We start from the raw sequence: 72,089 nt of genomic DNA on the forward strand, positions 1-72,089 counted from the left end.
TCCTTCCAGAATATCTAGTTAAGGTGTTTTTGGTTGCTGTTAGTTGTGTCTTACTCTTCCTGATCTCATTTAGGATTCTCTTAGAAAAGATATGGATTGGTTTGCCATTTCCTTTTCCAGCTCATTTTACAGATGAGGAAACTGAGGTGAAGCAAATTGCCCAGTATCCCATAGTTAGTAAGTGTCTGAGGCCAGAATTGAACTCATGGAAATGAGTCTTCCTGACTCCAAGCCCAGCACTCTGTTTACTGTGCCAAATAGCTGGCCCAACTGAGGTCTTAGGAAGAGGAAAAAATGGAAAATGGAAGATGGAAAATGAAAAAGGGAACCTAAAGAGATAGGAGAATCAGGAAAGTACAGTTTTTCTGAAACTAAAGAAGAAAATATCTAGAAAGAGGAGGCAGTAAAATACTTTTTCCAACTTGTAGACAAGTCAAGAAAGATGAGGACTGAAGAAAAGTCCACTGGATTTGTTCTTCGTGATCTGATTGGTGACCTTTAAAGTAAGGTGGAAATCATATTTCATGAGGTTTAAGGAAAGAATGAGTAGTGAGGAATGGAGTCAGTGGATACAGATATATTGGACAAGAAGTTTAGCCATAAAAGGAAGAAAAAAACAGAAGGATAAATGGGTTGCATAGATTATGAGAAAGATTTTTTCTTCCCCAAAGCCTTAGCATGTGAGTAAGCAAACAGGAAAAAAAAATCTAATAGAACTAATATACTGCTGGTAGAATTGTGGATTAGTTTAACTTTCTGGATAATATCTATAGTAGTCATTGTGGTGTCTGGAAAGAATTGGTTGGAAATTGGAAAGAAAATGGTTACCTATCCATTGGGGGGAAATGTCTAAACAAATTATGAAATATGAATTATTATTTGAATATTATGGTGTTCTAATAAACAATAAAAGAGATTTTACAAAGTCATTCAGAAGGAAGAAGGTAAAATCAATAGAACAATATTTATGATGACCACAATAATGTAAATGGAAGAAACACTAAAAAGCAGTTGAATTAAAATCAATTGCAAAATATAATATTGGTTCCAGAGAACATAGAATGAGATACTCTTCTCTTTTCTGAGAAGAGAGGTCGAGTACTACAGGGACAGAATGTTGTATAGCTATGAGAAATGGAGAGAAAATTAAGGAGATAATGAATAGAATAGAAAGTGGAGTTATTGGGTATAGAAAGCTTTGTCGAGAAATTTAGCTATAAAGAAGAAAAAGACAAAAAAGTAGGTGGATTATATATGTTGTAAAAGTTTTCTTTTTGGAAAAGTTTGAATGGCCTGACTCAAAGTATATTCATTAATTGTTTGATATAAAATGGGAAGAGGATGTCTGGCAGAGTGCCATCTTCTATTATAGACTCTTTGCTGTTTAATGTTTTATCAGTGACTTGGATAAACTTAGAGATCCCATCTTTATCAAATTGTTATATGACAATTAGTGGGGATAAATAACATACTGATTGATGTCAGAATCTCAAAAGAGTTAAAAAGTCAAGAATATTGGACTAAATCCATTTGGGAAGTGCAATAGGTATAAATGCAAAATCATACAATTTTCAAATAGAAGATGAGGATGGAATGGTTAGATAAAAATTTGAACAAAATCAGAGGGAGAGGGACAGTCAATAGATTAAAAAAACAAGAAGTCTATAGGTTTCTAGGTAATGAAGTTGACAGAACTGGATCTGGAGTCAGGAAGGCCAGGTTCAAACCCTATCTCAGACACTGACTGTGTGATACTAGGCAAGCAACTTTTCTGTGCTTTAATTTACTCATCTGTAAAATGGGGATAGTAAGAGCTATCTGAAAGCTTATCTGATAGGGTTGCTATGAGAATTTAATGAGCTCAAATATGTAGAGCATTTGCAAATCTCAAGATGCTATATAAATGCTAGCTATTATTATTATGGAATATAATGTAGATTATATAATTATAGAATAGAATATGTCCTAGATAATATTATAAACTATATTTGCTACATATTATAACATATACTACAGTAATACACATTATGTTGTATATTATATAGAATGAGATTTAGTATAAAAGTTAAAAAAGCCAATGTGATGTGTAGTATATCGTTTCAGGAATGAGTGATATAGTCTGACTGTACTTGATTGTAACCCTGATCTTAAGCTTTAAAGAATGGAAGAAGGAGGCGGCAGTTGGGTGATTTAGTGGTTAGAGAAACAGGCCCATAGACAGGAGGAGGTCCTAGGTTCATAGGCCTCAGGCACATCCTAGCTGTGTAACTATTGGCAAGTTACTTAATAACCCCCATCGCCTAACCCTTATGTTCTTCTTCCTTAGAACCAATACACAGTATTGATTCTAAGATGGAAGATAAGGGTTTAAAAAATGTTTTAATGGAGTTAGGGAGCCTAAGGAAGCCCTTGTCAAAGAGCTTTAATCTTCTCAGGATAGCTCATCAACTGCTGGCTTCAGAGCATAGGACCACAGATTTTAAGTTGCAGTTGGAGGTCACCTAGTCCCATTCCATCATCTTACAGATGAGGAAAAGGTTAAATAAGTTGCTCAAAATCACACAGATAAGGGGCAGAGCTGGAATTTTCACTTAGATTCTCTGATGGCAAACTCACTGCTCTTTCACCACATTATGTTAAAGGAGGAGGTTCATAGGTGAGCAAAAGGAGAAAAGAAAGGTTTTAGAACAGTCACTGTGAAAACCAAGAGAGGAAGTAAATTGTATATAGCGCATTGGGCCTGGATTCAGGAGGACTTCAATTCAAATTTGATCTCAGACAATTATAGTTGTATGATCCTGGGCAAGTTGCTTAACCTTTGTTTGCCTCTGTTTCCTAATTTGTAAAATGGGGATAATAATAGCTCCCACATCACAGATTCTGAGGATCAAATGAGATAATATTTTTAAGGTGTAAAAACACAGTAAGTGGCATATAGTAGATGCGATATTAATGCTGGTTATTAAGCAGTAATAATGGCCCAAATGAGAATTTCTACAAATTTATAACAGGTGAATTCACTTACATCTATATTATGAAATTTGATTTTTACAACTCACCAGCACTGTTTGGGAATTCTGTGGTAAAAAAGGAGAATGAAAGGTGAAGAACTGGAGTTTCCCAGGAATGAAGATTATTTGAATTCTAGAATAGTTAGTACTGAAATATTAAAGTGACTGATATGAGGTCAATTATGAGTTTAGAGAAAAAATTGTATCAGACTGGGAGAGATGAATTGGGAGAACAGGAATGGTTCAACAGATCAATGGTTAAAATACTTGCAAAGTGTAGCTTTAATATGAAACTGGTGAAAAGATATGAATTAGTGGCCAGATAATAGAATTTCAAAATGAGAGATTTTATAAGTAACACTATTGCAAGAGAGAGTGAAACATGAAGTGTGACTAAAATGGGTTAAAGAAGGCTGTAATGCAAATGGAAATGTAAGAATTTCAAGAGAGGTTTTATCAACATGAAAACTGGAGTCCCAGGGGATTATTGCAGGGGATATCTGGTGATATAAATGGTGAATTAGATACAAAATTCCATATCTATAATTATAAAATGAATTGGATAAAGTTCAGCATATAGTCATCAAAATGTCCTTAAAAAAAAAAAGTCATTACCTTCTGTGTATTGGTTCCAAGGCAGAAGAGTGGTTAGGGCTAAGCAATGGGAGTTAAGGGATTTGCCCAGGGGCACACATTTAGGAGGTAACAGGTCAAATTTGAACTCAGGACTTCCTGTCTCCAAGCCTGACTCTCAGTCTACTGAGCCATCCAGCTGTCCCCTCAAAATGTCTTGAATACAATTGATCATTTCAAATTTTTAATCTAAAAATGTCTTGCTTCCTTCAAAAAAATGAGTAACCCTGAGTCAATTAAATCAATACCACATGTCAATAAAAGATAGCAGTGTTTGACAGGGTTCACTACACTCCAAAAGAACTGTTAAACATTAAATAAGGACGTCAACAGACCGAGTAAAATGATTCAATATTGCCATGTATCAAGTCAATTCCTAACTACCTAGCAGGTCATGGTACTAGTGATTTCAACCAACATTTCTGGAGTTAATATACATCTGTGGGTAAAAAGGAAAGATCCAGAAACAACCAGGCCATCAAAGAAATGATAAGTTTATTGATGAACCTGCTACATTAATCTGAAATGTTTGATCTAGACTGTTAGCCTAGATATAGATGATAATGGGAATATCAATGTATATGAAGTTCTCAACTTTACATACATCCATTTGGAATCACCCCATTCCTAAGTAATCTACCTCCCACCTTCATTCCTTCCTTCCTGTCACTTGGTTAGGCCAATGACCAAGATTATTTGCTTGGTCCCAAAGCATTAGCCATGGTATCTTATCTCCAGGGCAAGGAGTTTTTGTATTCCCTCTCTGTCTGGATAAAGATAAAGCTTTTCCTCTGAATATGGAAAAATATAAGAACTGAAATGATTTCCTTCCCTCACCCACAGCAAACACTACAAGAAACTGCAAAATACTGCTAGATTATTCTTCTGTTAAATACTTGCTGACTATCCCATTTCAGATAACAACTATTCTAAACTTTTTTATTTTCTCCTGATGTTCTAAATCCCACCCTTGCCTTCTAATTTACAGAAAAGTTTGGGACCATTTTGTGAAAACTCCCTCAGTTTTCATACTAAATATTATAAAATGTTTTAAGTATTACTTCTATTTTCTGTTCCTTTCCTCTATATTCTCAGAGGAAGACATATTGCTACTACTTGTCAAGGCTAATAGTTTTTACATTACTCTTGACTCTCCTGCTTCCTCAAAGATCTCGCTCCATCAAACATCTTCTCTCTGTAATGCATCTTCAGTCTCTTCGTATCTATTGGCTCTTTTGCCCTCAGTCCTAAAACATACTTGGATACACCCAATCTTTAAGTTAAAAGTGACATCTTAATTGCCAAATCTCATGGTCTTTTCTCACTTCTAATCCTTCTTAACCTCTGTGTAGTATATGATAGTTTACTACCTTCTCCTCCTGGATTCTTAATTTTTTTTCTCTTTGGGTTAATAAAACAATTTTAAACCTGTCACATATAATGATTCTCATCTGCACACTTACAGAGCTTATAAGCATACTTTTAAACCAATTTAAATAATATTCCAAATGGAGAGGCTTTTATGGGTTTTTAAACTATTTGTTAAAAATAGAAAAATGCATTATCTTATAGAAACAATTGACATTAGGGAAGAAAGAAATTTACAACAAAAACCTTCACATAATGGGATAGAAAAAAGATTATTATGATTTAGTAAGTACAGACAATAAATAACCCAAAGACCTGTGTATCTTTTTAAGGTATATTTTTCAGTTATTAATAGCCATTAAAATAAATAATTCAGACTAATTGAACTTCGAATAAGACCTTTGAATTGCTATATCACCAAATGTAAATCAAGATTTTTAAAAGTAATGAATGAATTAAAAAGCATATCTTAAATGCTCATTATGTGCCAATTACTGTGCTAAGGATAAGGGATATAAATATAAAAAGTCAGTCCCTGTTCTCAAGGATTTCATACCCTAATTTGGGAAGACAACCCATGTAGGAGTTTTCAGGGGTAGGTTGGATGGAAAAATCATGATGTCCTGAGAATGCAGCTACTGGGCCACTGACAAGGCACAGGAGGTTAGGCATCATGATATCTGTCTCTCAAGAGTGGCCCACCATCATTGGAAGTAGGAGGGAGAAATAAATCTAATGGTCAGAATGTAGAAGGGAAACATTTTCAGTCACATGCCATTCACTAAAAGTATCATCATAAGTAATATTTCAGTGAAGTCAAAAGGTTTTTACATCACTAATAAATATTTTTCAAGATTTTATACTTTAAAAATTGTTGTGTTTTATAATGTACATAATTATGAGTATAGTAGTATATATTGGGGTCATGTACTCAAAAACATTTTGCTAATAGGGGTATATACATGGTCAAAAAAGTTTGGAGTTCCTTATTTTAAAGTTCCTTCTGGTTTTTAAATCTATGAACCTCTGATCTAAAGGGTTGAAGTGCACAAGTCAAAAATGGGAAAAGGCTGCTAATGGACTATTAACAGCTGGCTCAGACTCAAAGTTAGTTTTGGAACCTGATTTTGGTAGATGTGGCTTTTCTTTAGAACTGTCTAGTTATTTTTTTCAAGCATTTTATGTTAAGAAATAGTTGTTTTGAGAAAAATACTTGGAGCTGAGACCCAAACAAGACTCAATGGACATCAGCCAAAGGGAATCATACTCCTGAAGCTCACAGAAATATCAAACTATCCAGACTGGTAGAGATAACCTTGAGACAGCCAAAAGGCAATAGTAGGAAGACAAAAGAGTTTACTTTTCCAAACTGGATGTGGAGACGAGGGGGAGCAACTTCTTTGTATTTTAAGAGTTGCCTACAGCACTGAGAGGTTAATGATATTAAGAGAGTAAATGAAATACCCTGGACTCTGGTTGGATGGGGATTAAGGAGGGGGATTGGGGAGAGATGATTCTAAAGTTTATGGTGATGGAAGGAAGGTTATTTGGTTAATATAAAGTCTTATATTTATGGGCGAGCTCTGCTCTGCTGTTCAGTTCGAACTTGTTCTTCACACTTGCCTCCTGTAAATAGAATTAAGATAAATACAGGTTTCCTCTATTTTCCAATAGCGGTTTAGTCGCATCAGGTGTCTAGACAAAATGATGATCTTCAAAAAAGTGATTTTAGGTAAGTTTCTATTTTTCATCATTACTAACCACTATTATAGTTTTAAAGTTTCAGTTCAAAAAGGCATTTACATTAACTTATGATAATCAACTAAGAAAAAAAGTCGAACACATTTCCTAAATGCTAGGTATCACTTCTAGAGCTCCACCTTTAATTAGATCAATCTCCTCCCCTCTACCTTTCTTCCTCCTCCCATAATTCCTAGGGCTACACCAGACCCAAATTAGGGGGCAGGGGGAGAAATAATCCTACACCCGCCCCTAGTTTTGTACTAGCTAGTCAGAATTAGTCCCGCCTCATGGACTTGGAGCGAGGTTCTTTTTATTGGGTGAAAAGAAGCAAGGGGTGGAGTGGGCGGGGTACAATGGCGGGTAAGAGGCGTGGCTTTGGCTCCCTGTAATCGGCCCCCCTGGCTCTCCCCGCACCATGTACCGTTCACTCCGAAGTGTCGTTCTGCCCCTTCGGCTCTCTCAGCCCTCTCCTCTGGGCCCGGCTTGCGCCACCTGCACCCAACTGAGGCCCCCGATCGCCGCTCGAATGGTGAGGGTCGTCTGCTGGTCTCGTGCCCCCGCCGCCGTCCTGGGCCCAGTCCGCTGTGACCTTCATCCGGTTCTCCAGCCTGTGGTCAATGCTGGACCGGGTCTGGCCAGACCAGAGCCCTGGGGTAGGGGCTGAGAATTAGGGGCGAAGGTTACAGCCCTCACTGCAAGCCCTTCTCACCTTTGGGACTCGCGGGCGGTGGGTCTCCAGAGACCTTTCTTTTTAGGGTCTGAGAAGCCTTAAAGTGTGTGCGCATGCGCTGGTGTGTAGGGCCTGCTGCGGTCCCTGTTATCCGGACACGTGAGTGCCGACTCTTATTCTGCTCGGTTCTCCCTAATTTACTTATCTGTAAAATGGGGATAGTCGTGAGCATCAACTGAGATATTTGTAAAGCTCTTCGCAATCTCATGTAAATGCTAGCTATTTATATTGTTAGTAGTAACAGCCAACTCATTCCGCGGCTCTTCAGGTTTCCCCTCCTTCCTGCCCAGTCTTGCACACAGAGCTATCCTTGAAAAATTTGAACTTCCAGCACCATGAAGTACAAGTACAAAGAATTGTAGTGCTATTTAGGTACTGCTTTCTGCATCCCAGGGTTGCTGAGAGGCCCAGCTAGGAAGTATTCTTCCCCCCCGACCCCCCAAGACCTGGACCTGGAAGCAGGCAGAAAAGATCTGACTGCTAAGGGGTGTCAGAACTCCTGGGTTGAAGCATGGTCCCTTAGGAAACAAATATGTAATCTCTTTATGATCCCCTTTTTTCTGATGTCCGGGAGGAAATGGGAAAACAACAACAACAACAAAACATGATGGCCTTCATCGTAGACCATGCTGTGACTGGGATTTAAATCCCAGGGTATGTAGAATAAAAATATTTTATGGCCCTAAGCACTGGACTGGGAGTCGAAAGACTTGAGTTCAGATGTGATATCAGATACTCATTAGCTTTGTGATACTGGGCAGGTCACTTAATCCCTGTACCTCAGTTTCCTTATCTGTAAAATCAGTATAAAAATAACACCTCCCAGCGTCATTGTGAAGGTGAATTGGGTTAATATCTGTAAAGTGCTTTGCAGAACGTATTGTTATTCCTTGTCATGAGTTTTTAATCAGTATGTTTTTCTCAAGCTGACTTTCACAGTATACTGGATTTAAAGAAACTTGACTACAATAATTTTGAATATCTGTACGAAAGTACTAGTTATGCTGGTCTTGTTGTGATAGTGTTATTTTGATAACTAGTTTTGTTATGTTTTGTAATGGTAAAGTGCCATATAAATGTAAAAGCTGTTATTTAGGGGGAAATTGAGTGGAAGAGGAGTTTTAAAGTTCCAACTTCAAGCTCTAAGTACTACTGATTTGTTTGAATAAATCCTTTACAGTTTCTAGTTTCCCCATTAAAAAATTCAAAATGCTGGTGTTATAACCTTAAAAAGAAGAAAATATTTATCAAAAGAATGTTGAGATTATAATTTTGATGCTTTTTGCTCCTTGAGAGCAAGGACTGTCTTTGCCCTTCTTTGTTTCCCCAATGCTTAGCACAAGTACATGGAATACAGGGGCATAATTAAATGCTTATTAACTGATTTTAATAACATTTTGTCTTTTGGGGTGCTTCATCAAAGAAGTATGTGTGGGAAACTTTGTCAGAGATTACTGTCTCTGTAACTTTGGTGACATCACTAGTCCTGGACATAGTATTCTAGGTTTTTAAACTCGGTTTTTAGGTCACTATTCTTAACAAATTCACTTCATTTATTGCATTTATGTATCAGACTTTAAGCTGGAAGAGACCCGAGATTGTCTAGTTTAACCTTTTTTATAGCCAACAATATCTGAATCCCAAAGAGGTTATAACTTGCCCAGTTGGCACAGGTAATAATTATAATTAATTAGTAGAACTGGTTTTCAAACTCAGCCTTTCTCTTAAGAATATATAAGTCCATCTTGGCCCATTTCCTACTAGTTTTCAGTAGAACTAGGAAGACAATTGTCCTGGATAAATATTTGAATTTGCCTTGCTTAGAAGCAGGCAAGAATTTAAGAATGCCACTGTTCCCTGTATGCTGGTATAATTTGACCTTTTATGAACAAAGCTTATTTCCTTTCTCACTACAGTTATAAAAAGTCTTGCCTAGTAAAAAAGTTACTAGTTTAAAATCAATAATGTCTTATCCACTTTAGTGTTATTTGTGCCCATTCTTGACTTTGTAGGATTTACAGCCTGTTTCCATAGGTAAGCCTCTTGACCTCTCTGACCTCATTTCTTCATTAGTAAAATGATGGTAATGCTTGAACTTTATAAACTATAAAGCATTATACAAGTGACAAAGGTAAGTTATTATTATTAGGGTTCCCTTTATTATGACTCATCTAAATATTTGGTGTTTTTTTAAAATTCTGGACATACTGAAAATCTGCTTCTAATAATTTTATTGACAGTGGCATTTTGCTTTGAGAAGCATATAACTATTTAGAGCTGTAAAGGATTCTGGGAATTGTCTAGTTCAATGATAAACTTTTAGAAATAGAGTGCCGGGCCCACCTCACATGCCATGCCCCTGTGCACACTCCACCCTCCCATTATCCCACATGGAGTCCAGAGGAAGTGCTTCCCTTGGGCTATTGGTCGGAGGGGCAGGTAAAGTGAGGAATTTCCTCAGCAAGTGTAGAGGGGTAGGGGAGTGGCCTGAACTCTCTGCTCTCCTGTAGCTTTGCCATCTGTGAGCCACCCATCTTATCCCCTGTGCTCTCCCATTGGGCTGTGGCAGAGGGGTGAGTGATGTGAAAAAATGTTTTCCAGCATGGTGGAGAGGGGAAAGGGAGCAGCTCAGCCCTAGTCCCTCTGCCTTTCTAGTAATGAACTCTGGGAAGGTGGGGAGGGCAGCTGCATACCCACAGAGAGTGCTCTGAGTGCCATCTTTGGCGCCCTTGCCATAGGCTCACAATCATTGGGTCTAGTTGATCTTTTCCTTCATTACATTTTATATACCTATAGTTTTTGTAGGTGTTCAAGTATTAAGAGAACACTAAATCCTCTTAATTTTGAATTTGGAAAATGTGGTTAATATATTCAGGATTTGATTTGTTTGAATTGCACTATCTATGTTTTGTGATTTGCTTTACATACCTATACCTATACTGTTCATTTTTATTTTTCATTTTATTTTATTTTTTAACCCTTACCTTCCATCTTTGGCTCCAAGGCAGAAGAGTGGTAAGGGCCAGGCAATGGGGGTTAAGTGACTTGCCCAGGGTCACACAGCTGAGAAATATCTGAGGCCAGATTTGAACCTAGGACCTCCTGTCTCTAGGCCTGGCCCTCAATCCACTGAGCTACCCAGCTGCCCCCTCTAGGTCCCATTTTTAATAAAATAGTTAGAATGCTCTTGAACCCCAAAGTACTCAATTTGAATTAACACAAAACAAAATATAGTGAAACAGTATTAATCTAATGTTCTAATCTGGCATTCATCATTTTTGCTCTCAAGGCCCCTTAATGCTCTTAAAGTTTATTAAGGAGTTCAAAAAACTTTTGTTTTTATAGGTTCTGCCCATTGATATTTATGATAACTGAAATTGAAACTGATCATTTAAAAATGTTGATTAATGAAAATAGTAAAGCCTTTATATGTTAATGCTTTTTCATAAAGAATAACTATTTTAAAACAAATATGAGAACGCTGATATTTTATATATCTTTGCAAATTGCCTAGCTTAATATAAGATAGCTAGAGTCTCATCTTTACTTTTGCATTCATTATGTTCCAGTGTTATTTTGTTTGAAGTCTATGAAGAAAATCAAGCCTTATACAGATATAATTAGAAAAAGGAAGGAATATTTTAATAGGCAAATTATATCTTGGTATTATTATGAAAATCAAGTTCTGACCTCATGGATCACCAGGACTCCTTGGGCCACAGTTTACGAACTACTGCCTTAGAGCATTAGTTATCTTGTTCCCCTGTTCAGCTTATGTCAACCTACTTTTGCCACATTTATAATACTAGATACCTACCATTAGTGAGAAATACACTATTGCGATATTTTTATATTACTGTGCCCCAAATGTATTAACCTTACCAAATAAATCTAAAATGTGTAATATAAAATGGGGTTCAGATGAGGAAGGGAAGGGTATAAGAAGAATTTGTATAGCTCCTACTATGTGCCAAGCACCATGCTTAGCATATTATAAACAATATCTCATTTGGATCCCTTTAACAACCCTGGTGAGAGGCTGTTATCATCTCTATTTTAGAGTTGAGGAAAACTAAAACCTGCCCAGAGTCACACCATTAGTATCTGAGGCTGGATTTGAAGTCAAGTCTTCCTGACTCTAGGACAGCTGTTCTCAACCTCTCAATTTGTAGCAATGAGAATACATAATGCATATCAGGTATTTACATTCCGAATCATAACTGTAGCAAAATTACAGTTCTGAAGTAGCCACCAAAATAATTTTTTGGTTTGGGGTCACCGCAACATGAGGAACTGTATTGTGGGGTCACGGCATTAGAAAGGTTGAGAACCACTGCCCTAGGCTAAGGATTCCACCTGATTTCTCAAAGTATCTCATAAATTTTAAGGTGCTGGTAACTAAATTATTTTTTCTTATCGAGAGTCACTTTAAATGTAATCAAATTATGCCATCAGATTTGTAACCATTAATCATAGACATGTAAGGTCAAATGAACAAGCATTTATTAAGTGCTTAGTATGTGAAAGGATTTAAAAGGCAAACAGGATTTTTATATTTGCTTGTAAGAGCAATAGAAAGACACATGTGGTCAAATTTGAACTTCAGAATTATCTCTTTGGTAGCTGAGTTTTCAGGTAATGTTTTGAAATCTCCTGCCTAATAGGGAAACTATTATCATATCTGGATTTAATATTTTTATCCTATAATTGGAGTCAGTGGTGGCGTAGTGGATAGAGTGCTGGACTTAGTTAGGGAGATGAGTTCAAATCCTACTTCAGATGCTTAAACTAGATGTGTAACCTTGGAGAAGTTAATTAGTCTCATCCTTGGTTGCATCTTTTGTAAAATGGGAATAATAATATTCTTCCTTTCTTTTTGATATATATCTCACCCCTTTGGAATTTGTGTTGCTTATTCCCTTATCCTCCCATTCCTCTTTAGTCCTCCTTCCCTTTTTCTGATCCATTTTCTTATTGAATTTATTGTATTTCTATACCACACTCTGTGTGCTTATTTAACCTTTTTTTACATTCAGATAAAAAGTTGGGTGGTTTGTGGAATGCCTACTTCTCCCACCTCTTTCTCTATGTTTGAAAATTCTTCATCTCTATCCCTACTCTGGAAGATGGTGATTTTTTCCTTCCTTCCAAATGTGGATGATGATGTCACCTGTCTCTCAGATTAAAGCTTCATTTCTTTACATTCTTGGGAATTGTTCCTGTTTGGGTTCCTTTGAACAAGTTAATATAGAATGAGAAACACTTTTCTTCATAACATTAATTGATCATAGCACCATTGATAGACAGGATACTTCAAGAAAGAAATGGACTTTTTTCTTTCCATTGAAGGCTTGTGCATCTGTTCTTTTTTTGACAAAAATATTCTGAATATGAACTTTGAAAAATATAAGAAACACTTATAAAATATTCACAAGATGGTGGGCTAATTGTAAGAGTGAATAATACAGAATTTAAATGTAATTTCCAGGATTTTCTGACTTGTAAAAGTACTCTCTTTACCCATAACAGTTGATTTTGTTATATATTATATTTATTGTATTCTATCCCTTATATATAATATTCTTGTTCCTCAGGCAAGCCAAGACTCATTCCGGATTGAATATGATACCTTTGGTGAACTCAAAGTCCCAAGTGATAAGTATTATGGTGCTCAGACAGTGAGATCTACATTAAACTTTAAGATTGGAGGTGTAACAGAAAGGATGCCAGTAAGTAACTTTTGTTGGAAGATTATTATCATAGTTTGAACTGAAAAGCTATTAGGATATGAGATGATTAAGATCTTTTTCTCTTCTCTCAAATGAATGTTGAGTCTTTCTAAAGTTTACTACGGTACATATATGTACCATACTATACCATACCATAATATCAAAAAATAAAGAATCTCACAATCGAAAGGGACCTTAGAGCCTTATAGAGTTTAAATTATACCTCAGCAAGAATCCCTTTTACATAATTCCCAGTAAGTAATCATTCCATTTCATCCTAAAAGCTCTCTAGTGATCAGGGCTATGCCACTTCTCTAGAAAGTTCATTTTTCTGTTGGTCAGTTCCAATTGTTAGGAAATTTTTTCCTTACATTGAGTTGAGGTCTGTTTCTACAACTTTGCTCCCTATACTTACCTTCTGAGGCCAAGGAGATACATGTTAACACTTTATACATTTGAAGGCAGTGTATCAAGTTTTCTGCTTTATCTGTAATGTAAAATCATTGCCAAAGTTTGTATTTTAAGGTAAAAAATACTAGGACTAGTACCTGTTTCCATAGAAATTTAAAAACTAGAACTGAGCTCTGGTCAGTGGGCTGGAGAAGTGACAAATTCATGCAATTTTAAGGATCATTTAGTCTAACTTTCACTTTAATGCTTAGGGGATTGAGACCCAGAGAGAGGAAGTGATCTAACCATGATCTCACAGCAGATTAGTGGCAGAGCTGGGACTAGAATCCTCATTTCCTAGTTCCCAGCCTAGTGTTCTTTCTGATACATTACACTGTATACCTCTTCTTGCGTGTATATACAGGCAAGGAGGATTGTCCTTCCTTTTGTGTACTATCCCTGTGTTAGTCTTGCTTTTGTCAGAAATAATTTAACCCCTTCTATTTTTGGCAGATGCCCTCTGCCCATCTTAAATCAGTAATTGTATACTTATGATTAGTTCTAATCAGAGTTATCTAGTTTAATGTGATTTCTTAGGAATAGTGATCAGCTACTTGATTAACAAGCACTAATCAAAAGTCATTAGTTCTAGTTCTAGTTCATAGTTTAATGATTATTAAAAACAAGAGTCTTTTTTCCAGTAGTTTTATATCAGACTTTAACTTAGCCAACATGACTTGAGGGGAACTAACATGACTAGAAAGCATGTCCACCCAGATGTCACAAGCCATGTTGGAAAGTCCCATGATATCTTAAATATGGAGAAAAATTGTTCTACCCGTTATTGCTTCCCTTGTGACTTGTATTAAGCAAGCTGGACTGCCTAAACAAGAAACTAAAATGGGTCTATTGATAAAACAGATCTGATAAAGTAGGTGACATAGAGGGGGTGAATGTGCTGATTGCTACATGTCCACCTACTGCTTAGAAACAGCATGTCCAAAGGGCATACCAAGACTTTGGAGTTCACCCAGGAGGACACTCACTAATGTCTGGACTGAGTAGGCATGAAAGGATGGGACTGGGCACTGAAAGGAATAAAAACTGGATCTGGCTAAGTTAGGAGTCTCAGACTATGAAGAAGGTCTGGGATCCTATTTGTGGTAGGGGGCCAGGTCCCTCTGATAAAGAGTTACTGGTTAGGAGATCTGCATCAGCTGTTTTATTGCAAATTGGACAAATTTCTGGCATTATAGTTTCTGGTGCCCTTCAGTCCTGATATATTTCTATTTCTTTTTTTATTTTTTAATAAATACATAGAAAGAGGAGGTGAGATAGTATATTGATTAACTATGGCTCTTTTGTCTATAAAGAGAAAAGCAGGTAAGCTTAGGTGCCCCTTTTAGCATTGTTCTATGATTTTTGCCCATCCGCTTTATGGATGTCTTTACCTCATGAGCTCCATCATTTTGAAGAATCTTTTGTCCCTCAAACTCTTATTTCAAAGATGCCTGATCTTCATAGCTGATTCTCTTTTCTCATCTGACTGTGCGCTCCTCAGAAGTCAAAGTGTAGATTTCTCCCTACATGTCCCTGCCCTTAGCTCATCTAGGCAACACCTTCTATTGTGGCTTCATTTTGTATAATGCAGCATTATTAATCTGACATTGAATTGTGGAATGTTAAATCATTTGTTACATGCCTCAAATTATAAAAACTGGATTTTATATTTCCTTATCCTAGAAATTACAATTTGAACTGTGGATAATCTATGCATCAGGGTCCTATTGGATTAAGTCCATATTCTAGTTTTATCTTACCTCTGAAGGACCAAATCCAGATTGACTTCTGGTTGTGGTACATGTTACAAATATGCTCTTTCTTTGTTAGAAACATGGTTTCTGAGAGCTTTAAATTCAGTTTTTCTTCAAGATTAATAGGTGCTTTTGCATATTAATGTTGTATAATTTTATAAAATATAAACCTATCATAATTTTTTGTTCTATTTTTATCTTTGAATATGTTAACTGTTATAATAATACTCTTTCTTGATTCAGGATAAGTGACATCTTTCTTTTTTCCCAAGAGCTACTTAAAAATATTCTGATTTCAGCATATGTTCATAAGTTCTTATCTAGGCTTTGCTACTTTCATTTTTTATTAGAAGTTAGTTGTAAGGAGTAAAATATTGAAACTAGAGCACTAATTATTACAGCATGGCCCATGATGTCTGGTTTGTGGGCTGATGTTCTGAGTGTTAGTGACTATAATGTTCATTTTGATCATATTAAGTATTCACTGTGCACAGTGTACTAAGATGTGGAAGTGTCCATATTTTGATTTTTAATGATAATAGTTTGCTTCTAGTTTGTAACAAACACTTATTAAGAACTTACTGTACTAGGTGTTAGAGATAAAAAGTAGTCTTTTCTTTCAAGGAGTTTACATAATTCTGGGGAAGTTCAACCTATGCATGATAAGTAAATAAAAAGTGAGAGAGAAAACTTAACAACTGAACTAATTAGCAAAAGCCTTTGTAGAAGATGGTACCTGAGTTTTGCTTTGAAGGAAACCAATTATAAGAATTAGCAGTGAAATGGCAACACATCCCAGCATTGTGCCAATCTCTGCAAAGGCACATTTGTTAGGGGGTAGAATGTTGGGTATAGGGAATATCTTCGAGGGGAGGCGATGCAAATAAAATAGAAAATGAGTGAAGGAGATTAATGTAAAATAAAAGTGGGAAGATAAAAGTGAACCAGATTAAATAAGTGGCATTTGTATGTTATCTGACCTAGAGATAATAAGGAATAATTAAAAAAAAACCTGAATAAGGAAGTGATGTGGTCCAATCTGTGCTTTAGACAGATTAATATGTTAGTTCTGTGAAGAATGGATTGGAGGGAAGAAACTAGATGCCTGGGGACCCATTAGGAAGCTATAATACTATTATAAGAGGTAATGAATAATATGAGAGACTTTTGAAGTCCTGAACTTGGTTGATAGCTGTGTGAGTGAACTGATATGAGTTGATTTGAATTGCTAAGACTTTGCTAATGATTTGAGATGTAAGAGAGGCAAAAGGATAGTGGCATCCTTAACAGAAGTGGGGAAATGGAGAGTAGGGATAGATTTAAAGGGAAGTATCAGTTCTTAGATGTGTTGAATTTAAGATTCAAATGGGACAGAGTGCTGTGGAAGAGTTCTGGGTCTGGAATTAGAGGAATTGGGTTTAAATCCAAGGTTTACCACTTACTGTCTTAAATGACTTTGGAAGATCACTCTCTGGAACCAGTTTCCTTCATCTGTAAAATAAGTGGTTGGTCTAGATGAGCTCCAGTTTCTAACAGCTCTAAATCTGTAGTCCTAAAAAGAATACTCCTTAGTAAAGATGTTGAGCAAGTACTTGATAATAGGGGGCCTTTTGGGGCATGCAAAACTTAAAATGGTGAACCATATTATAAGTGAAATAGGAAGACAGAGTTGTAGCCAAATGGAAGAATAGCCTACAGATGCTTTTTCCAGAGGCATATAAAATAGTTGGAAGATTTGGTTTCATCATGTGTCCAAGGCAACAAGAAATCTTTCCTGAGATATTTGCATTTTTCCTGATAAGCATAAGTGATCAGACCACTATAAAACTTGTGGGGGCTTCTCTCAGAGAGGATGAGGGGTTCAGCCATTCCATGAAGAACTTGTCAGTATCTTCAAATCATGACAATACATACATGTGTGCTTAGATGGTTTTAGGAAAGAATTGTGAATGTGTTAGAAAGTAATGTTTATTGTTAAGAAAAGAGACTAAAACCTAGTAGATTATGTTATAGAAGTCTCAAGTCTACACATGATGAATACCCTCCTCTAGAATAGAAATGGAAAGCAGCTGACAATGAGCACCAAACAACCACAAAAATGAAATTGACTCATGAAATGACTGCTTCCTAATATATCTGTTAATGTGCAGTTAAACCATTAACTGATGAAATTAAATGTTAAAATCCTTTCTGTGCAAGGTAAAAGACTGAAACATGAGAAGTTACCACTGGACAATTTAAAGTTGCCCCAGTGCTTTATAGCCACCCACGCAGACTGTATGTTATTTGCCCTGCTTCTCTTTTCCCCTTCTTTGTGTCTCCTTTCACTCTGAGCATAGTAATCAACTCTCATAGTATTGCTTCATGTAGAAGAATGTGTTGATAGATCACCCATGGATTTCTTCAGTACACTGTAACCCCTGCAGACTGAAACTCTTTCCTTGGCAACCAATCCCCTAGATTGACTGTCTCTTATTATAATCTAAGTTTCTTGAGGACAGACATTATCTTACCTTTTTATACTTAACCTTAATACAATGCCTGGCACAATGAACTGTGTATTGGGTTATAAAGCAGAAAGTGTGGCAAGGGCAAGTCTATGGAATGACTTGTCTAGATCACCCAGCTAAGAAGTATGGAAAGTCTGATTTGAACCCAAGACTCTGGGCCTGGCTTTTAATCCACTGAGCCACCTAGCTGCCCCCCATAGTGAACTCTTAATAAATGTTTTAAAATGTATTCAGTCAAGCTATTGAAAAAAACTATTATTGCTAAAAAATGAGAAATGAGTAAAGAAAAAGACAGTGCCATTGCTCATCACTATTTCCTATAGAAATTTAACTGATGAAAAGTAATTAATCACCATAATAGGGTTCACAAAATGGCTAACAAACCACCTCAGCTAGCAAATATTCTTATCAAGAGGAGACATATTATAGCCAAGGGAAAAAGTAGTTTAGATTGCAGGTTCATTTTTAAAACATTTGAAAATGGGCAGGTGTTGGTTCAGTGGATAGAAAACCAGTTTTGAAGATGGTAAGTCGTGGGTTCAAATATGGCCTCAAGACTTCTTAGACCTTGACTCAAGGCAAGTCAATTAACTCCAGTTGCCTAGTCCTTACTACTCTTCTGCCTTGGAACCAATGCTTAGTTTTGATTCTAAAACGGAAGGAAAGAGTTTAAAAAGTGAAAGAAGATTTTAGAAGATTACATAGCTAATGCTGCCTTGACAAACAGTACTTAAAGAACAATGAAGGGAAAAAATGAGACAGAGAGCTTTGTTTGAAAACTAATTAAATTAGATCATCCCAAGTCAAAAGTAAAGGATAATAATACATATAAAAATCGAAAACAAATCTATCGTCATCTTTACAATGGTCTGTTTTCATCATCATGACAGTGGAACTGGCCAACGCTATTTTGGAATAGTTTGAAAGCATTTGGCCTAATATCAAGGTCCTAGATATGCTATATGACACAATAATAAGAAAAACCAGCATTTACATAGCACTTTGAAGTTTTCAATGTGCTTTACAAATATCATCTCATTTGTTCCTCACAATAGTCCTGAGAGATAGGAGCAATTATCATCCTAATTTCACAGGTGGGGAAACTGAGACATATGACAAAATAGAAACGACATTTAGAAAAAAGTTAGAAAAATCAGCTAGATTGGACAATGTATGTCCATAGTTAACTAGAAGAAGTTCTCTGGCAAATGTTTTTGAAAACATTTGAGGGATTGATTTTCAACATACTTGAAAAAGGAACATGTTTGGGGAAAAATGATCAAAAAGATAATTTTTGTCCCACATATATTTATCTGCTTTCTTATCTTAAATTCTTCTGAGAGTGACCTGTAGACATCTTGGATATCTTTGATGAACATATAGAATGAGAACAATCAGCCTTTCACAAATGATTTTATGCAGCAGGCTACATCTTTTTTTTAAATTACTAATTTTTCCTCAATTACATGAAAAAAATAATTCTCAGATTATTTTTAAAAAGCAATTTGAGCTACATTCTTCCCCCTTCCCGAGTTACTGAGTAATCTGATATAGATTTTACATGTGCAATAATATGAAACTTTACATATTAATCATTTTGTGGAAGAGAACTTGAACAAACAAAAAAATTGAAGAAAAAATGAAATACGGTATGTCTTAGTCTGCATTCATACTCTAAAAGTTCTTTCTCTGGAGATGGATGGCATTTTTCCTCATGAATCCTTAGAGACTGTCTTCTATCATTATACTACCAAGAATGACAATGTTATTCACAATTGTTCATCATATAATATTGCTATTCCTGTGTACAATATTTTGGTTTAGCACACTTCACTCTGCAACAGTTCATGTTGGTCTTTCCAGGTTTTTCTGAAATCATCCTTCTCATCATTTCTCATAGCACAATAGTATTCCATTATAATAATATACCAGAGCTTATTCAGCCATTCCCCAATTGATGGACATGCTCTCAATTTTCAATTCTTTGCCTCTACAAAAAAAGCTGATACAAATAGATCATTTTTCCCTTTAAAAAAATCTCTTTAAGATACAGGTAGCAGGCTACATCTTGAGTCCACCCAAATGTAGACATTATAAGATTCTACTATGTGGTTTTTTTCATGACCAACAAGAGCTAAAAAAATTATTTGACTTGGTAGAATAAAATGTATCTCTCTCCTGACATAGTGTCTTCGGGGCATGTTATATTATAAGAGTCCTTGGTAAGTATGACAATAGAAAAAACTTAGTTCACAGACCTCCTGACTGTCCCTATGAAATGAAATATAAAATACAAGTATATTTTTCAATATATTTGTCTCTGTAATTGCTCTTTTTTTTTAAACCGTTACCTTCCATCATAGAATCAGTATTTTATATTGTATATTGGTTCTAAGACAAAAGAGCAGTAAGAGATGGGCAATGGGGATTAAGTGACTTGCCCAGTGTCACATAGCTAGGAAGTATCTGAGGCCAGATTAGAATCTAGGACCTCCTCGTCTCTAAGCCTGGCTCTCAGTCCAGTAAGCTACCTCGCTGCCCCCTGTAATTGCTCTCTTAAATAGAGGCCAAATGGGGAAAAAAGATCATCTATAAATGGTAGAGCCATTCAGATGCTCTTGTGGATGATACATTGATTGTATCAAGCACCAGAATAATACAGGACTTAAAAAAAATTAAATGCTACTCAGAATAGGTCATTGAATAAAGAAAGAAAGCCTATTGCTTAAAAGATGATGTGGAGTTAATATTACTATGACGTGGATTTTAGAAGTGCAGTCTGTGGAATTAGTTTTAATACTTGCATCTCTGACAGGCACTGCAAATGGACAATGAGTTGAACCCTGAACTAAGGGGAAAGAGAAGTGAGATGTTATACAATCATTCCATCGTAGGATGCTTCCCAAACAAACCTTGTTATTTTAATACCATAATTTCCCAGGTAATGATATGTGGAAACTAAGAGAGGAGAGACTATTCAGAAAGGATTGGAGCCAATAGCATCAGAAGTTACCAAGAAGTCTAGAACGATAAGAATGGAGAAAAAGCCTATAGAATTTAGAAATTAAGAAATGATTGTCTTGGAGTCACTGTAGCAGAGAGATGAAATTTAAAAAAAAAACAGTTTTTAGGTTGATGAGATGTGATCAGGAGGTAAGAGAGGAAAGACAGAAAGGACAGATGACTTTTTCAAGGATTCTGTCTATAAAATGGGAAATGAGACAAAGTTTCATAACTCAAGGGTAAGATAAGAAACACCACTTTCAGGACTGCATCAAGAGAGAGGTCCACATTGGGCATGAATAAGCCGTAGGATATTTCTAACAGAGACCTTGTAATAATTAAAATGGGTATGACAAATATAAGAATTCAAAAAATTATTGTTGTGGTTACCATTTATAAAAAAAATAACTTCTTAATTCAAAATGACTGTTGGCAGCTTTTATTTACAGCAAAGTAGAGATATTAAAATGGAAAATATATGAAAGAGGTAGAAAAAAAATCACCTACCTAAAAATACCCTAAGTCCTAATCCTAGTGCCTCCAGACCAGTGGGAATCGGAAAGCAAATCTCAACAGAATCCAAGATCCTAATCAGGAAGCTGAAATCTGAAGAGCTGTAAGACGTTGAAAAACCTCTGAGAACCTTCAGTGCACATTGCTAATGCTGAATTAGCACAGAGCTAATGCTGAAGAGAGTGTCCCACCAAAGTGCCAACAGAGAGATGGGGGGTGGGGGAAGGAGGGGAGAGAGGGAGGAGAGAGAGAGTGAGTCCCCATTGAAGAGCCAAGGAAGGAAAGAATTCTTCTTGGTCTAACCTTTTATAGCCCCTTTTTCATGTCAATTCTTGTCTCTCTCCCACTTCATAGGAATCAATCACAGTCTCCCAGTTTGTACCCAAGTTGGGGGATAGTTCTTGTAGCCTTTGAGGGTGTGAACTTTTTTTTTCTAGTAAGTGACTTGTGAACTCTCTTAGTGACTTACTAAATGTTAAATAGGGGTACTTTTAGTTCTTGATTGATTAGCTCAAAATAGACAAAGGGAATAAAAAATAATCCTTTCACAACCTGTTCATAAAAAGTAGCATAGAAGATGTTATCTATGAAGTGGGCCATGTCATGAAAAGAAGAGTTGATAGCCAGAGTTTTCAGAAAATATTAAAAGATATAAGAGGGGGTTTTCAGTATGTTGAATATGCCTTCAATGAGGGGTTTATGGGAGGACATAGACAAGAATCACCGAGGATGTGAAAAGATGAATGATTTGGGTTCTGTACCATTGAGGGGAATAACTGTATTGATACAATCAGCCATTGATGTGTATAAACAACTTTTGAGGTAGGGGACCTCTGATATGTTATATTTTTTTAAAAAAGGCAATCCTATTTTGTATGTTCTACAAGTAAGTTCATTACAGGGATCTGTGATTGGTTACATACCAACAATCATTCTTTTCTAAATATTTGAGATTACCTTGACACCAATTTTATTACTGGGCTCAGTTTTTAAACCTGTTTAACCAATAAACAATGCATATTTTGAGAAACACTCATCTGTAATTACAGATCCCAGTTATAAAAGCCTTTGGAATCTTCAAGAGGGCAGCTGCTGAAGTAAACCAGGATTATGGCCTTGATCCAAAGATTGCTAGTGCCATTGTGAAGGCAGCAGATGAGGTAGGAAGTGCTAAATGTTTCTTATTTGTATCATCAGATCTATATCACTCTCTGAATGATTGTTAAAAATCTACATAGATTGGGTGGCGATTCCCATTTGGAGCCTTATTCTATGAAGATGAAAGTTAAAATGTAAAAATTTAGAAAAAATAAAATGAGAAAAACAACATGACTTTTTTTTCCTGGGTCAGGAAATGGTTTTTATGTTTTGGTTTTGCTTTTTTTCTTTCCAAGGCATAGTTTTCATTGATGATGTAGTTAAGCTTTTATTTTATAACCTCCAGACCTTCTTTCTTTGACTTTAAGAACTTGGTGAGTGTAAAAAAAATTTACCTAGATATTACACTTTTGATAACAAATCACATTGCATGTTATCATTTTCAAAAAGGTTTCCTCACAGCAATAATTTAATGCCATTCCACTCTTACAGATGAAGAAACTGAGGTTTCAGAGTGTTTTCTTATATCAGAGAGGTTAAGCGATTGACCCAGTCACATGGCTAAGAAGTGTCTGAGCAGGGTTTTGAACCAAGAGCTCTTTGTGACTCTTAAGTTCAGTATATTTTTTCCACTGATAATTTCTTTTTTCCTTGCCTTTAAAAATAAATGCAAACTCAAATTAATCTACCCCCCCCATATACATAGCAATAGAGAAACTATGACTACTGCCAGATGATGTCTGTTGAGTCTCAATCTAGTAGCTAAAAGTAAATTATGTGAGCTGAAAAAATTAATCTCAGCCTTAAGAGGCAGGGTGTCTCTTAACTGATTAGACCTTACATACAGAAAGAATAATTTTTTTTACCTGAATTGGTTCAAATTTGCAATATCGCAATAATTATACTATTTAGGAAGAATAGTCTTTATATTTTAAATATTTGTATTTATAGTAGTGTATAATGCCTCTTTTGTAGCCCAGACTCATCTGCAAATTCTCCATTTTAAAAATTATTTATATTTAATATTCTTTTTTTAAAAAGTATTAGTTCTGAATTCTCTCCCTCTAACTGTTCTCTTACAAATTAAGGAGGCAAGCAGCATTATACCCATTATACATATGAGGTGTTACAAAACATATTTCTGTATTAGCCATGTTGAAAAACAACATTGTAGAATGACAACAAAAACCCCAAGAAAAATATAATGAAAAACAGTTTGCTTCACTTTGCACTGATTCTATCAGTTCTCTCTCTGGAGGTATAAAGCATTTTTCATCATGAGTTCTTTGGAATTGTTGTGTATCATTGTATTGATCATGACAGCTAAATCTTTGACTTTATCAATCACTGTTCCAATATTGTTATTATTTTACCTGCAAACTTTTTGGACTCTATACTTCTGTTAATGCAACCTAAGATTGTTTTAGATTTTTTGGATTGGCATGTTTCAAAGTTTACTTATTTTGAACTTACATACTAAGACAAGACTCATCATTTCAGTCATATTTAATGAATAAGATATATGGCTTAGTGCATAAAACAGTAATTACATTGTTGGGGAAACAAGGGGAACAATATAAAAAGCAGTTGAGGAAAAGGATAAACTTACTTAGAGTAAATAAGAAAAGTATTAAAAATAAATAGTTGCCACAGAATGAAAAATAGATACAATGTTTAACATTTAAGTTTATTTTTAATTTTTTTAAAAACTTTTTACAGGTAGCAGGTGGTAAATTGAATGACCATTTTCCTCTTGTGGTATGGCAGACTGGATCTGGAACCCAAACAAATATGAATGTCAATGAAGTTATTAGCAATAGAGCAATTGAAATATTAGGAGGAAAACTGGGAAGCAAGGATCCTGTACATCCTAACGATCATGTCAATAAAAGCCAGGTTAGTATGTAGTGTCAATTCTTTTCCTTCATTGTAAGATCAAAGAAAAGCTTAAATTCTTTGGAAAAGGAAAAATTAAGCCTTTTAAAAAATAAGGTAGGTTGTGTTTCTTTTAATAAGAAGATGCCCTAGGTATATGATAAAAAAGAAACAAGAGTCTTAATTGTATTTTTCTCAGATTATCCAGAAATCATTTTTAGGAAGAGATAATGCCTTTTGCATGAAAATTCAATGTCTTGAAGATGTTCTAAACATAATGAAATTAGATTAGTTTTTTTAAATCAGAGGCAGCCAAAGTGAGAGTTAGCCTCAGGAAAATCTGGATTCAAGTCATGCCTTTGACCCTTTCTGGCTCTTTGATTCTGGGCTAATCACTTAGCACTTTTTCTCACAATAGCAAAGAATACTGACCTCCTTTGGAAGTTTTCTGTATCAGTGAAATCAAAGGTCCAGTCTCTGACTCTTTTAAATTGTCATTTAAGTAGTCATTATTTTTTTTATTCCTTACTTTATACTACTAAAAAAGAAGCTACTGTGTTTCTTTTGAAACAGATATAAAATCCAGAAAGAGACACAGGAGGCGGGTAGGGAGAAGGGGAGGAAAATATGACACACTCTTCCCTTTCAATTTCAGTATTTTTTCTCTTCCTCTTGAGTCATTTGGTTTAATGGGCTAAGAAACTGCTATTTTAGGTAAATTTTTAGGGGCAGAGCATGTTCTTTAAAGTATTTCTATTTTTTTTTTTTTTGGTTATTGATGTATTACTGTTACTGATACAAAATCAATAAAATAATGGCATTTTAAAATACAAAGCTAATTAAGATGGAAGATATGATGGTTAAAAGGAAAGAAGTTGAATTAGATGGAGATTTAAAGAAATTGAAAGAATTGTATCTAGTGAATGGTACAGTGAGAGGAACAGCACACCAGATTATTTCCTTTGTTGTGATCTCCTTCTACTGGTAGGTGGTCAGTTGAATGTGAGTAAATTTCTAGATGGGCTTAGATTTTTAATAGTAATACTTTGTATTTCCTTAGTAACGAAATACTTGAATTATTGTTTTCACCACCTCTGATTTTAACTTTTTCTTTTTTAAACAGAGCTCAAATGACAGTTTCCCCACAGCCATGCATATTGCTGCTGCAACAGAGGTCCATGAAGTATTATTACCTGGACTGCAGAAGCTCCATGATGCTCTAGATGCCAAGTCCAAAGAGTTTGCTCAAATAATTAAAATTGGCCGTACTCATACACAGGATGCTGTTCCACTTACTCTTGGGCAGGTAACGACTTATCAACAAGAAAATAAAAATGTATTGAAGTTGGAGAGATTTGCAAATGTGTTGAAGTACAAATCTATTTTGTACTGCTTAGTTTTCACTGTATTTAAGTTAACACTGTTTCAGAGGCTGGGTTTGTAACAATTTGTACAATTCATTGGCAAAGAGTTCTGCTTTTACATTTGCAGTTGATAAATTATTAGATATTAATCCATTTGCAATTTGAGGCATTTCTGTGATCTCTTCCTTCTCTGAATAGATTCAAAATGCACACATTTAATTTTGTTTAATCTAGCTAAATTTTACTTTGTATTCTGCTCATATGTGAAAGGGTAAGCTCTTTCCCATTTGCTTGGTTATTTTTATTTATCAACAGATGTTTACTGGGTACCTGGTGGACATAAGGGATATGGAAGTATAAACATGGATTCCTAAGCTTAAAGATAATTTAGAGGTTAGAATCTTGGTTTGGATGGGCAGGTTATTTAACTTCTCCATCCCCAAGTTTTCTCATCTGTAAAATGAAAATGTTGGAACAGATGATTCCTCTGAGGTCTCTTCGTGCTTTGTGCTCCAGGATCTGGGATCTGAGTAACTGCCCTCAAAAAGCTTATAATCTAATATGGGGAAGAACATAAATATAGATATACACATATTTACCTGTATCATGTATCAGATCAATAACTACCTATTTGAAGTTCATAGGAGGGAAGGAACAGGAAAGGAAGAAGTAGATGTGAATTATGAATGTTTCCTAATGTGCTTCTTTCTCATCAGCCAGGTGGTCCTAAGCAGTAGTTTTATATATATATATATATAGAGAGAGAGAGAGAGAGAGAGAGACAGAGACAGAGAGAGAGACAGAGACAGAGACAGAGACAGAGACAGAGACAGAGACAGAGACAGAGACAGAGACAGAGACAGAGACAGAGACACAGAGACGGAAAGAGATCTAAGGTCTTATTCCAATGCCTCATTATGGGTATGGTACTTTAAGTCATCACTTGAGTAAATGCTTGTTGATTGACTAAAATTATTTGAATTTTCAAAGATTACACCAGTAGAATAGAGACTCTGTTAGGTGACCTAACAGAATCTCTTGGCAGGTTTGTTGCACTAAATGTTTGGCCGCTAGGTGGCATAGTGGATAGAGTGTTGGACCTGGAATCAAGAAGACTCTTGAGTTCAAATGTAGCCTCAGATACTTACCAGTTTGTGACTTGGGGCAACTCACTTAATCCTGTTTGCCTCGGTTTCCTCATACATAAAATGATCTAGAGAAGGAAATGGCAACCTACTCTAGTGTCTTTGTCAAGAAAAACCCAAATGGGGTCACAAAATGTTGGATATGACTGAAATGACTAAACAACAAGTGTATTGTCCCAGGACTAGTTTAGCTAACTACATGGAGGCTCTTTATCTGAAGATTGGCCAAAAGGTGGTGAATTTTTAACTGTAGTGACTTATGAGGGATTTTCTCCTGAAATGTAGACAGTGTGATCCCCATTCTTAGAGGATACACTCATACCAATGAAATCATGAATCTCTGAAGTTTCAAAGTTGTCTTTAATTAAACTGAAATCCATCAAGTGGATTGTGAAGAACATATTTTTCTTGTGTGTATCAGATACTGAAAATGCCTACATTAAAAATTCCTATTCCAGGCCATTATTCTGCTTTAAAATGTATTTTTCTTATTCAATGATTATCTATGTTTAGAGATTATATCCCACTGTCTTCTTTTCTGGAATTCAGCAGTCTTTTTATAGATGATTGCTCTTACAATACTTTCTGCATTTAAAAAAAAATCCTGTGTGTATCATTACTCTGTAATATATATATATATATATATATATATATATATATATGCACAGGAAATGTGGTTAAAATAGCTAGTGTCATTACCATATGGATTTGGAACTTCATCCCATGACCTTGTCATATTTTATGTGTCAATTATAGTACTGATTGAGCAGTCATGCTTGTCTGTGTTAGTTCCAAGATAGGAAAAAAAATATGATAGAGTAATCTTTAGGAAGTAAAGAAAAAGACTGCAAATTCAGACTTAATTATTTTTCCACTAATGACAAGTTGTGGTGTTAGTGTAGTTATTTAGCCTCTTTTTTAGCTCTAAAAATTGTGCCCAAACTCGCCAGTTACTTTTTGCTTTTTCTTAATACATTTAGTGAATTGTCCCAGGCTCTGTCTCCATACTTGGAGTACTCTCTCTTCTCCTTAGAATCATTCATTTCTTCATAATTCAAAGCCATCTTATTTATAAGATCCTTAATGATTTTTCTACTCTCTCTCCCCTAACTGCTATTGCAGTTCTGCTGTTTTGCTCTTCTGCCCCAAGATTAGTTTGTATTTATTAGTGTATGGATTTATATGTGTTTATATTTTCCTTGAGAAGATATAATCTCCTTGAGGGCAAGGATTTTCATTTATTTCCTATGCCTAGCAGAGTGCCTGACATGTTGTAAATGCTTAAATGCTTGTTACTTTTTGAATGACTTGTTTAATCTAAAAGCTTTTAGTTCAGAATTAAATTTTGTAGGTATAAAGAAAAAGATTATGATTTAGTAGAAAGAACATTGAATTTTGGAATTAGTTGACCTGAGTTTGTTTTTAGTGCCTCATTTTTCTAATTTATAAAATGATAGTTGAAATAAATGATTTCTATGGTCTCTTCCAGATCAAAATCATGTAAACTGTTAGATTATTCATTTTGTTTTTAGTTTCCTATGTCAGGTTTAGTTTTGCTCCCTTTATTTTAGATTATGAAATCTTGTATAATTTTATTTGTCAGTTTATTCTGCAATATAAGAATTCTTGCGCTTTCCTCTCCCCTTCACTATGCAAAAACAACAACCAAACCCCTCCACCCCCCCCAATTTTTTTTATTGATTGAAGTAATCACCTAAATAAGATTCAACTAGTTCAGCTATTAGGGTGGACTCTGAAACAGATTTAGTATTCTCTTATATTTGTTTTCACCTTAATTTCTTTATCTTCAAAGGAATTTAGTGCTTATGTTCAACAAATAAAATATGGAATGGACAGAATCAAAGCAGCCATGCCAAGAGTATATGAGTTAGCTGCTGGAGGCACTGCAGTTGGTACAGGACTAAACACTAGAATTGGCTTTGCAGAAAAGGTGGCTGCAAAGGTGGCCTCCCTTACAGGTAAAGGGGATGAATGTGGGACTGAATATTGGCTTATATTGTGTCAGTCTGGGTGGTTGTTACTTTTGTTAAGCATATTACATTATTAATATATTGGTGTTTACCATTTTTTTCTTGACTACTTCTTAATTCAAGTTCTAATTAATGTTTTAGGTACATATCTTATCCACGTCAGAAAATATTAATAATAATCCTCTTTATTTTACTTAGATAATTTAATTAACATCTTTGTGTGAAAACTATATTAACCATTAAAATAGTTATTTGGTTATATATCTGGTAATGATTTTTTGTCAAGTTTTAAAAGAGGCTATATGACAGTGATGGCAAACCTTTTAGAGGCAGAATGCAAGACCCTCACCTTCCACCCCCTAGACCATGTGCCTTGCCAGCCCCTCACCAGAGAGTGCATGCCATGCTGTGCCCCACCCCCTTACCTCTTACCCCAGTCTGGGGATGGAGGAAGCACTCCTATTGGGTTGCTGAGCAGAGGGGCAGATCATGTGAGAAATGTCTTCAGGCATGGTGGAGAGGGGGTGGGAAGCAGCTCCACCAGAGTCCCTTTGCCTCTCAACTAAGGAACTGGGGGGGGGGGGGTTGGAGAGGGTGCCCACAGAGAGCACTCTATGTGCCATCTTTAGCACCTGTGCCATAAGTTTGCTATCATTGGTATATGAGAATTTGGATCCATTTGTATTGGAAATATGGTGTTTTAAGATATTGGTTATAATTACTTAGTTTCTGCTATTTTCTCATGTCATCCCTTAAATTTCCTTTAAAGTGTTATGCCCTCCTTTGTTAAAGAAAAGAGGCCACTGAATTAATTTAATTTCTATCTAAGAACTAAGTTCTAACTAAGAATTATATATGTTATTATATGTTGTTGCTTGTTATTATACTGTTCTGTGACAGGTTACTTTAAAATCAGAGTAGTCTCATAAATAGGAGAAATCGATAGTATATTTTTAGGAGAGCAGAAAAATCTGCTTTCTCAAAAATATTTTCCTTTGCTGGCTTTCCCACCATATCTTTCAAGCATTGGCAGGCTCCAGAGAACCTTTTTAAAAATGAAGATATTATTGAATGGGTTGGGAAAGTGTGGGCCATGATAATTCATGAACCTATTACCTATAACAGATTTATTTCTCAGATTAATGGAGTACAGAGTAGTAGGGCTCTGAGGGAAGGACATTTCAGTCAGTTTAGTTTTTTTTTTAATTTTATTTAGTCAATTTAGAACATTATTCCTTGGTTACAAGAATCGTATTCTATCCCTCCCTCCATTCCCCCCACCCTTCCCATAACCCACGCACAATTCCACTGGGTATTACATGTGTCCTTGATCAGAACCTATTTCAATGTTGGGGTTTGCATCAGGATGTTCATTTAGAGTCTACATCCCCAACCATATGCCCATCAACCCACGTAATCAAGCACTTATTTTTCTTCTGTGTTTCTGCTCCCACAGTTTTTCCTCTGAATGTGGATAGTGTTTTTTTTTCTTCTATATCCCTCCTAGTTATTCAGGATCACTGCATCGCCACTAATGTTCAAGTCATTCACCCATTCTGAGTTTATCTTGGTGTAGGGTGTGAGGTATTGAGCCAAACCTAAACTCTCCCACACTGTCCTCCAATTTTCCCAGCAGTTTTTATCAAATAGTGGATTTTTGTCCTCAAAGCTGGGATCTTTGGACTTGTCATAGACTGCCTTGCTGAGGTCACTTACTCCAAGTCTATTCCACTGATCCTCCTTTCTGTCTCTTAGCCATTACCATATTGTTTTGATTACTGCTACTTTATAGTATATTTTGAGATCTGGGACTGCAAGCCCTCCTTCCTTAGCATTTTTTTTTTCATGATTTCCCTGGATATCCTTGATCTTTTGTTCTTCCAAATGAACTTTATTTTTTTTCTAATTCAGTAAAAAAATTTTTTTTGGTAGTTTGATGGGTATGGCACTAAATAAATAAATAAATAAGTTTGATTAGGATGGTCATTTTTATTATGTTAGCTTGTCCTACCCATGAGCAATCAATGTTTTTCCAATTGTTTAGATTTAGTTTTTATTGTGTGGAAAGTGTTTTGTAATTGTGTTCATATAGTTCCTGTGTTTGTGTCAGCAGATAGATTCCTAAGTATTTTATATTGTCTAAGGTGATTTTAAACTAAATTTCTCTTTCTAATTCTTGTTGCTGAGTTGTGTTGGAGATATATAGAAATGCTGATGACTTGTGTGGGTTTATTTTTTATCCTGCAACTTTGCTAAAGTTGTTAATTATTTCCACTAGCTTTTTAGTTGATTCTCTAGGATTCATTAAGTAGACCATCATACCATCTGCAAAGAGTGAGCTTGGTCTCTTCATTGCCAATTGAAATTCCTTCAATTTCTTTTTCTTCTCTAATTGCTACTGTTTCTAGTAGAATGTTAAATAATAAAGGTGATAATGGGCATCCTTGTTTCACTCCTGATCTTTTTGGGAAGGCTTCTAGTTTATCCACATTGCAGATGATGTTGGCTGATGGTTTTAGATAGATACTGTTTATTATTTTTAGGAAAGACCCTTCTATTCCTATACTTTCTAATGTTTTCAATAGGAATGAGTTTTGCATTTTGTCAAAGGCTTTTTCTTTATCTATTGAGATAATCGTGTGATTTTTGTTGGTTTGCTTGTTAATATGGTCAATTATGTGGATGGCTTTCCTGATATTGAACCATCCTTGCATTCCTGGTATAAATCCTATCTGGTCATAGTGAATAACCCTCCTGATCACTTGCTAGAGTCTTTTTGCTAGTATACTGTTTAAGATTTTTGCATCTATGTTCATTAAGGAGATTGGTCTGTAGTTTTCTTTGTCTGTTTTTGACCTGCCTGGTTTTGGAATGTGGGGTTTTTCCTTAATGGACTTCCCTGACCAGCAGGGTCCCACAAGGGAAGGGGCTCACCTTTGTGATGGGACCCGAGGAGAGGTAGGAACCGAGAACCAGGGTGGAAATGAAAGACACGGACAAGTCCATGGTTGGATAGGGCAGGCAATCCCTATGATACTCCCTTTGATAGAAGAGTATGAGTACAAAGGAACAGGAGGTGGAGGAGGAGATTAAGATAGGAAATGCAGGCCGAGATGGTTACAGCCTCGGGGAAGGAGAAGGTCAAGAGGAGAGAGAGACATAGTCATTGAGGAGCCCAGTGGAGCTCCATTGGAAGGGGAGAAAGGCCAAGAGGAAGTTCATGGGATTGCCTCTGAATTTATTCCTGTCCTGCTTGGGCGGTACTCCCAAGGATGTAGTAACCACATCACAAAGTATGGACAATTAAGATTGGGTGGCAAGTTAGAGGGAACACCTTTGGGCGTGTAGATTGCAAACCGCACTTTCCCGGGGAATTGAGTCCGAGCATGTTAATGAGCTTGTCTTAGCCAAGGGCCGCATGGCCAGTTCAAGGTTACCTTCACAAGCCTCATTGGTATAACCTTATGCTTGGAGACACGGTAACCATACAGTCATTTATATTTCATAGATGTGAATATGCTTGGGATGCTACATAGAATCAGTACCATATTTGTTTCATAAAAGGAATTTGGTGGAACTCCCTCTTTGCTTATTCTGTCAAATAGTTTGTATAGTATTGGGATTAGCTGTTCTTTGAATGTTTGATAGAATTCATTTGTGAATCCATCAGGCCCTGGGCATTTTTTCTTAGGGAGTTCTTTGATGGCTTGTTTCAGTCAGTTCAGTTTTGAGGGAGGGAAAGGTTAGTGGAAAAGGATTAATTCTAAGGTGAACCCTGAACCTTATCATTCTGCTAGATGTGCTTTGGGTGGTATTGTGCACCTGAAGGGTAGCTGTATCCAGTATTTGAAACATATCCATATATCATTCTTTCAGCTGTTTGAGATGAAATAATTCCTTCAATATTTTGAAATCTTAGTTCTGGTCATATTTTACCTTTTTGAAGAGAAATTCTATCCTGATTTAGCTTGCCCATACTGATGAAAAAGATGTTCTATCTTAAATCATTGTGATTTTTCCCCCCTTCAGGTTTGCCTTTTGTTACTGCTCCAAATAAATTTGAAGCATTGGCTGCTCATGATGCTCTGGTTGAACTCAGTGGTGCTATGAACACTGTTGCCTGCAGTCTTATGAAGATAGCAAATGATATTCGTTTTCTGGGTTCTGGTCCTCGTTCAGGCCTAGGAGAGCTGCTTTTGCCTGAGAATGAACCAGGGAGCAGTATCATGCCAGGTAACAAATTAATGACAAAATTAAGTTCAGCTTTTTAAAATTTGCCTTTTTAGTGACCCAGAACACATACCCTATCATCCTAATAAGGATTTTGATGTTTACTTGCATTTATTTTAATATAATTTAGGATAGTTAAAATTAATGAGGTAGTTACAGTGGTGTATGATAATTAAGTTGTGTGGAATAAAGACAATTTCAAACTTTACTTCTAAGTAATTATAGTGGAAAATAGGATCCGACTTGGCATCAAATTTTGTTTTGATTACACCAAAGGAAATTTATATTTAACACTATTCCTCAATTCAAAGGTAAGGAGAAAGATAATAATAGAAAGTATAATCAGCTTTTCAATCAGAAAGACTGAATTCATATTTTACCTCTGCTACAGGACATATTGTGTGACCCTAAACAAGTCATTAAACCTCTTAGTAATAGAAAATTGGAATAAAAAAGTAAATTTTCCTTTTGCTTTAAAATTCTTTTTCTCATGATTTGATTTTGTATATTCCAGTAGACTTGGTTGGATGGCATCAGGGAACAAGAAAGGTAGCTATAGTACATGAGCATTACTATTTTCTTGAGGCATGGAGTAAAATATACAAAAAGTCAAGAGGAAATTATTATTATTTAAAAAACCCTTACCTTCCGTCTGATCTTCACTTAAAAATGAAGCCTCACTATAGCTCTCAGCATTGTTTAGGATAGATTTATTTTGTGATTTGTCTGCAGGAAGAAAAAGGAAACACTATAATAAATTCTTTCATTTCATAGGCATTGATTAAGGACCTATAATGTTCCAGGAATTATGCCAACCCTTTTCCAACAAAAAGACTAAACCGTGAAACATTCCTTGCTTTCAGGGAGCTTATATTTGGAGGGGACTGGGGGATTGGTAGGGAATCTCCAGGGGCCAAAAGACACAACATTTACTCAGAGAAATAAACACAAAAATGACAATTAACAAAATGCTAAATAGTTTATAGTATAGATGATGCCCTTGAAGCTAAGGCTTGAAAGAAACAAGTAGTTATAGGAAGTAGAGGGTGGAAGGGTGCTCCTTCTATATACACTTTCTGTATGATAGACAACCTATTCAAAGGCTCAGACATGAGAGATGAATGCTATGTTCAGAGAACAGGAAGTCAGGCCGGAACATAAAGTTCAAAAAAGGAGGAGGGACTTAATAGTATAATAACTTGGAAAAAGTAGATTTGAGCCATATTTTAAAAGGCTTTAAATACCAGAGAAATTCACTCAAAACACTGAATAATCCAACTTAAAATTTGTTTACATATTCCTTTTGATTCTAAACATACACATTCAAAGTAAATTATAATAGTCAAGACTGGACACCAGAGCTGAAAAGTTTTGCTAATTCTTTTTAAAAATATTAACAGAACAGGTAATAATATGAAGAACTTGAAATAAAAAAATTCATCCTCTAGAATTGCGAATCTTGAAGAGCCAACTGTTAGCCATGCTAGACTAGTAATCTTTTACAATCCATCTTTAAGCATCTTTTAATATAAAAGATTACTATTTTAAGAAGAGATTGTACTAGTTAGAATATAGGTATCTCATTTATCTGTGTTATTTTGTGGATTACCTTTTGCAAATGCAATTAAAGCACATAGACTTTGTCCTCTTATACAATATGTTTTAGGATGTCCTCTCATTGTCATCATTTATTATTTACTCAGAAAATGCAGACTAGTTTTTTCTAGCCAAAGTAAACCATATTTAGGAAAATAAATATGCTATAAAAATGTAATAATCATTCTATTGCATTACAAAATCAAATAGAAACAAAGAACATAGAACCTGAAGTCATAGACCAGAGTGCAAATTTGTATTGACACATTCTCTCAGGAAAGTCACTTAATTTCTCTGGACTTCAGATTATTTATATGTAAAATGGGAGAGTAGCTTCAGCTTGACCTTGACCTCCAAGGTTCCTTGTACCTCTCCATAGATGATCTGGTTGTCTGTCACATATCTCTCTTTCATTAGTATAGATTCTGGTGAGTTGACTTTATTAGAAGTAGTAACTCTATAATTAAAAATGTGGGGAGGCAAGAGATACTTAAATACTTAAAAGATACTTAAAAGAGATACTTTTCAGATGCTATAAGATTTTGAAATTTTGAAAATAGATTATTCAAGGCATTTTCTCATTACTTTATCATATTTGGAAAGACTTTCCAAATGTGCTATAAGGCTGTGTTGCATCATGGCAAAATTTTATCAAGATAATATTTAAGTTATTGGTGGAGCTTTCTAAGTGCAGCCATCTTCTAGCATAGGATTGTGGCAGCCAGCAGATACTGGTTTGTATATGTTAGACTAATGTGGCTCTTAGCTATAGAGTAACACCTCAGCCTAATTTTTTGTGCCCCTTCCACTAGGAAGGACTTTTTTATTTTCATTGTGTTACTGAGTGCATTGACATGAGGGCCTCATCTTTATTATATATTTTAGAAGTTTTTAGAATAATGTCTACATTTTTCATTTTAGATTATTTGACTTGAAAAAAAACCTCATCACAAACATGAAATACCTGTCCTATGAAAGGCATTATTATGCTCTGCACAATCTCCTGCCCCCAAGGAAGAGGGAACAAGCTAATGGGAAAGGAGGGAATATGATATTATAAGGTATGCTGGAATGGCAGCTAGGTGGTTCAATGGATAGAGTGCGAGGCCTAAAGTGAGGAAGACCTGAGTTCAAGTTAGACCTCAGATACTTAATAGCTCTATGACTCTATTTGCTTCAGTTTCCTCATCTGTAAAATGAATTGGAGAAGGAAATGGCAAATCACTCTAGTATCTTTGCCAAGAAAACCTGAAATCGGGTCATGAAGAGTTGAATAAGACAAAGGACTCAAAAGGGGCAAAATTTTAGAATCAGGCAGATTATTAAAATAACTTTTAAGGAAGGAGATTCAGGGAAGGCTTCTTGTAGAAGGTCATATCTCATTTGGGCCATGGAGGAGAAAAGGAGATTTCAACAAACAGTTGGGTCAGGGAACCTCTTTTGAAATGGGGGATATAGCATCAGCATAGGCATAAATGGGAATAGCAAAGGAGATAAATAATATAATTGTTTTCACATTAGAAATTACTTTTTCATTGGCAGCATTTTCTTTTTCTTTTCAAAGGAAAGGTGAACCCTACCCAGTGTGAGGCTGTTACCATGGTTGCAGCACAAGTAATGGGAAATCATGTTGCTGTTACAGTTGGAGGCAGCAATGGACATTTTGAGTTGAATGTTTTCAAACCAATGATAGTAAGCTTTAAATTTAATCTTTAATATCTCTTGACTTTCATTTGACATTTGTTTTCATGTACACCAATTTGTTTTGATATATATCTTTCATAGATTATTTCTGAAGTGCCATATTATATACTTAGGAAACAAATATGATTTAGGGATTAAAAGAGTATTAATGTTAAACAGTCTTAGATATCGGTGTTGGTGTCTTGTACATAATTCAGGTGATTTGATGATATTTTTAATGCCTTGGAACAATACTTCATGTACCTATTTATCATAATAATGTTCATTATGATTTTAAAATATTTTAGGTGAGTCTAAAGGTATTTAAATATTTAATGTTATATATAGTAGATATTCTATAAATATGGTTCATTTTTAAAAGTCTGGTTGATAACATAATTGGCCATTTACATAGCACTTAAAAGATTACAAATGTCTTAACATATAATATCTTTTTTTAATCTTCATAACAATCTGGTATGGTTAGTACTATGAATATTGTCTATTTTCTGAGGATGTCCACTTGGTTTTTGGGAACCCTAGGTTTGTCCCTGTCCATTGGAAAAATACCTTAAGGGGATCCCAGATTGAGTTTGTTTCAGAGTGAACAATAGACCTTCAAGTACTTAATGATCCCAGTTTAGGTAGGATTGGTAGATATAAACAAATGTTAAGTACCCTTTATCAAGATCCTCTCCCAGGAAGTCCAGTCTTTGGCTAGACTCTTTCTTTAGTATGCATCGTAAAGAATCAGCCTATCCCTGTTAGTCCTGTCTTGGACTTCTTATTTCCTTGTAGCCTTTGTAAAGCCCGTCAATCATGCTTCCTTGTTCTTAGTTCCCCAAAAGGGAACTAAGGGAAGGGGAATTCCCAAATTCTATTGTTCTTTGGAGAATTGTCTGGCACAGTGATACTCTCCAAGACATTGTCTTCAGAGCCCCCAGGGTTCGACTCCATGTGGTCTTTAACACTTGGCTCTGTGTGGAGGCTGATATTTAAGGATCAGTCTCTTTTCTGATTAAAGATTTGGTTTTGCTGACTACTTTAGTAGTTCTGTGTTTTTCCATGTTGACAAGAGCAAAACTGAGTTCAGCTTAGAAGTCTTAACTTCTTTCCCATTTCTGTAGTTAACTTGCTTTGTGATCTTGGAAAGCCAGTTCATTTTCCTATTTCCCAGTTTTTCAGTTTATAAAGTATAAGGATAGAAATGTTATTACAAGATAATCATGGAGTATATAAAATAATATCTCAAGAACTTCACAAAGAAAAAATAACCTGTTAAGTTTACATCTCATTTTCCAGATAACCTGAATTTTTTTAGCATAAAGATTTGTATTTGACATAGAAAAAGCGTTTTAAATTGAATTACATTGGAAAATAGATGTTCATGGACTCTCATTAGAGAAGTAATAACTAATAATTTTTCTTCCCTCATCAGATACTTCTAAAAATTGAATCAATAATAGTTTGCCATCAATTAATGATTATTCAGGTGCTAATATAGATTTCAATCCAGTGCCTTGTGAAGCCATCTTTCAGGGCAGTATGGAAAGGGATTTGGGATTCACCTCACATTGGCAAAATCCATTCAGTATTTATCATAGCATGCTATATTAGTAAAGTCAGAATAGAGATTGGCCAACAAAAATATTAGTCTTGGCTTTTGTACTGTTAGACCTGTATTAGTATTATTTAGGAGACTTAAGATTTCACAAACAGTGCAGCTAAAACAGTTAAAATTGCCACATAAACTTTTTTTTGTGGAATGACTAATTTCTTGTGAATTACTGAATTAAAGTAATGACAACTTAGAAACTTGAAATTCTGTTCAATTTAAGTCTAAATTTACCTTCCAAGAGATTTTTTCCCCCCTAAAACCCTTACCTTCCATCTTGAAATCAATGCTGGGTATTGGTTCTAAGGCAGAAGAGTGGTAAGGACTAGGCAATAAGGGGTTAAGTGACTTGCCCAGGGTCACACAGCTAAGAAGTGTCTGAGGCCAAATTTGAACCTAGGACCTCCCATCCCTGGACCTAACTCTCAATCCACTGAGCCACCCAGCTGCTCCCTTTCCAAGAGATTTTTAAAGGTAACTAAAACCCATTTGGGTCTGCAAAGCTTTAAACTTTGCTACAGATAATCAGTTACAGTTTGTGATTTTTATTTTTTTAAGAAAAAGCTTTGAAAATCTTAAAGAAGTAATAATAATAATAATAGCTGACATTTAAATAGTACTTTACATGTTTGCAAAGCACTTTATCTTTACCACAACCCTAGGGAATAAAAGTATTGTTGTTATTCCCATTTTACAGATGAGGAAATAGGAGGTTAAATTACTTACTCTGAATCATAAAACTAGTAAGATATTAAGTTCTAATTTGAACTCTGGCCTTCTGGACTTCAGGTCCCTTCCTCTATTCACTGCATCACCTAGCTTCCTTATTATTATGCAAATGTAAGCTATTATTCCCCTGCTTTCTTTTAGTCTCTGGAAGTGCTCCTATTTGAAGGTAGTGCCTTTTAAACCACACTTCTAAACAAACATTGCTCAGAAGAAAAAAGTGTTACTAACTTTTCTTACCTACTGTAAATGCTATCTATTGGAAAGGCCTTGCAAGGTATGCTGGGAGAAGATATAAAACAAGAATACTTGAATATCCTGCATTATTAGAGGAAGTTCCCCATATTTGATTTGGACAAAAAAAATTATTAAACCTGGGGAATCTTGTGACAAAATCTCAAAAAGTTAGGATTATTAATTGTTCTTGATCCTATATATGTTGAAACTATTTAGGTATTTTTTTGGTAGATGTGTCTTACCTTGAAGAAAAATCAGTTTTTTAGTTTTCCGAAGGCTTTATATTGGGTCTCTTTCACCAAGTTTCTTTTATGAGTCATGGCTGAATTTGTACAGAGAAAGCAAAAGTTATGAGGCAAAACAGGATTTGTTCTAAAAAATTACTCAAAATTGTATGAAATGAGAAACCCTCAAAGAGAATTCATTTTGCCCCAATGGATCTGTGATTCCCCCACAATTCAAATTGTACCCCATCTCTATCTTCCCATTGTGTGACTGTTGTTCACATCTTTTCATTAGTTTCTCATGAATCTACTCAATATGATGTTATGTAGGGGATTTGTGTACATGTATACTTGCAAATATAAAATACTATTTATATACATATAACTTAGACATCTAATATTTCTTCTCTTTTGGTAGATTAAAAATGTCTTAAATTCAGCAAGGCTTCTGGGGGATGTTTCAGTTTCCTTCACTGATAACTGTGTGGTTGGAATTCAGGCTAATACAGAAAGAATCAACAAACTAATGAAAGAATCTTTGATGTTGGTAACAGCTCTTAATCCTCATATAGGTAAGTATTTAGGGAAGAAATATGAAAATTTAACACTTAGGCCTTGATTTGAAAAAGAAAGAGAGCAAAACAGCAAATGACATTTGAATATTGTATACCTCAGTAAACAACACAAAACTTTTTGTGTTTAAATAGTGAATGCTAAGGAATTATGTATCGTACTTTGAAAATGCCATTCCATTTATTTATTGGTCAAATTTATTAAATTTTCATTTAGGTTTTTATTTATGAAATAGCTTAATGAACTTGGTTATAATAGTTTTATAATTATTTCATCATAGTGGAATTCATATGGTTAACATTTATGAAAGGATGCTTCATAATAATGACTAGTTGGAAATATCACTAGGTGGCATTTGTTCTCCATCGATTAGTAACTAGATGATTGGCAATATGTATTGTTTGATATTCCTGCTCTGTTATATTATTTTGATCTTTTCAAAAATATGCAGGTTTTTGTCTAAACTCATTTCCTTCAGAAATTGAATTTTAAAATACTTTCTCTTTTCATAATTGGGAATAAAATATGTAAAACGTGGTATATGATCAAGATGTATAATTCTCTCCAGATACTTATATTTTTACTCTTATGTTTTTTTTTCTCAAGAAAGATTATTTTCACCCTATTGTTAGAAGAATTTAGAAAATTTTTTGATATCATTTTGTTATGAATATTAGTATCTAAATTACTTATAAATATCCTTGTCTTTATAATCTGAATTAGCTAAGCAAATTACATATTAATTTAATGTCAACTTAAAACTAATTTTGCAGAAATTGTGACCAAGTCTGTTTCAACCTAATCTTATCCTAATTTATTTAAGCACTTTTAACAGCAGTGAGATTTATCAGTTTTAATGTTTTCTAATAAGGAATACTATGTTTTTGATCTCACAGTCAGAAGAATTTGGCATTTGGAGGATACTTTGTATTCATATAAACCTCTCAACATTTATTTTTCTTCAAAACCTTAGAGTTAGCTTTTAATCCTTTGACTTTTAGAATCCATGTGTTTAAGAGTTATAGGGTTATCATCCCTATACAAGTAACTCCCAAATATAGCACTAATCTCTTTCCAGAGTACTCCATCCCCACCTTGTCACCCTCCTCCTGGATATCTCCTCCTGAATGACTCAGAACTTTCAAACTCAAACTATAAAAGATTCAACCCATTACCTTCCCTTTCCTCTCCTTTTTCCTTTAACCTAGGACTCCTCAGATTTTTGGAGGACAGACTCATTCTCTTAGTCAATCACTTTCATTACCTCCTGACTCTTCCTTTCCTTCTTTTCTGATATCTGGTCCATTACCAGATCTTGTACACAGCTATTCTCAAATCCCTCCCTCCCTCTCTATTTACATGGCTACTACTCCAGTACAATACTTCATTACTTCTTGCCTGGTCTGCCTCCTGATTGGACTCCAAATCTCTATTCTTTTCTGTCTTCAATCCAGCTTCCACATATCTTATCAAATCAAAATCCTTCTAATGTTTAACCAGGCCATCCCTTGCTGAAAACCTTCAGTGGTTTTAATTTCCTGTGAGAATAGAGGCAGGACCGGGAATTTCATTGCTTTGGGGAACTTCCAGATGAGGAAAAGACCTCCATCAGTGCAGCTTTTCTGCAGCCTAGGGTCTTTTGAGGGGTTTCAGAGTGAGTCAATATATGTTGACTTGACATAATATGTGTTGACAGGACCTGAATCCAGGTGTTTTAGGCTTAAAAAATGACTGCATTCTGCTATGTTGCCTTTATATAAGATAAAGTACAAACTCCTTAGCCTGGCCCTTAACTGCCCTTCCCTATATGACTCCCATTTGCCTTTCCAGTCTTAGTTCATACTGTTACTCCCTTAAATGAACTTAACATGGAATAAATGACAAAAATATTTATTAAATACCTACTGTTTGCCAAGCACTGTACTATGAGCTAGGGGTACAAATACAAAAGTGAGACAGTCCTGGCTCTCAAGGAACTTATGCTTTAATTGAGAAAGATAACATATAAGGGTATCCTGACCAAAGAAAGGAGTTTTTATCTGGGAAATCACAGGGGTGGTGAATGGAATCAGGGGACAGCAAAACTGACCTACTTGTTATTCCTGAAATTTGATATTCCATCTTACTTCTCTGCTCAGTTGTACAGGCTTTGTCCATAACCAGAATACTTTTTTCTTTTCAAGACTTAAATCATGGGCTATCTCTTCCATGAAGCTGTTCCCTTCTTCTGTTCCTTCTGCTGTGCTTTCTTATGTCCCTGGCATATGATAAACATAAAAGCTTGCTAACTGGTGCTTGTTTTCTTGTTTTTTTATACCCCTCCCCTGGCCCTTCCTTTGTAGTAATAATGGTTGCCATATAAGTGGTCCCATTAAGGTTTGTAAATCTCTTTATATCTATTTCATTATCTTATCTAAGCTTCACAGTAGTCTTATGAGGTTAGTATTAAACTCATTCTACAGTTGAAGAACTTGAAGAGGATTAAGAAACGTTTTCATGGTTATAGTCAGTTAATAAGTAATTGATGCCAACTAGAAACCAAAGTATTTCCCACTCCGAATTGTACACTACATTATGCTACATTAAGAATGATAACAACAGGGATGTTTAATTGCCTTAGTTTATTTGCTGATTCACTAGGATTTTCTTAGAACATTATTGACTTAAGCAAATAAGGTCAGATTTGTCTCCTTTTTGCCTAATTATGAGTGTAATTTCTTTCTTTTTTCATATTGATATTATCAGCATTTCTGGGATTGTGTCAGGGATGAGTGACAAAGTGGTATCTTTGCTTTACTTCTGTACTTACTGGGAAAGCTTATAGTGTTTCCTCACTGGATATAGGACTAGCTTTTGGTTTTAGATAGATATTGTTCATCTTATTATAAAAAGATACTTTGCCTACTTTTATAGTGGCATTAGCATAAATAAATGGTATACTTTATCAAAAGTCTTTTCTACATGTATTGGTATAATGTTATTTGGTATATTTAAAAATTTTAATTATTCATTATACTAATTCTGTTTTCTAATAGATCATTCTTTCAATCCTGGTATAAATCTAATTTGGTCATAGTGATGTGTTTGTTGTCCTTTTGGTATGCTTCGTGGTTAGTGAAGTATTTTGGATTCATGTTTTATCATTACATTGATCATGATTGTAGCTTTCTGAAGTTGTTTTTCTTTTTTTCTTTTCCTTCTTTTTAAATTACCTTTTGATGATTCTCTTCAATTCTGTGCTTGGACATCAAATTTTCTGTTCAGGTCTGGTCTTTACAAATGCTTGGAATTCTTCTATTTTGTTAAATGACCATACTTTACCTTATGAGAATATAGTCAGTTTTGCTGGGTAGTTGATTCTTGTTTGTAAGCTTAGTTCCCTTGTTTTCTGGAATATCATTCCATGCCTTTCAGTCCTTCAGTGTAGATGCAGCCAGATCCTGTGTTATCCTCACTGTGGTTCCATGGTATCTGAATCGACTTCTTCTTAGCAGCTTGTAATATTTTTTCCTTGGTCTGGTAGTTCTTGAATTTGGCTGTAACATTCCTGGGTGTTGTCAGTTGCAGGTTAAGTTCAGGAGGTGATCTGTGGATTCTTTCAGTCTCTGCTTTTCCCTCTTGTTCTAGAATATCAGGACATTTTTCTTGGATAATTTCCTGTAGTATGATGTCCAGGCTTTTCATTTTGTCATGGTCTTCAGGTAGACCAATGATTCTTAAGTTGTCTCTCCTGGAACAATTTTCTAAATCTTCTGTTTTGTGAATGAGATGCTTCATATTTTCCTCATTTTTTTTTCATTCTTTTGATTTTGTTTTATAATGCCCTGCTGCCTTGTGAAGTCACTTGATTCTAGTTGTTGTATTCTGGTTCTTAAAGACTGTATTTCATCCCTGGCTTTTTGGTCATCCTTTTCCTTCTGGTCTGATTTTCTTTGGAGGTCATCTTTCATACTCTTTACCTCATCTTTCATCTCCGTTGCCTCATCTTTTATCTTCTTTGCCTCATATTTCATCTCCTTTGGCTCATTTTCAAGCTGGTCGATTTTGGCTTTCAAGACACTATTTTCTCATTTTAGTTCAAGTACTTCTGTTTCCAGATGACTAATATTAATTTTTAAGTTATTTTCCCAATTGTCTTCAGCCTCTCTTAATTGTGTTTTGAATTGTATTTTGAGTTCTTCCAAAGCCTGTGTCCAATTTTCTGGGTTTTCTGTTTTATTTCTTGGTATTCCCTCCTCCTCTATTCTGTTTGCTCTTTGTTCATTGCCTGTATAGAAGCTGTTGATTGTAATTTCTTTTTTCTTTTTCTGTTGTTTGCTCATATTTACCCCTTCTTTACTCCCTGCAGTTGTCTGTACTCTGGCTCCTCCCCAATTTTTTTTTTTTTGTTGTTTTTGGGCTTTTCTGTCAGTCTTCCTTTTTGGAGTTTTGTCAGCAAGTCTCTCAGTGCAGCCTGTGGGGGAGGGGTATTGGAGCTTTTGCTTCCCTGACCTCTGAAGACTTTTGATGAGATTAAGTCCACCTGGGATGAGCTGGATGTTCCCTGAGGCTAAAACCTCCAGGAAGGGGGGAGCAATATGGATGGTCTCCACTGCTACAAATAGACTGCCCTCTTTGTGCTCCTTCTCTAATTTCTTCCCCACTGCCTGTGTTCAACGCTCTTAGCCTGGCACAGCTTTGCCTGCAAGGTACTCCCTTGAGACCAGAGCCTTTGCCCACCCAGAGGTTCCAGCTGCTGCTGGAGGCTTAGTGCTCTGGGTGGGTGGGTAGGGTCCTGGGACCTTCCTTCTCCCTTCCCCTTAAACCCGAGTGATCTCAAATTCTGGCTTTTGGGGGCGTATCTTTTAAAATGAGTCTAGCAGGAGGGTTCCTTGGTTCTGTCTTTTTGTTAGGTTTGATTTTCAGTCCTCTAGGAGCATTTAGTTTGTAATTGGTAAGGAAGGATTTTCAGAGGTCTGAACTTTCACTGCCTCTATGCTGCCATCTTGACTCCACCTCGCCAAAGTTGTTTTTCTGTACACTGCTGTCATTGTAGAAATTGTACTCCTAGTTCTGGCCACTTTATTCTGTATCCTTTCTTTGTAGTTTTTCTAGTTTCCTCTGAAACTGTCCATTTTGCCATTTCTTATGTCATACAAATATTCTTTTATACTCATGCCCCATAGTTCAGCCTTTCCCCATTGGTAGACATTCCCTTACGTTCCAGTTTGAGGCTACTATGAAAAAAGCTTCTACAAATATTTTTGTATTTTAAGTCCTTTTCCTCTTTCTTTTATTTCTTTGGGAATGTAGTCCTAGTAGTAGTGTAGTTAGATTAAAGGTTGTACACAATTTAATGGCTTTTGGAACAGAATTCCAAATTGTTTTCCTGAGTAGCTAAACTAGTTCATACTTCAGTCATGGGGGTGCCTATTTTCCTGTATCCGCTCCAAAATTTTTCATTTTACACATTGGGCATTATTATGTTTATTTTTCAGACTTACTTTTCTACATTCTTAAATATGCATTTTATGATGTCGTAGAGCTATGTTTCTTTGTGTGTGAAAACAGCTCTTTATTTCCTTTTTATTTTTTTTCCTTCAGGATATGACAAGGCTGCAAAGATTGCCAAAACAGCACACAAAAATGGATCAACATTGAAAGAAACAGCTATTGAACTTGGGTATCTCACAGCAGAACAGTTTGATGAGTGGGTGAAACCAAAGGACATGTTGGGTCCTAAGTAATATATTTAAATTGGCATATGTAAAAAAAATTAAACTGTTTTGAATTTAAAAGAAATTTAGCAGCCTTCTTTCCTTAACTTGGCCATTATTTGTTTTTATATTTATTATAATTGTATATATCTGTGACTTTAAAAATACATGTAGCCCCTTAAATATTATAAGGCCCTCCTCTTGTCCTTTTCACCCCCCAACCCCCATGTGGAATCCTTGGTCACCTCCTCTAGTATTAGATGTACCCCTTTCATTCCTTCCCACATACTGGGCTATTATCCAGTTTCAGACCCTCGCTTTGTCCCCATCACTCAGTAATATATCAATTCTATCTTTGAATATCTGTCAGTATCCCAGTAGAGGTTATTTAACAATAGAGATTATTATTTCTTCCATGAGACTTGCGAGTTACTATAATACATTATGTTGAATTTATAGAAATGTAACTCAAGGATTAAAAGATATCAATATTTTACATTGAAGATTTCATTTTCATTGGAAAGGTAGATCAGGTCTTCCAAGTTTGAATTGGCCAAATTTCACTACTTTCAAAAGAAGTTTGGTATAATATGATTTACATGCAGTCTTTTCTTCTGCCCCAACTGCTACCTTGGAGAATTCAGACCTCCAGCTGTGATAGCTACATGAATGGAGGTAGGCAGCCTAATTCCCACAGACCTACTCAACCAAAACCTGAAATTCACAGCATGTCAGATACTTATCAAGAACTCCAATAAGAAACTACAATTACTTCTATCCTAGAAATACATAAAAAATCAGCTAGGAACCCATGGGTAATAGAAATGGGAACCATCAACAGAGCCAGCACAAGTGCAGGCAAATATTTCTTTATCTTCCCACCATAACAAGCAACAAGTAGGGCTTATAAGATTCAGTGTCTGGAGGCAGCAAGAACTGGGGGTATCCTGAGTTAAAAATGCCCCAAGGTAGGAACCTCAAAGCCTAGGAAAGGAGCCCTCAGAGTGGTGTGGCCTCACTCACACTGGATCTAAAGTCCAAGATCCTTGAAGATCCAGCAGCACTATAAAACTTCCAGTATCAAGAGACGATGGTTCATGAGGATTGTGGAAGTGAATCCTGGAGCAGATGTGTGTAGCAGTGGCTGTTTAGTCATAATTGAAGCTAGAACAGGTTCTGCCTCAAGGAGGAGCTGGAACTGCCCAATTGAACATTCCACTTTGGAGCTAAAAACACTTCTGTCTACCTGGAAAAGTCAAGGTATGAAAGCCCATCTGCAGCCACTCCCAAGTCATAGGATGGTGCCTCCTGCCTTCTCACCAATCTCTGACTTGTAAACTGTAAAACTTGATTCTTGGCTATTCCTTGGGATATAAGCAGAGTATTTTGCTACAGCAGCATCTGAAGAGGATGTTCTCTAGTTTGTGTAAATTATAATCTCAGCATCTAGATATAAAGATGCAAGAACTAGAGAGTCACTTAAGTAGTAAGAAGGCTTGTGGAAGTAATAATATAAGGAACAATTGAGGAAAGAAACCATTAATAGAGCTAGATGCATCGTGCTTTGAAACAAACTGCAGAAAAGTGACTGAAGCTAAGCTAAGGTGAACAATGGGCATATTAGGAAAGAAGGATCTGTTGTTCAGTCAGTCCAAGCCCAGTCATCAGCCAGAATGAAGGCTCACATCAAGTTCTAGAAGATAATAGCATGTGTCTCCAAAGCCATGAAGATTTGGAGAAAAGGAGAACTCCCTGAAAAGAGAGAGCTTGACACTATAAACTGGCTGTTTCACAGGCCTCACCAGCTGGGGTACAGAGCCACAGGGTGAGATATGTGAGTGATGCAGGTCTGGAGGTATGCTCTGCACACCCTGCAGCCATGAGAATCCTTGGGTGCTTATGGTCCCTCTTTCAACACTTCTAGTTTTTGCTGAAAGAGGGCCAAAATCAATATCCAGATTGCCAGTCCCAAGCTTCTTGGGCAAAACCTTTTCATTCACCATTCTTGTCCAATTTATTTTGGGAACTAATTGGTGATTAAAGACCTGTCAGAGGACTAGCCACCCAGGCACTAGCAGGGACATAACTTAGTGCCTAGGTCTCAAACCTGCTCCCTAACCATTGGCTTCTCTATTATGGTGACCCTCCTTTCCATCTGCAAAGCCTAAAATTGTGGCAGCTGCCTCCAGACAGCTTAGTCACACAGCTGCCAGCAAAGCAAAGTCAAGCCGTGTAACATCTGCCAGCATCAACTTGCTCACTGCAATTGTCCCATATACCCTTTGGGATTTTTATGCAAATTAAGCCATGGTTCACAATACCTTGCTCTCTAAAGCTATCCCACACACCCTTTTGGATCTTATTGAAAATCATGTCATGGAGCTCCTTGCCCTTTACTCATCCTTGGAGCACTCCTGCTCCTCTTCAGATGCCTGTGTCAATGAAGACCTGGATCCCATACTCCCCAACCTTACTTTCTATTGGTCTCTCCATTTATCTTTTCAAACATCAAGAAAATTCAATGTGCTCACTCAGCCCTTTGCTCTGATGCCTTCAGATATCCTATGGTTCTTTTTAGCCACTTTTGCAAATTAACCAGAATGAAGATTTTAGTTCAGTGGGAGAGGCTTTCTGCCATAACTTTTTTTTTCCTTGTGCCTGAATGCCCAGCTTTTTTTTTTTAATTTAATGGATTTGGAGTATTGGAAGCCAGTGTGAAGAATGTGAAAAATGCATAGAAACAGAATTGAGCCAGATTGTGAAAGATTAATAAAAGACCAAAAAGGGCTTGATATTTGACCTTAGAGGAGATAGGAAACTCTTGGAATGTCTTGGTCATAAGAATTATGTGGTTAGACCTGTACTTCAGTTTGTCACCTGTGTGGAAAATATTGAAGAGGAGATATTGGAAGCAGGGATGCCAATTAATTGGTTGATTGGTTTTCTTTTGTACTCAAAGAGGACCAAAATGATATCACAATGTCTGAGTCATTGTACAGTGTGTCCAGCTGGCTGATCAGACCAATATGAGCTCAGAAAGCTCTACCACAGGCTAGATACAAATAACTATGAACTTTCAGTTTGAAGATGTCCTAAATTTGCATATCTCATATTTTCTTTATGCCACCGTGATTCTGCTTTGCTTGCAGGGCATAGCTACTACTTGACAAAGGCATACATGCTGAACAGTCCTGTGTCAGGGTCTCCTACATCTCCCAATTGACCAAAGTTCTTCAGAGAGAAATGAGTGTCCTTGTATTGCTTCTTCCAACTTGAATGTGAATGATTGCCTCATGTGAGTTTCCCATAAACTAGTAGACGTGTTTGGTATTCATGCCCAACAGTCTCTCTACAGTCAAGTTTGAACGCTCTGTGTTTGGCCACTTATCTTGCCAGATGATCTTCAGAATCTTCCTAGGACAATTTTAATGATTCCATTTTCTGGCATGACGCTGGTATATACCATCTAGGTTTCTTGGGCATACAACAACGAGGTCAGTACAACAGCTCTGTAGCCCTTCCGTTTGGTAGGCAGTTTAATACTTCTCTTGCACATTTTCTTTTGGAGCTTCCCAAATACTGAGCCAGCTCCAGCAATGCATGTGCCGTCCTCCTCATCTATGTGTACATTCCTGGAAAATATACTGCCCATGTAAGTGAACTTATCCACAGCATTCAGAATTGCTCCATTTGCTGTAATTCGTGGTTCCATGGATGGATGGAGCAATGCTGGTTGGGAAGAACCTGTTTTCTTCCTGTTTATTGTCAGGCTAAAATGAGCTCAAGCATTAGAGAATTGATCCATGCTTGGCTCCATCTCAGTCTCAGAGGCTGCATTGAGTGCTGTAAAATGGAGATTTGAACCCTAGACTTCAATCCCCAGAAGGCCTTGGTATTTCCCAGAATTCCCTATAATCTCACCTGAGTCTCCACCTGGTGGGTGAGATCACAATTAGTATTTAACTAGCTCTCTGCCTCCCACTCGTCTCTGCTCAGCAATTTGCAAGATATAGTAAGTAAGCTTTGAATGGGCTAATCAGCCCTAGGCATATGGCTTTCTTATTTTGTATTTTCTTTATTCCTTGGCTTCTAATGATCCTTAATAAACTTCATAAAATATAATACTTTTATTCCTAGAGACTAATTTAATTTTTACATCACATAATAATCTTCAAACAGAAAGTTATGTATCAATCCTCCCTCAAGTTAAATAACGTCTCATAATCGTGATAGTGACCTAGAAACTGTTTTCATTCTCATTGAAGGCATCCACAACATGCTGGATGCATCATGCTAAAGAGCCTGGGAGCAAGCACACAGCCCTGCTTCACTCCATGTGTCTGGGAAAGCACAAAAACCACTATTATCCAGAACCTGTGCCAGCATGCCAGCGTGGAGTTGGTCTACAGGACTGATGAACTTCTCTAGGCAACCACATTTGGCCATGATTTCCACAAGCCCTCATGACTGACAGTTCCAAAGGTCTTGATTGGATCAGCAAACACCGTGTATAGAACTCTGTTCTGCTGCTGACATCTTTCCTTGACTTGCCACGGAACAAACGCCATATCGACCAGCCACTCTGGCTCCCGAGAGGGGGTCATCTTCCAAGTGAAGTATCAGCAAGAATCTTGCCAGGGGTGACTAGGAGAGATGCCCCTGTGATGGTCACAGAACAACTTATTTCCTTCTCCTTTATTGAGATGGATAGTGGAGGCATCTCTGATCTCCTATAAATAACCTCTTGTTTATAATCTGGAAGATTTCAGCCAGATTTTTGTATGAGCTGTGGACCCCTTGCCTTGAAAATCTCTGCTGGAATGGAATCGGCACCAGGCACTTTGCCACACAGGAGGAGCTTAATGGCATTAAAAATCTCTTCTTCAGCTGGAAGTTTGGCAAGAGAGGGATTGACTTCAACCTGAGGTATAAGGTCAGTGGTTTCAGCATTGATTGATGATGGTTTGTGGAGAACACTTTGTAAGTGTTCAGTCTCTCTCTCCAGGATCATGTCCTTATCACTGAGCATCCTGCTGAGTGGTTGAGATGCACCATAGGTCTTTGGCATACAAATAGCTTTCAGGGCATCAAAGAAGTGCTCTGGGTTATTAATATCGATGTAAAATTGAATTTCATTTGCCTTCTTACTGAACCAAGGATTTAGCATCTTCTTAAGCTTTATTTGATTTTATTTTTATTTATTATTATTTTTAAACCCTTACCTTCCATCTTAAAATCAATACTATGTGTTGGTTCCAAGGCAGAAGAGTGGTAATGGCTAGGCAATGGAGGCTAAGTGACTTGCCCAGGATCACAAAGCTGGGAAGTGTCTGAGGCCAGATTTGAACCCAGGACCTCCCATTTCTGGGCCTGGCTCTCAATCCACTGAGCTACCTGCACTTCATTTTTGTTGGAGTTCAATGCTGCCTGTTGAGAAATGGACGAATCATCCTGATGATAAACCCTGATGACTTTTCATTTTCTTTTCATTTAGTAGCTTCTGGATCTCCCCATTATTTTCATTAGACCAAATCTGATGTTTCTAAGTATTCTCACTCAAATGAGTAAATGTGGTGCTGTACACCAAATCTCCAAAAGCTGTCCACTTTTCTGTTCCATTGTTGCCAACTATGTGTCAGCTCAGCTTTCCCTCTAAATCAGCAACAAACTTTATGCACAGAGAAATATTCTGATCTGCTCATATTAAACCTTCTGGCAACTGCCTTGCCTTGGGACCGCCACTTTTGTTGAAAACAGTTTTAGTTTGGAGAGGATAAGTCCATGATCCGTCCAGCGGTGCTCCTTGCCATACATCACCTTCATCACTCCCATTTCTTCTCCTTACAAAGACATAGTCTATTAAATGTCAATGTTTACTGTGAGGGCACATCCACAGTTTTATTGTGTTTAGGTAAATGGTAGCTGTGTCTTAGAGGACTGGACCTGGAGTCAGAAAGACCTGGGTTCAAATCCACCTTCAGTCTTTTCCCTGCTTGTGACCTTGGTGGGCAAGTCACTTAACCTCTGCAAGCCTAGAGTGCTGAGCCTAGAGTCTGAAAAACCTGAGTTCAAATCCAGCCTCAGTCATTTAGACTCTGTCTGAGAAAAGAATCCTTGGAGAAGAAAATTGCTAACCATCCCAGTGTTCTTGCTAAGGAAACCCCATGGATGACTGAACCACGGATCATAAGGGGTCAGACGTGACTGAATGACTGAATGATGAACAACAACCAACAGTCAGTGTTGGTGATGAGAAGAACAAGAGAAGCACATCTTCAGGAGTAAGAGACCATTCCTTTTGCTGTTTCTGCCTCCATTTCTCTCCAGGACTGCCTGCCATGTCTGATAGTCACCCAGAATTAAAAACTTGTCCCCTTTTGGCACACTTTTGATGAGGACCTCCAGATCTTTATAAAATTTTTATTTGACCTCATAAGTATTGATGTTGGTGGTCCAGACACCAATGACGGTTTCCTGCAAGTGGCAATCACATGGTCATAAGTCTGTCATCCTTTTGGAAGGCACACAAACTTGTTGACTAGATTAGACTTGATTTTGAAACCTCTGCCAGCTTCATGGAGCTCCTCCTCATTGGACCACCTCATAAAAATGCGTATCCAGCACTGACTTTGGTAAGCCAACCTTTATTTGCCAACCTTGCTTCCCCCAAGACTGCTATTTGGATACAAGCCTGCTGAATTCTTTCCCAACTATTTGTCTGCCCAGCCTACTGGATTTTGTCTTGTCCATAAATGTGCACACATTCCTTGTACCAATGGTGAGTGGAATTATCTTTGCAAAGTTTTTGTACACTTTTTTATGCTTTGACCTGCAGGGTAGGATCCCCACCAGACACGGTAAGCAGGTCAAGATTAGAGTGGGTGAAGCAGACGACTTTTAGGGTACCATTTTGGCCCCTCCGAGAGGTGAGTATTTCAGTCCTTTAAAAAGACTCCTCAGATATCCGGGGGGTTATCCAGGAATCGCACTGCTACGATGGTCCTGTGAGAAAACATCCCTATGCCTCTGACCACCTGAGTTTGTGATTACGACTCTCAGTGTGGTTGCTGCTTCATCACTTGCCCATCACCATCAGACTTAGAAGTAGGAGTAAAATAATAAAGTAATGAGGTAATAAAATGTAAAATAGTATATAGTAAGGGTTATGTCTTTTAACTTGAACATAAATTGGATTTAAGTGATGCAGAACAACAAATTACTATTCAGTTATGATTATTTTGCGTGGGTGGGGATTAGGAGGCACAGGAAATTTCTCCCAGCTGTGAAACTTTCTGAAGTCAACTAATACAATAAAAAATGACATTTATATAGTTTTTTGATGTTTGCAAAGTATTTTACATACATGCCTCCTTTTGTATTCACAACTTAATCCTATGAATTTAGTATTTCAGTGATTATCCCTATTCTACACAAAAGAAGACTAAAGCTTTGAGAACATATATGATTTTTTTTATGGTCACAGAAATGTTAAATATTAGAGGTGGGATCTGAATTCAGTTCCCTCCTGGCTCCTCATCCAGGCTTTTTCATCATGTTCCTTCCCGATCAATGTTATAAGCAGAAACAAGTTTGCAAGTACGTTTCCTAGCCAGCATCAGGACATTTATGGAAAGTAATTTTACAAATTGAGAGTGTGACCCCCATAAGAAACAATGTATTTTGACAAGAAAAATTGGTTGGCAAATGCTGAAGTTATTATGAGTAATCATGATGATTTGTTAAATTATTCTAATTTGTTCTGTGCTCTACCATAGTTGTTTTGATCTAAGGATTTCATCAGTCAGTGAAGTTATTCAGTTGTCCTTATTTTTAGTAAGGGATTCTCAGTATCGAAATATTTCAAATAGCACTGATGTTAATCTTTGGAATTCTTCCCCCTGCAACTTCTGAGTCACTAGATTAAGATTCTGTCCTAAGAATATTATAATGACATCAGACTTGGTCATAAAACAATTTCTATAGGATTTAGGGGAGAGAAAAATTCAATTGAATCCTAAGTTCAGAATCACCAGTTGGATATTCAAGCAATTAAAAACAATAAAGTTTCATATTATTTACAGATTGCTCCAATGACTCAGACCCACACCCTCTTCCAAATAAATTAGGACTCAGCATTATGGTTATTCATGAAGGGGCTATTTTAAACATTTTATATTTATTCATTAGTTGAGGTTTTTTCACTCACTTTATTAAAATAGCCTAATAAATGGGGGAAATGGACTAGCATGAGGAAAATTAAATAATGACATATGGTGTAAACAACACACTACTTTACTATGCAGTTGTAACAGAGATAGCTTTCCTTCCCACTTTAGTCAATATAATCCCTGAATGTCCAAAATTTGTTATCAGGTATAAAATGTTGTAAAGAATTTTCTTACAACACTAAACAAAAATGATACCAATAAATCCTTAATCATTTGTTGTGGAATATAGTGGCTCATTCTTTAAAATGTGGCTTAGCACACTGTAGCTTCTTGAAAATTAAAGTGGAATTATATGACACTATCTTTGTGATTGATGCTATGTTGCATCATTTTCTAGGAAAAATACTTGAGAAGGCTAAATTTTTTGTTATTATTATTAGCAACAACAACAATAGCTAATATTTATGTTGTGCTTTGAAGTTTGCTAAGTAATTTATAGATATTATCTCTATCCTCACGATAACCCTGTGAGGTAGATGCCATTAATACCTCCCATTTTACAGAAGAGGAAACCGAGGAATACATCAACTAGGTGACTGAGAGTCATTCAGTAAGTGTTGTTGTTCAATCCTCTCTGATTCTTTGTGATATTATTTGGTATTTTCTTGGCAAAGATACTAAATACGTTTGCTGTTTCCTTCTCTACCTCATTTTACAGATGAGGAACTGAAATAAACAGGGTTAAGTGACTTATCCAGTGTCACACAACTCCTAAGTGTCTGAGGCTAGATGTGAACTCAGGAAGATGAGTCTCTTGGACTTCAGGCCCAGTACTCTGCGTCCAGCTAGCTGTCCCAAGAGGTCCTGGGTACAAATCTGGCCTCAGAAACTTCCTATTTGTATGATCCTGTACAAATCAGTTGACTCCAACTGTCTAGCCCTTACTGCTTTTCTGCATTGGAACTAATTTGTAATATTAATTCTAAGACAGAAGATAGGGGCATAAAGAATAAAAACTTAAAGAGGGGCTCAGTCCAGATATTTCCATTTTCCACTAGTTACATTGCTTTTGACCTCTTTAGAAATCTCCATCCTGTTCCCGAGTCAGACAGCTCTCCCTTTCCCCTCTATCTTTTTAGTTTCTAGCTGTGTATTCTTTTCCCCCCTTCAGATTGTAAACTATTTGAGTAAGGGAACTATTTTTGTTTTTATTTGTATTTGTATGTTGAAAGATAGACACCAGAAGTTGATGAGCAGCCCTGAAAAAGGCTCAGCAAGTCTTCCCACTAGAGGCTTTTCCTGGAACACTTTGTTCTCCACTTGTGGCTCCAAGAATACACACCCCAGGAACCCCCTTCCCTGATGGACTAAAACAATAGACTTCAAGCCCATCTCTGAGTTCAGGAGCAATGTCTACACCAAGCAGGAGAATTGTTTGAAAACAATTTGTTCCAACATCAACAAAGGTGATTGAATCAGCACTGTGAAGCACTTGAAAAGTGGTCAGATATCAAAGACAGCAAGGCAGTCTGCTGCATCCTGAGCCATCCCTAGTAGCTCGACTGTCCTGACTTTTTGTCTTGTCATTGAACTTTGATGTGATTGGAAGAGAGAGTGAGGCTGATGACTGTGCAATTCTGTCTCACTAAATATCCAATTCATGCCCAAGTCAAGACAATGACATCAGCCCCTGATGTCATTGATTCTTTTTGGGGAAAAAAAAAAAGAAAAACAATAATTCAATTCCTCAGCACTTAGTATAGCATCTGACACATCTGGTGCTTAATAAATGCTAATTGACTGACTGAAATCGTGGAGATTCTTAAATGTCCAATTGAGTGATCTTATTTCATTCCATAACTAATGGGGAGACATTGAAGGTTTTTCAGTTGGGCAGTTACATGGTCAGACTGTGTCTGAGAAAGATTATCATGGTACGTTTGGAGAGGATGATTTGGAGAAGGATGACACAAGAAGCAGGAAAACTACTTAGGAAGATATTCAAATAATATCTACTGTTTAGAGTGAAGAGAAAAAAGGAATCTTTCTTTTTAAATTTTATCACTTCTCTAATATAAGGGAGAGGGGAAGATTTAGTTCTACAATCAATTGCTATCAAAGGATATAATTATAGATGTGTTTAGCTGAAGAAGATAACCAAAAACTCCCTCTCCTCCCCCCGACATAAGTAGGGTAGAGCCATTCTTTTCCAGATATTGATACTTCCCGTATCCTTCCACTGGGCAAGACTTTCTTTCTAGTAACTATCCTCAGCTTGACCCCAAAGGGGAGTCTCCTTTGAGCATACCTAGATGAGGACAGCAGAGGAAAATTTGTCTATGGGGTGCAACCTCCAAGTGAATTTCCATACTCCTCCAGCCAATTAAATTTAATTGCTTATGACCAAAGTTTTGGCTAGGGCCATAGATCAATATTCATTAAATCTTTCCCCTACATTTGGGAAATTATGCAACACAAATCAATATGATTCTCATTCATTTTTGATCCAGAGTCCCCAGTTTGGAATATCTTAATCATTTCTGATAGAGTCTATCTCCCGAGCCTCATTCTTCTTGGACTCTGGGTAACTCCCTATTACTTACCACTCACTACTTTATATTCCATTTTCAATAATGAAACAAATATAAATGAGAAATTGCTATGGTTTACCATAGTTATATCTTATGCTAGCTTTTTAATATTAATTGAATAGAAATCTTTAAAAGAACAAGAAACTTTTAGATGTAATGTAAACTCTCCTGGACAGAGGAAGTGGAGAGGAGGGAAAGGCAAAAATCACTATCTGATATCATTTCTCCTGAATGGAAAAATCAGCAATAGCTAGTAAGACCAGAAAACTTCAGGGTGCTGTCCTAGCAAAAGGGAGGGGAATGGCTAGTGGCCATGACTGAGTTGGCTAAGCAAATGCCAGAAGCAACTCCTGCCTCTATGTCCATTCCAGTCTCTGTTGAGCACAGAGATTCTCTGCTTTGTACATATTTTACCTCAAATGAAACCTTTCTTCCAGGGCAAGGAAAAGGAAATACTCCCTCTTTCAAGCACAATCCCCCTTTAGTTAGTAAGTGTATTAAAATAAACTGAAGGTTTCCATCCTGACCAGTATCTCTCAGGAGCACATTCTATAGAACAGGGAGGAAAAGGGGAAATTCACTGGCATTATTTATAAGTTGCATAATAATAAAAATTAAAGATTTTTCAATTTTAATATTTCACCTACAGGCTTCCTCTGAATTACATTTAGAGATGAGGGAAAGCTGGCAGAGTCCCTATAACATTATTCTAACTCTCCATCTGCTTGTTCACTCTCATGCCTCCCCAATTCCTTCTATTGTACTACTCTTCATGCTTCTATAATATTAATAGGTCAGAGATCATAGAGATCTCAACAAAACCTTAGATACCATTCCCTTATCTCTTTTTCCAGGCTTTTCCCTCAGACCTTTTTCTTTCTTTCTTTTTTTTTTAAAGGCCTTTTAATACAAAATAAGCTCTCAGACCATTATCTAAACCATTCTTCCAAATAACTCAGTGTAAATGTAATGAATACAACTATACTTAGGGTCATAGCCAATTTTATAAACCAACATAGTACATTTTGATGTTTTAACATTCTTAGTTTCATTATTCTGACTAATGTGATTGGAGAAAAAGTTCACATATAGAGAATCTATTAACTTGCTATAGTTGCTTATTCAAAGATGCTGTTATTAGTTTGTACATAAATAATGATGATAATATAGTAGCAGTAAAATGTCTTGTTATATAGTCATTGTTCTTTCAAAGGCATTTAGTGCATTATTAAAATAGCCAGAGGTATTTACATCTATTAATAATAGCACTTACTCTGAAAAATCTTCCAACTGTTTAGAGGACACAGACCAGCTGTTTATTATTTTTGAAATTCATATCTGCATAGATGCTGCAGATTCAGATTCTGCAAGGAATGAGGATAAGGAATCCAAAGGCCAAAAGAGGAAAATGTAGGGTAGCAAATTAAAATAATTTTTCTCTATCAACTCACCTTTTATGCAGTAACAAAGGAATTTTTCAATTTTAAATTATTTCAGTCATAGAAATATGACAGAAAAGTCTTGTTTTTTTATTTAGGACTTGGAAATAGTGGCCTTGTTTTTCTTCTTAGCTCATTGTGTGTATATATGAAAATCCTAATTTGCCTTCTGTTAGAAAGTTGTTGGGAAACAGATAGTGGGCCTGAGGGTCAGAATGGAATGTTGATGAAACTAAGTCCTTCCCTCCCCTTCCCACCCTCCCCCCAATGTGTATGTATCATGTAGAACAAGTAGGAATTCTAGTAACTGATATTGTGTAGATTTAAAGGAACATAGAGTAGCATATTCAGATTGTTTGAAGGTATTCAGGTTAGGGGGAACTAGGTAGCCCAGTGGATAAAGTGCTAAGCCTGGAGTCTGTAGTGTCTGAATTCAAATCTGCCCTCAGATATTTCCTAGCTGTGTGACCTTGGGAAAGTCATTTAACTCCAATTGCCATACCCTTACTACTCCTCTGCCTTGGAACTGATAGTTAGTATTTATTTTAAGACAGAATGTAAGGGTTAAAAGGAAAAAAAAAGAAGGTATGCAGGAGATAAGATAGCAAATAAGGTTAGTGTCTGTAATATTTATTACTGTTATTACTATCAATAGCTGGCATTTTGATAGCACCTTAAGATTTGAAAAACATTTTAAACACGGCATTTCATTTGATCTTCCCAATAAACCAATGGAGTAAGTGTTATTATTTTCCCTGCTTTACAAGATGAGGAAATTGAATTTTAGAGAGGTTAAATGACTTGGCCAGGGTTACACTCCTAGTTAGTGCATGAATCAGAATTTTGAACTCTGGGCTTCTTAGCTTCAGGTTCAGTGTTCTACCATAGTGACATCCATCTGCTTTAGTAGCACAGAGAAGAATCATGAAGTAGGAGGCAGTATCCTAATTCATAGCAATTAAGTGGGCAAAGGGAGAAACTAAATCAGGGAAAGCCAGAATCCCCAAGGCTTGTCAGGCATGGGGTAGTAGGTGGTAGATTGCTCGAGAAGGGCTGATGTGACAGCACCAAGGATAACCAGCTTTAAGAAAGTTCTAGCCATCTGACTTCTAAAAATAAATAGGTACTCTCAGAACTCTTGCTTTGGCCTTTCCCTTTAAAGCAGGGCAATTTAGGGCCTTATTCCTTTAAGAGTAAGCTTTGAGTCTTTGTAAGGCAGGGACTTGTTTTCCTCAGTCTGTCATGGACAGATACATATTACCAGTAGTAATAGACCTGTCTGAAAGTCTCTGGGAAATTTCACAATAATTTAGAGTATTAGAGCTAAAAACAAAAACAAACACCTGGTTGACCATTTAATAGTTTTGTTCTTGTTCAGCCATTTCAGTTGTGTCCAATTTTTCTGTGACCTCATTTGCACTTTTCCTGGCAAAGATATTGAAGTAGTTTGCTATTTCTTTTTCCAACTCATTTTCCAGGTAAGGAAACTAAGACAAGCAGGATGAAATGACTTGTACAGAGTCACACAACTAGCAAATGTCCAACGTCAGATTTGAACTCGGGTCTTCCTGACCCCAGGTCTGGAACTCAATCCATTGTACCACCTGGTTGCCTTATTATAGCTTTATTTTTACTAGTAATACCGAGGTCAGAATTACTTCAAAGCAAAGGCTTACTAAAAATCAATAAATGAAAAAAGGAGCAACAAAACACTCCTTAGTAAAACTGAGGCACAGTTTCTCACAAGCATATATGTATTAAGGGAAAGGTAGATAAATCTAAAATTGGATAATACATGTAGGGGATATACACAGGCGGCACATATACATGGAAGGAAGGGCATACATGTAAGCATCCAGGTGTATGTTCCTAGAGGTGCACACTTGGGGAATGCATGTGGTCAGAAAAACATCTGGAAGAGCAACTTATATCTCCAGTGCTGGACAGCTATAGAAGTCTTCTGGTGAGTGTATTTTTTGTTCTCCCTCTACTCCCATTGCTCCCTGCTGGGTATTAGCCTCTGCCATCCTTACTAGGCAGAACATTTCTAGTCCTTCTCCTGTTTTCTCTCTCTCTCTGCTGTTTCCCCTCTGTTATCTCTGCCACTAGTGTCCGTGTTTTCACCCTGGTTTTCCTTTGCTTAGGCACAGCAAATAAAAACCCTCTGCCTGAGAAGGGTGGGCCAATAGTATTTTAACAACATCGGAGACTGTGAGTCGTCCTATGCAATCAAAGGCCAGCAAAGTATCCCTGGCTAATGCTCAACCCGCTCTTTTAGCTGCCTTCCCTAGGACTCACTCATGGTCCTTTGCCATAGGCAACTCAAATTTCTAACCTCATGGTTAGAAATTTGTTTCTGGCCCATTTAACTCCCCGTGGAGGATCCCTGCTTCCCAAACCCGTTTCAGATGGCTCAGGCAAATGAAACCCATAGCGTCTGTATGGAAGCTGAGCTATAAAATCCAATTTGCTCCCAAGATGCTCTCAGGATTCGGATACAAATGAATCTGAGCGAGGACAAAAGAGAAGCTAAGAAGGCAAGGCCACTGTTTACCTAGCTGGCCAGAATTCTTCCCTTGGTGAAAGCGTTAGTGACGCAGTGACTGTGCTGCTGTACAATGAGGAAACAGATCGAGAGCCAGAAGGATGGCAGGGAGCATCCAGTCAGATCATTTCATTTCATGGAAGCAGCAGCCAAGGGCTCGGAAGCATGGCCTCGCTCCGGATCACACAAATAACAAATAACCACAGGGAACTTCCAAACTTTGTCATTTCTCTGTCTCTGCCTCTTTCCCTCCTTCCTCCTGACCATCCTTCTGTCCCCCCCCCCCCCCTCTGTCTGTCTCTCTTTCAGGGGCCGTCTCCTTTGGCATTAAAACACTTCACAACCTGGCTTCTTTCAACTTCTTTCAACTTTTCTAATCTTTTTACATTCTGTTCCCCTCCATGAACTTAATGGTTCAGCAGTACTAACTTTTTCTTATTCATGATAGGCTATCTCAGAGATGCACTGGTAAATGTTTAACAATTGGTTCTCTAAAGGAAAAAAAAAGGGATGCACAGCACATCTTAAAATTTAATCTGCATTATTTTTATTTATTAATATTTTCCTATCACTCTTTTAAGTCCAGATAATCAACAAATCAATGCCAAGCCTTGATTTATAGTATTTGATGATTTATTAGGTGGATTTTTTGAGGGGTTAAATGAATGTTAGGTGGCACAGTAGATAGAATGTTGAAATTGGAGTCAGGAAGACCTGGATTCAAATCTGTTCTCAGACACTAGTTGTGCGACCCTAGACAGTTCACTTAAACCTGTTTGCCTCAGTTTCCTCATCTGTAAAATGATTTGGAGAAGGAAATGGCAAACCACTCCACTATATTTGCTAAGAAAATTCTAAATAGGGTCATGGAGAGTCTGACATGATTGAAATGACTGAACAACTAAAACATGCTCACACTGAAAATTTCATCAGTAATGGTTTGAATTAGTTTCAACATCCCCTTGACTATCTCCTGTCCCTGTGCTTCTGCATTGGATCCTAATGCATGGGATGATCTCTCTACCAACTTCTAACACTTGGAAACCCTGGCTTCCTTTAAAATTCAGGTTAAGAATTGTTTTCTCCAGGAAGCCTTTTATTATCCCTTTAGCTGCTACTGTCAACCCCTCTAAATTTACTTTCTAATTACTCTGTACTTATCTCATATGCTATGACTTAAATATACTATCTTTTCCAAAAACTCTTTAAGGACAGGGACCGTGTTTTGCTTTTTTCTTTGTATATCTAATATGTAGCACAGTTCCTGGCACAGAGTGATTAATAAATGTTTGTTAATTGATTCTCTGCATCTTGGGAAGTAAAGACGTTATTTGAAGGGGAAAATCAGAAAACATTTATATTGTTTTTCTTGGGCACTGTCAAACACTGTGATCTAATGACAATAGTGGAGCAAAAGCAAAAATTGATTTCACTTATAAATCATTTAGTATCCCTTAAGAAAACTGGAAGCTCTTTGAAAAATTAAGTTTTGATATTTTCTCCTTTTTAAATAACTTGCTTTGGGAGCTGGCCTTGTTTGCTAAAACCCAGTTTGGCACTAAATCCTGGGATTCAGAAGGCCTTATTAAAACCATAAATCTTTTGTTTCCTAAAGTGTTTTTTCATTCCTATGAACCACCTTGTACTGTTTTCATAATTTCAAGTGCTACAAGTCTAAATGTTTTCAATACGTGTCCTAGTTTTTCATAAGGGGCAGTGATGTTTAAAGTGGGGAGCACTTTGACAGAGAACCCGTACATGATCTATTGTTGCCAAATATTTGGGGGATTTTTTTCTGGAAAAATATTCTACTTAGATTTCTATTGCTTTTTTTTTTGTTTAACAGGAAAGGTCAGTGTCAAAAAATACAGACATCAGTTTATCATATTCATCTACTATTCTTTAATATTGTATCTATTACTAGATATTAAGAACAGTGAAATCAAGAAGGCAACTGAAGGAAGATCTAAAATAGTCACATTTTAGCATTTAATATATATACCCTTTCAACCAGTCAAAAAATACTAATTGAGTAACTCATTTTCATAAGGGACTCTGATAGGTTCTATAGAGACAGAATCAGGCTATGGTCTCTATTCTGGAATAGATAGAAATGTAAAAAGCTGAAGGTGAATTCCATTGACTCTCCTCATAGTCTACTACCACCACATTATCCTGCAAGTAAAATGTTGAATTGAAATTGGTGCAGCATTTCACAAAAGTCTTAAATGGATGGGGATAAATCTTGATGTGCTTTCTTTCTTTTGCTTCAGAATTACTGGATTGAAGAATTTCTTCTTGTTAGAAGGTTCATTTAATTTCCCATTGTTCTCACAGTTATACTTAAAGCACTGAGAAATTCAAGTTGAACATAGAGAAAACCATTTTCTTTATGCTACTTCTGTATTAAAAATTTTAATCTTTTAATAACTATATTGAGATTTAAAAACAAAATTGATACAACTTAAATGAACTGTCCAGCTCCTTTTGGAGATTACTAATAAGAACATGACTTTTTCTTTCCTTATTATTGCAATCAATGTAATCCTAAACAAATTTATAGATAAAAAGAAATATAAAATTATGTGAAGCTACTTAGTACACAGTCCCTGTGAAGGAAGAAGGCATCCAGGTTCTGGATTGATCTTTTAATGATGGAACACCACAATCTAATCAGACTATTATTCATTACTTGTTAAAATTAGTGAAAATTAAATATTGTAAATCACCTAGTTATTTCATTGCTGTTTGACAAACTAAAGTTACTAGGAAAAATCAGTGCTCATTGCCCTTGTGTTAAATGAAGGAAGCATGAAGTATGAAGATGCAGTACATGACATAGGAGAAAAATGTCTTGGAGCCTTTAACAGTAAGCAATGTATTGGTTTGGGAAGTGTCCTCCAAAAATGTTACTTCAAAGACTTACAAGGGCCCAGAAAGACATGTTGCATTCAGTAAAGCTTAACTGCCTATATTAATGCCTTACAAACAGAAATTAGAGATATAATCTAGGGCAAATTATACATACTAACCAATGTTTGGGCTTGACGAACAAATCTAATGAAGCATTCATAGTATGAGGTCTTTTTAAAAAAATGGAGCTGCAGAAAGGGACAGTTTTTTTTTTCCAGTAAAGGAAGGGATTTATACATCAAAGTGTATGAGATTTTGCCACTGTTTTGAATGAACAGTGTGATGCCCAGTAGGAGTAGAAAAAGAACACTATTTTTTTATGCACTGCTGATATATACATAGGAAGAAAAATAGCTTTCAACTGTGTTTTAGACAGTTTTGGAGAGGAAAAGGCCTGAGGTGTAAAACATAAAGACTTTGTGAATTTTTGTAAATGGGAGTGATACCTTGCTCAAAGAAAGCTTTTTTATTTATTAAAAACTAGAGTTATATGAATATAAATAGTTTAGTTGATATCAAAGTCATAGAGGACCATATTAAAAACTTCAAAATGGGGGGCAGCTGAGTGGCTCAGTGGATTGAGAGCCAGGCCTAGAGATGGGAGGTCCTAGGTTCAAATCTAACTTCAGACACTTCCTAGCTGTGTGACCCTAGGCAAGTCACTTTACCCTCATTGCTCAGCCCTTATCACTCTTTTGCCATGGAAACAATACACAGTATTGATTCTAAGATGGAAGATAAGGGTTTTTATTTTTATTTTTTAAATATTTATTTTTTATTGTGGAAAGGAAAACTGAATCAAGCTTTGGCATTTCTGCCACTGAGGTAGAACAGACAGCAGTTAAAATGTTGGAGTGAAGATATTGACAGTAAAGGCAGTTGGGGAGGGGAGTGGAGACTTGGAGAGTGACAATTACTCTCTAGTGGACTCTTTCTTGGCTCTTGGACTAGAAGGAGCACTCTCTCCTTGTCTCTGGATAGAAGTATCTCTATTCATGGACTTTTCCCAACTGTGTGCTCTACCTGGATTCCTGTGATCATGTCATTGAACAAAAGGATTTATGGGGAGAGGCTTGAAGTGTAAGGATGGTTCTAGAAGCACTAGTCCAAAGAGACAGGCCCACCAGCTCTGAAGGTCAGAATCTTTTCTTCCTCTTGTTGTCTACTGCTAAAGTCTTTGAACTTAAGAAAGCTAGCATAGAATAGCATAGACAGGAATAAAAGAAACCCTCCACCAGCCTGTGTGGTCTGGCCTCAGCTCAAAAGCTAAGAGAGACTCAAACCCAATCTGTGACAAAGTATAGGGAAATCCCTATTCCTTCTACCTTGATACCTTCTCAATCCAAACTTGTTATTAAATTCATCTTTAGTTAAATAACACAGTCAGATATCTTTGTAAGGGTGAGGGGGCCCTAAGTGAATAAGGGTTTTTTAGGGGAGAAGGTTCTCTATAACATCAAGCACCCCAAATCTTGAGGTGCCTGTCTGTGCCTCTCTCCCCCTTTCATCACTGCTATATTTATCTGAGAAAAGAGCATTTTCTTATATTATTTATATTTATTTTAAAAATTAGATATAGAATATTTTCCCTGGTTACATTATTCATGATTCTCTTCCTCCTCTTTCCTTCTTCCTGGAGCTGACAAGCAGTTCCACTCAGTTACACATGTATCATTGTTTAAAACCTAGTTCCATATTATTCATATTTGCAATAGAAGCCCAAACCCCAATCATATCCCCATAAAACAGCTTGATCAGTCATATGTTTTTCTTCTGCATTTCTACTCCCGCATTTCTTATCAATATGGATAGCGTACTTTCTCATAAGTCCCTCAGGATTGTCCTGAATAATTGCATTGCTACTAGTAGAAAAGTCTGTTACATTTGATTGTGCCATAATGTTTCAGTTTCTGTGTATAATGTTCTCCTGGTTCTGCCCATTTTGCTCTGCATTAGTTCATAGAGGTCTTTCCAGTTTATATAGAAATCCTCTAGTTCATCATTCCTTACAGCACAATAGTGTTCTATCATCATCAGATAACACAATTTGTTCAGCCATTCCCCAATTGAGGGATACCCCTTTATTTTCTAATTTTTGTCACTATAAAAAGTGCAGCTATAAATATGTTTGTACAAACATTTTTCCTATTATCTTTTTGGGGTACAAACCCAGCAGCAGTGGTATGCCTAGATCAAATGGCAGGCATGCTTTTAATGCCCTTTGGGCATAATTCCAAATTGCCTTCTGGAATAGCTGGATCAATTCACAACTCCACCAGCAGTGCATTAACCTCAAAATTTTTGCCACATCCTCTTCAACATTTATTATTTCCCTTTGCTGTCATAGGGGCCAGTTTGCTAGGTGTGAGGTGGTACCTGAGTTGTTTTGATTTGCATTTCTCTAATCAGGAAGGATTTAGAACACTTTTTCATGTGATTATTGATAGTTTTGATGTCTTCATCTGAAAACTGCCTATTCATATCCCTTGACCATTTGTCAATGGGGAATGACTTGATTTTTGTAAATTTAACTTAGTTCCTTAGTTCCTAAAATATATTTGGAAAATTAAACTTCTGTCAGAGAGTTTTGTTATAAATTTCCTGCCTCCACCCACCAATTTGTTGCTTTCCTTATAATTTTGGTTGCATTGGTTTTGTTTGTATAAAACCTTTTAAATTTAATATAATCAAAATCATTCCTTTTATATTTTGTAATGTTCTCTATCTCTTGCTTGGTCTTAAATTCTTCCTTTTCCTATAGATCTGACAGGCATACTATTCTGTGTTCACTTAATTTTTTTATGATTTCATTCATTATATTTAAGCCATTTACCCATTTTGAATTTCTCTTGGTATAGTGTGTGAGATGTTGATCGAAACATAATTTGTCCTGTGCCACTTTTCAATTTACACAGCAGTTTTTGTCAAATAGTGAGTTCTTGTCCCCAAAGCTGGGATCTTTGGGTTTATCGATAAGGATTTTTAGATATTAAAAAAGACTTCAAAACTTCAGAGTATGATGGGTATTGCTACTAGTACAGCTAATTTGCATGTGTTATTTAATGGCAAAAGGGTAAATTAAAAAAAATAAGAATCAGATGTATGTTTAGAGTTGCTGAATGATTTTAAAAGGACTATTGATTTATAAGGAGGAATTTGAGTTGTGCCTTTCTAAGTGAAAAGTAAAACAAAGACAGAAGGTTATTGAAATAGAATAGATTAGAATAAGATGAAAACAAGGAACAGAGGAGGAAAATGTGGGGCTAAAAAGCTGCTCTTTCAAATTTCTTATCAGTTAGAAACAAGTAGTTCATAAAGTGCTTTAGCTCAGTGACTCCTGATTGATTGGTGAGAGGACAGACCTCATCAACCAAGAGCTTCTCTGACATGGACTTAATGATTTGCTGCTCACCATTACCACTTGTGTTTGGAGAGGGAAAAGCAGAGGGGGCTTTGGAACTGCTTTGGTGTCCTGGTGAGCTGTCTTAAATAAACATCAGTGAGTTGTATTCCATCAGCTTTGTTCTGACTGGACAGCACAATATCTAGATGAGTGAATAAATGGATGGGCCGTTCTGGGTAGCCCAGAGATGGTTGGTGAACTATTTTTGTAGTGCTCTAACTTAAAGAGAATTGTCATTTACTTTAAAAGTTAATGCTTTCTAAACACTTTTAAAAAAAAAGGGATGGTTAGTAAAAGAACTCATAAAAAAAAACAAAACATTTATTCACTCAACTGGATGCCATGCTGTCCAGTCAGAACAAAGCTGACAGAACACAGCTCAGGCTGATTTTTAAAAGTCAGTTTATCAGAATACCAAAGTAGCTGAAGAGATATGAAAGTTAACACTCAAGCAGTAGGCAGAGAACTAGTTTTCTTTGGTATAAATGTGCTGAGTGGAACAATACTGTTGAACACTATAGTTCAGAGTGATAAGCTACTCTAAGCACATGCATTTTCCTTCTACCTATATTTCCCTTCCCTTCAGGCACAAGTGTCTTTGTGCACACTCATCTATCATAGATGAAAACGCACAAAGACAATTGTCATCCTCGGCTACCGAGAGACTACTACTATATTTCCCTTCCAGCTTCCTGGACAGTACCTATATGTGTGTGCCCACTCTTTACTATAGATGTTGAACAAATTGGTTGGAGAATGTGATTTGGTTTTTTATCTTTTGTAGTTGTTCAGTTGTGTCTGACTCTTTGTGGTGCCATGAATCATAATTATTCATGAGGTTTTTGTGGCAGAGATCTTGGAGGGGTTATCAATTTCCCTCTCCAGATCATTTTACAGATGAAGAAACTGAGGCAAACAGAGTGATGCAATTTGCCCAGAGTTATTCAGCTAGATCTGAGTCTAGATTGAACTAGGAAGATGAGGCTTCCTGATGCTAGGTCTGTCACTCTATCACTTGTGCCCCTAGCTGCTTATCCAGCTGATCGTAATGTTACCTGTGTGATTCAGGGCAAGCCATTTCATCTCTTGGTGACCCAGGCTCTTCATTTGTTAAATGAGGAGGTTCCTTCCCATTCTAAATTTAAATCCTGTGATTTGGGGTGAAAGACCAATTTCTATGGTCACACATTTGCCTCTTGGATTATTTTTAGTTTTTGACTTACAGTTGCCCCCATGAAAAAAGCATAGGAAGGAATTCTGAGCATTGAAGTTGTATTCTCTTTCTTTTATCTCATGTTTAAATGTCTAACTACAATGGTGGTGGCATGGCAGTCCTTGGAAATGATGACCAGGTATGCAATGACACGCAATAGCACATCTGTGTACTATGATGGCTTACCGATGCCATGTGACTATATGCAACTACATATTAGTGTCATGAAAACATGGTGGTATGATATAATACATAGCATACCAGCATCATGAGATGGCACATATACATCATGACTGGACTACAATGACATGGCTCTGTTGTGATATGGCCTTAATGATACACATCATGATCTTATTGCACTTGTATCATGTCACAACATGCTTCTATCATTACGTGGCAACCCACATTTAACATACAATGACACACCATGCCATGCTTATCAGAAGACAACATGCCTGTCTGAATCATGAAGTGCCATATTAGTGTCATAAAACAACACACAAGCACATACTCAAACCTGAGACAATGTACCTCCACTATGAAACAACATCTATCTGCCATGTGATGAGGCACCAGTGTCATGAGACAATACCCCTGTCATGTGATGACACATAGCAACATGCCTCTGTCATGACACAGCAGGCTTCTATGGACTTTTCCCTGGAGGTTTTTCTCCATTTCAGAGTAGTGGCTGAATAGAAGAGAAGCTGAGGAAAAATGGTTGTTAATGTAAGTTGAGCAGACTTCCAGTATTTTTTATGCCTTTTGAGTTATGTGACTTGTAATATTTGGATATGTGATAACTTGCTTTATTATATAATTGATAAAATGGTTGTGTATTATTAAATTCCATCATATTATTTATACTGTCTTTCTTGGGAATACATGGTTATTGCTCTGTGAGAGAAATAATTTGCTGATGTTCACCAGCTCATAAAATCTAATGTGAGTTTAAATATAAAAATAAACAAGTATAGAAATAAAAAAAAGAAAAAGAGGAGTTACATAAGAATAATAGAAATGTTCAGTGCCTAACACAGGTGTTTAGTAAGTGAATTGAACTAAATTGCTGAAAAGCCTGATTAATTATAAGTACAATGGATTCCTCTTAAATCATTAACTATTGTTATTTTAAAGACAAGTATAGGAAAACATATTAGTTACAGGTTGATTCATCTTATTTCCCTGACCTGGAATCCCTACTTCTTTCTCAGGTCTCTTTCCCGAAGTCTTACTTATCTTTGAAATAGCTATAAAAGCAACAATGGATGGAAATGATGGATATGCAGAATGAGGCTATAAGTAAGGAAAAGGTTCTTAAAAATTTATATTATCCACAAGTTAACCAGGATGTTTCTAAAGGAGAGATGACTTCCTGTCTTCTCACTTCAATGGAGATCTTCAAGCAAAATGTAGATGATAGACTTTGTTGTGTTGTAGAGGGATTCCTGTTAGTTGGACTAGGTGGCCTTCAATGTTATTTCTAATTCTGAGATTCTATAATTTGGTGATTGCCATTAGAACATGAGCTTCTTGAGGGCAAAAACTGTCTTTTGCCTCTTTTTGTATCTAGCACTTAAGATATGCCTGGTCACATAGTAGGCTTAATAAATGATTATTACCCGATTCTGTAAGCTGATTGTAAAGACTCCTTGAGAAGTTGTGAGGCAAATGAGTATAAAATGGATATTTTTTTCCGAGGAAATATAGCTAATGATTCTTTTTTAATATTTTAAAAAATTATTTTAATTTTATTCCAATAATACATTTACACATAAGTTTTCCAAAGTTATATGATTCATGTTGTCTCCCTCCCCCCTTCCAGAGTTGATAAGCAATTCCATTGGATTATACATGTATTATCACTCTAACCACATTTCCATATTATTCATTTTTATAAGAAAATAATCTTATAAAACCCAACCCCCAAATCACATACCCAAATAAACAAGGGATAATCATATGTTTTCTTCTGTATTTCTACTCCAACTGTTCTTTCTCTAGAAATGGATAGCATTCTTTCTCATAAGTCCCTCAGTATTGTCCTAGATTATTTTATTGCTGTTAGTAGCAAAGTCTGTCACATTTGATTGTCCCACAATATTTCAGTTCTTGTGTGGAATATTCTCCTGATTCTGCTTATTTCACTCTGTATCAGTCCATGAAGAGCTTTCCAGCTCTTTCTGAAATCATCCTATTCATCATTCCTTATAGCACAACAGCATTCCATCACCATCATATACCACAATTTGTTTAGCCTTTCCCCAATTGAGGTACATCCCTTTAATTTCCATTCTTTGCCAACACATAAAGGGCAATAGCTAATGATTCTTGGAATAAGGAAGAACTGAGACTGCACTGAGCTGGAACTCTGGACTTCTCCACAGCACACACCGACAAGGACTACCCCCAAAAGACCTTAAGAATCATTTTCAGAGGAGCAGAGGAGCTATATAGTAGGGCACAGCATTGAAGGTGCGCAGGATTGGGGCTTTTCCCGTCTATAAAAGGGTGAAAGGGCTTCCACCCAAATGCAAGCCGATACACTCTCACCCACCCCACCTATAGAGCCTGAGCCAGCGCATGCCAAGATGAGGGAGCAAGGGGCTCCTCTGGAGTAAGCAGGGGGCACCTCTGGGTCCTTGGGAGCTGACTGAGACTGCAGGGGACCCACTCCTGAGAGTAGCTAGGCAGGAAACCACAGCATGTGAGAGAACGCAGACCTTGGGTGCCCAGAGCCAGCGAGCCTGTCAGAACCAGGGAGTGGGAAAGAAGTACTTCTAGAGTGAGCAAGGGGCACTTCTAGGTCCTTGGGAGAGAACCAGAGAACCACCAGCAGCCAGAGAACCACCCTGGAAAGCAGCAAGACCAGAAACCCAGGTGGCCAGGAGAGCACAGACCTTGATCGACCCTGAGAAGGTAGCACCAAGAAGAGTTGCAAAGGACTGCAGAGATTCGAGAGCTTGCCTCAGGCAAAATCCTTTCTCCTTAACTCCATCCACAGAGAACCTGCCCAACTGACTTAGATTTCTGACTAAAGAGGGAAGTGAAAACATCTAGGAAAATGGCTAATTGTGCACAAGAACCTCAAAATTCTTCCAAATAACCCAAAAAGAAGGCTGTGACCCGCGAGAATTTTTACGGAGAAAAAACCCAGGCTACAGAGGAAATACTGGATGAAACTGAAACAAAGGCAAAAGAAACAACAACAACAACAAAAAACCCCTGGAAATTGTCCACAAGCCCTGGAAGAATCTTGATTGGAGCTTATAAAAAAAGATGAAAGCCTTCTGGAAAGAGAAGTGGGAAATGGTTTAAAAAAATGAAGAAATCATAGCTGAATACCAAAAGGTTAAAGCATAAAACCAAAAAATTATAACAGAAAACCAGGCCTTAAGGACCAGAATTGAGCAACTGGAAACCAATGATCTTGCAAAACAGCAAGAATTAATAAAGCAAAGTCAAAAGACTGACAAAATAGAAGAAAACATAAAATATATCACTGACAAGGTGACAGATCAGGAAAACAGGAAAGAGAGACAATTTGAGAATCATTGGTCTATGTAAAAATCCAGAAATAAACAGAAACCTTCACACAATACTACAAGAGATCATCCAAGAAAACTGCCCTGAAGTTCTTGAATAAGGGGGCAAAATAGACATTGAAAGAGTTCATAGAACACCCTCTACACTAAACTCCAAAAAAACAACTCCCAGAAATGTAATTGCCAAATTCCAGAGCTTTCAAGCTAAGGAGAAAATCCTACAATAAGCCAAAAAGAAACAATTCAGATACAAAGGAGCACCAATAAGGATCACACAAGACCTGACTAAAGACCACACTAAAGGCCTGGAGCATGATATTCAGCAAGGCAAGAGAACTGGGTCTTCAACCAAGAATCACCTATCCATCAAAATTGACTATATACTTTCATGGGAAACTATGGGCATTCAACAAAATAGAAGATTTCCAAGTATTTGTAAGGAAAAGACCAGAACTAAGTGGAAAGTTTAATATCAAAACACAAAGACCAAGAGAAACATGGAAAGGTAAATATAAAAGAGAGGGAAAAGGAGAAAAAAATTTTTTTTTAATTCAAACTCTCTTTAAGGGCTACAAGTAGATCAAATTATATATATTAATTTATGGGGAAAATGTTATTTGTAACTCTCAAAAATGTTTTCATTATATTAAATAGAAGAATCATTCATAGGACAAGATTGGGGCATTAAAGGTTATAAAATGATATGCAAAAATGGGGTGGGGGGAATCGATGATGGTACTAAGAGATACTTGAAGAAATAAAATAAATAGAATAA

The 72,089-nt window shown here is 36.5% G+C and overlaps 1 protein-coding gene across 1 annotated transcript; it reads left to right on the forward strand.

Moving 5' to 3' along the window:
* Window positions 1-7,091: 7,091 nt before the first annotated feature.
* FH (fumarate hydratase) lies at window positions 7,092-45,582 on the forward strand. The gene is made up of 10 exons (XM_001377911.5): window positions 7,092-7,284; window positions 13,080-13,214; window positions 22,494-22,604; window positions 24,262-24,438; window positions 25,541-25,723; window positions 28,740-28,905; window positions 32,947-33,150; window positions 36,308-36,435; window positions 39,647-39,800; window positions 45,385-45,582. Exons 1-10 carry the CDS (start codon window positions 7,171-7,173, stop codon window positions 45,525-45,527), a joined length of 1,515 nt encoding a protein of 504 aa, XP_001377948.1. The 5' UTR covers window positions 7,092-7,170; the 3' UTR covers window positions 45,528-45,582.
* Window positions 45,583-72,089: the final 26,507 nt, after the last annotated feature.

Source organism: Monodelphis domestica, chromosome 2 (assembly GCF_027887165.1).
Source record: "Monodelphis domestica isolate mMonDom1 chromosome 2, mMonDom1.pri, whole genome shotgun sequence".
NCBI lineage: Eukaryota > Metazoa > Chordata > Mammalia > Didelphimorphia > Didelphidae > Monodelphis > Monodelphis domestica.

What these genes read in the sequence shown, in the direction of transcription:
- FH (XM_001377911.5), top strand. Translation starts at nt 7,171, where the DNA reads ATGTACCGTTCACTCCGAAGTGTCGTTCTGCCCCTTCGGCTCTCTCAG. An exon ending in GTGTAACAGAAAGGATGCCA is followed by an intron (nt 13,215 to 22,493) that starts GTAAGTAACTTT and finishes CTGTAATTACAG; the next exon opens with ATCCCAGTTATAAAAGCCTT. An exon ending in AGGGAGCAGTATCATGCCAG is followed by an intron (nt 33,151 to 36,307) that starts GTAACAAATTAA and finishes TTCTTTTCAAAG; the next exon opens with GAAAGGTGAACCCTACCCAG.